This window comes from Arachis hypogaea, chromosome 20 (assembly GCF_003086295.3).
Source record: "Arachis hypogaea cultivar Tifrunner chromosome 20, arahy.Tifrunner.gnm2.J5K5, whole genome shotgun sequence".
NCBI classification, from domain to species: domain Eukaryota; kingdom Viridiplantae; phylum Streptophyta; class Magnoliopsida; order Fabales; family Fabaceae; genus Arachis; species Arachis hypogaea.
In genome coordinates, this window is record NC_092055.1 from 53,680,266 (window position 1) to 53,752,354 (window position 72,089).

Genomic DNA, 72,089 nt, shown 5'->3' on the forward strand with positions numbered 1-72,089 from the left:
TTGTAGTATAGTTTAATTTGAATTAATTTAAAAATAGAATAAAATCGATATAATTTGTTGCTATTTATATGATATGTATATTCAATATGTATTTGATTGTGTGTGTGAATTTTCGAAATTGTCAAAATTTTAACGACTTAAATCAGCTGCAAAGTTGATCATTGTTATCTGTAACTTAATAACAAACTTTTTTTTATTGGCGGAAACTCCCCATAAGCTCTTACAGTTATTATTATTATTATTATTATTATTATTATTATTATTATTATTATTATTATTATTAAATTCCTCGAGGTTATATTATCATTATTAATTTATTATTATTATTATGGTTAAATTCCTCTAGAGGTTATAATTTGTTTGAATTAACATAGGCGCAAAATCTGAGATTATTATCATATGAGAAAACAAAATAAAATGTTAACGCCTAAATATGAGTAACTGATTGGAAACCGGAGAGTCAAACCCGACCTTGAAAGGGAAATGGACCCTCTTAATTATTGAAAAAAATTGAAGGAGTAAAATGTCATCTATAACCCTTCAATGCACTTTCTCTTATGTTTTCTTTTAGTTCCACTTATAATAATTAATAGTGAGAGATCACACTTTATTCTCTCAATTGTTAAAAAAATTGAGAAAATCTATTTCCACCTTAAAAGACATCTTGCTGTCAACACTTGGCTGATTTTACAAATGAAAACTCTCAGCATGTTTTAAATCTCCGTCTTAAGTGCTCATGGGTGTTAATTAATTGTCACTGGCAAGTGAATTTTCGCGATTGTCAAAAACTCAAAATCTTCACCGCTATAATCAGCTGCCAGTGAGGAGCGACTCTTTTTTCATTGGCACAAATTCTCCACAAACCCTTATAAAATAAACCCGTATTATCAATTTATCATCATCATCATTAAAATAATACAAAAAATTTAAACTTTTAATGGATTTATTTTGTATCTACTAAATAAAAAAATTTAAAATCTCCCACTAATAAATTTATCATATATCCTTAAAACACATATTAGCTTAAACCCTTATTTTTTAGTGGACAAGGACAACATAGTAGCATGCCAACATGCATTTTTTTTTTGGTCAAGATTCGAGAAAATTTGGAATATATCAAAAGCCAGCGTTTTTCATACATATACTTTAAAATAATTCATTGAATACAAAGAAAAATTATAAAATACAGAAAATCCTCGGCTAGCTGTAGTAGCAGCAGCCCAAAAAAATGCCTCAACTACCAAAACAGAAACAAAAATGACACAACACCCCCCCCCCCCCCCAAAAAAAAAAAAAACAGAAAGAATATATTTTTTCAACTTGAACTCGACCTCCATCATAAGGAAAGAATAATGCATTAAAATTCCGCAAGAAAATCTTGAACTCTCCCAAACGGAAGCACATTGTTCTTTATACAGATTACAGACCGATCATTGCTGAACTTACCACAATTGTTTGAAAATCAGTAGGTGCTGCCCATTGGTGGCATGCCGAAAGGAGGCATTGGAGGCATCCCCAAACCACCCATTGGAGGGGGAGGGGCAAACCCACCTCCCATTCCAGGCATTGGTGGTGCAGGCAAAGCAAGAGGTAGCAATTGAGCATACATGTTCTGTAACACAAGACATATTTCATACATTCAGTATATAGTACTATAACTTTAAGAAATTATGGCCATGTTATTGGAGTGAGTAATGAAATGGCCAAATGAATTACCTGTTGTGCAATTACTTCCTTTTCTTCTTGTTCTTTAGCTTTCACCTGGTTCTGTGCTTCAATTCTGTCCTTCACAAGTTCATCAACTTTGCCCGTGTACTCACGGATAAACTACAACAGCAACAAGACAAGTATGAAGGTAAGATGATAGAAAAGGATGAACATGAGCGGCATTATATGTTTATATGATAACTTATATGAAACACAAACCTGTAGAAGATATGGGAAGGCAAAGTCGATCATATTGTTTACCCAAGCCAGTTCAAGGGCAATGTCTGCCCGGATCAGATCATAGCAAACAAACAAACAAGAGGCAAAGCATTCCTTCTTTCCCTGTATAAACCAGATGAAAAAAAAAAAATATATATATATATATATATATATTATCACCCTCATTCAATTGGATACGCCTCAATAAAATTAATAACATTTCAAAGATTAAAAATTCAGAACATAAGGTATGAAAATTAAATCATGACGACAAATGAAGTACTAATAATGCTAGTTACAAATCGTTACTCTCTGTGAACTACAACAAATGCTAAAGACACCATAGGCAACAACATGCAATAAACAAGACATGGCGATTTAGCATCTTATAAAAAAAAAAAAAAAAAAAAAAAAAAAAAAAAAAAAAAAAAAACAACTTTTTATTTGTGGTATGAAATAGAATTTGATACCTGATCAATGAAATAAACAAGCAACTCCTCAGCAAGTTCACGCTCGCCAGATTGTGAGGCTGTCTCCATGGCATCTTTGTAGAGGTTATCCTTCTTTGACAGGGCAATAGACTGCTTCCACCTACCTGCCTTCTTGTAAATATAAGCTGCAACACGTCTCATTTCAAGAAGCTCATGCTTTTCAATCTGCATAAATATATAACAATATTACAATTATCTATCAGGTTTCTAGAACAGAAATCAGAAAATAATTAGTGAAGATTAAATGTGGATCACCTTCTGTGCAAGGCCTATTTGATCAAAGTTATCATGAAAATCAATTGACTCGCGCAACCTATCATAATCTTCCTCCTCAACATATATCTCATTCAAGGCTTCATTAACTGTAGAGACATTGTTGCTCTGCACTGCAACCATGTAAGGCTTGACAAGACGAAGGTGACCCGCCTATGGAACATTAAAAGAAAAAAATTTCTTGAGTGCTATATAAAACAGGTTATACAATAAGATTTAATGAAAGTTTTTCCATTACTGATGCTACCTTCCGCATGATGTCAACAACACGAGCATGGTCAACACGAAGTGCAAGGACATTCAGAACATCATTGATAAGATCGGGATGCTCTTGCGAATAGAAGTGAACAGCCTTGTAATACAACTCCACATTTGCAACTTTGACAATAACATCTTTGAACTGCATATGATCCCATGCTTCAGGCGAATGGTTCATGATGGTGGTTGCAGCATTATCAAACTCATCATATTGGATATACAAATAGGTCAGTTCCTTCCAATGTTGTTGCTCATCACAAGCTCTTATGAGTTTTGGAATATTGAGTCGCGTTGCAAATAGTTTGATATGCTCCATAAGCTTCTCATAACGGTATCTAGCATACAAAACTCCCAACTCGGTGAAGATGCCCATATGTGCCCGTTCTAACCCTAAACCACTCTCCATGAGAGAGATTAGCTCATTGAAGCAACCTCTATTTTGGTAATATTCACTAACTTCTTCCAAGTCATCCACCTATGAAATTCACAAGAACAATCAACATATTAAGCATAGGAAATACAATAAACTCATTAACAGAACTTAAACAAATATCATTTTCCCATTACAATCTGAAAGCTCATTATTATGAACTTTCCAAACTGAGCCAGTTAAAATATTGACAGAAAACAACATACTACCTGAACAATAATGTTGAGTCCACATATTTGGGCCAAACGGAACTCCTCTGCATCAATACATGCAAAGCAAACTTCTTTCCATGTTTTGGCGCTGTTAGCTTTCCTTGCTGCATCTACAGCACCTTGGAACTGTTTCAACTTGACAAGTGTGACAGCTAACTTGGCCCAGTTAGATATAAAAGCATATATAATTTTTGCAGCCTCATATAGTTCTTCATCATATAATCGGTCACCAACATTTTGAAGATTGGCCACATTTGGCATAAGAATGAACTCCTCAATGTCACTGAGCCTATCAATCTTTGCATATGCATAAATGAGCTCACTGTCCACCTTGGGTTCTTTTGCCTTCTGCCTTACCATCAGCAAGTATTTCACCAAATCATGGTAAACATCAGCATCTTCAGCAGCATGGATAACATCCAAAAATTGTGTGGCATCGTCTGCTCGTATGAATGACTCAATTGCATCACTAACTAGCCCTTCCCTGAGTTGAGCCTTGGCCACTTGACTCCAAACAGCATCCTCTTCAACACGGAAAGCAAACTCCACAGCTCTATCAATGCTATGAATATTATCTAGCAAGACATTGACAGCTTGAACATTTAAGTTGAACTTCTTGAAAATTGCAAATGCTTCCTCATACAACTGAGCTTCGACAGCCATTTCTCCAACTGCAGGCCCATCAAAATTATCCAGTCTATTAATGTAATCCATAACTCTGGATTGATCAGCCTTTATTGCTGTCAAAATGAGCAGATTCTGTAGATTAAAGTTCCCACTGAATGCCGAATTCTGAAGGACAATCTTCTCAAGAAGTTCAATCAGTTCATGAGGTAGATCGGCAGTCATGAAGGCCTTAACAGCTGCAGAAACTTGCTCAGGGCTCTTGCTTTCAGGTAGAGCAGTAGACACAACCTGATCAATAAGTTGCCTTCTGTATGCATTTTCGGGGATAAGAACCTTTTCCCAAAGATCACCATCCATTCTCTCGACAACATATCTGTAATAACATCGTTAGGTAAGAATTGCAGCCAGCTATTATTCAATAAAAGAAAGACAGATAATATACCACAAACCTTGCTTGTAGTTTGAACAAAGAATTTTTATTTGTGACATTGATAAGTTCTTCATCACATTGTCCTCTCCTGTAAGCTACAACGGCCAATGTGGGATCACGCTTCTCACAATATTTTCCCACAACTCGAGAATCATAGTAGGGGTTGGTAGTGAGAAAATGCTCTGGGTTGTTGTTGCTGTCAATGATAATTTTACCCAATGCATTGTGAACATGTACATCCTGGCTTCCCTCACTTACAAGATGCTCCAAGAACTGAGTGAGCAAACGAAGACGATTCCTGCATTTAAAAACAAGACCGAAGAAAAATCAGAAACATGAACACAACGAAAAATTGACTAGAGAACAGATACCACCTCTTCTCACATTCCTCCACAAGGGGCTCCACTGGCAGTAATGAACGAACTGAAAGAATCAAGCCTTTGATAAAATCTTCTGGGCATTCGTCGTCAAGCAGCTGCCCAACAACTAAAGGAGCATTCCCTGGGTTCACCTATAAAGGAGTGCAAAGTTCTAATTTAGAGAGAGAAAGAGAGGGAGGGAGGTAATCACTCATAAAATGAGCAAGGTTATAAAAGCAGCAATGCAAACTATACCTTCTGCACATAGCCTTCAATGTAGCGAAGCATGTTGTTTGTGTACAGATAGTGAGTTAAATCTGGAACAAATCCAAAACGGTCACAAACATTAATCAAAGGCCGTGCATCTGGAAGCTTAGCTTCCATTAGAAAGTTCTTCGTTTTCTCAGGATCATAGAAAGTTGATTCTCTAGTCACACGCTCGACCTCTTTAATTTGTCCAGTCTTTGCTGCAGCCTCAATGTACTTAAAGTGAATTTCAGGATCCTCACTGCCCCATGTTATTCAGAGAAGCATATGTTAACAGATATGCAATGGGAAATACCCCCAGCACAGATGGGACTGTTGATCCACTAGCCAAAATAATTTCATTCCAAATGAAAGATTTACCTGGAGCTCAAATATGATCCAAGGAAAAAATACAGTCCTTCGTACGACCTGAACTGCTCGAAGAGCTTTATGCAAGCATCAACACCCAGTTGTTCACAATATTCTTTAGCAACCTGATCAGACATGAGCAAACTTCAAGGGTCAATTGACTATTATTAAGAACTAGAAGTTATGGGAAAGAAATAATGAGACTTTTATACCTGCACAATTATCTGTAGGTTGCCTCTAAGATTGACCAGCAACAGGTCTTTCATGCATTCCAATGCCCATTCTCGTGAGAGAGTACCGAAATACTCTACCAAAGACTGCAATAACCTTATAATGAGTAAGTAATTTTAAGACTAAAATAATGTTGATCAAGAAACAACAGAAATGGAGAGCATACCTGTGGCTCAATTGCATGTGTGTTTACAATAACACGCTTTATATCCGGCAACTCTGAGTAATGCTGCAAAAAGAACAATGCAATCAGCAAAAGTACCTCCAGGTTGAACTAGGAACAGAATAGCAAAACACATCTGGTGAGTCATTACTTGCAGTGCTCGAACGTAAAGACCAGCTTTTTCACAAAGTTGAGCAATGCGAGGACGGTCATAATGGCTGAACATTCCGTTTGCCAAAATTGCATCAGCAACATTGGGGAAAGTTACCAAATTTATCTCCAAAACCTGAACAAAAAATTCACAAGATGATAGTATTAGCATCACTGCAAAAGGGAAAAAAAAAAAGAACTACAGGAATAGGATACCTATGACAATAAAATAAAAGATTGAAACCTTTGTCTGAAGGTATCCATGTTCTGGAAGATTGGGCTTCAAAACATCAAGGAGAAAGGCTGTTGCCTCACGGATCAGGTTTCTCTGAGAAGAAAATGTAACCAGAAGCTAATAAATGGATTGTCCAGCAATGCATTCCAAAATAAGGGGGAAACAACACAGTAACTGTTTCTACACTACTTAAAGTAGCATGTACTGTGTAATGATCCTAACACTAAATTATTAAATTATGAATCACAACCATTGTTTAATCTCTTTTAATAATTAACCTGAAGAAACAGATCAGTTATGGTGTTGTAATCAACTGGGCAGCCTCCCTCCATTTGAGACATCATTAGTGCAAAATTGACAGCACCCTGCAAATCAAAATGTACACAGTTGAGTTGCACTACTATGGATTGTTTTCTTCAAACCAAGACTAAACTAAACACAGAATTTCTGTGTCATGGGTGATAAGATAAAACTCAATTAAATTAAAGAACTAAGTGTTTCCTCATACCTGAGGATCTGTCCGTAGAATTGTTTGCAACAGGAACAAGTAGTCAGGTGTGTACCCAACCTATGGAGATAAATAAGTAAAATAAGTATATGCAATGTTCACCTTACAGCCAAGGTAAAATACACAAAGGCCATGGAATCAAAGAATTAAATAAAAATCTAATAGAAGAAATTTCAATATTCTTTGGTCAAAAAAAGAAAAAACACCTACTTGCTTGGAGTATATAAGAATTTTGTCAAACTCTCTTCGCTCGGCAAAAGAAGCAACAACTTTTGGAGTAGCTCTGGCTTTGATATATATTTTTAAAGCAAGATCATTGTCTACAGTCTGCAATCAAACACACTCATCATAATTAAGTCAAGTATAAGCAATCCAACAAGTAGCACAAAACAGCCAAAATTTCAAAATAAAGCATAAGGGGGGAAAAGAAAATAAGAAATAAACAATGAATAACAAATAATTTCAAAGTTTTCAATGTAACCCAACCTTTACAAGATCTCCTAGCTCCTCACTGCATTCAAGCTTGTCCTCTGCCAACCAATTCTCCAAAAGATTTTTTTTGTTCTGGTTCACGACCAGCCGTGACAGTTCTAACGACTCAAAGGGATTCAGCTTTCCTCTTGTTAGCAGTGTCCCAAAATACTGCAAAAGAGGAGGAGTTTGCCCAGCTTGCACAGGAACACTCTGCCACATATAACACATTACTGTTAACCATTTAAGTTGAATGAGTCACCCAAAAACAAAAAACAAAAACAAAAACAAAAAACAAAAAACAAAAAAAAAGAGACAATAAACAAATATAGTACATTTCCTTTATCACCCAAAGCAAGCAAAGATGACTATCTAGGTAAATTCTGTGGTATCTAATTAAAAAACCTGAAATTTGGCAACTGTATCAGGGGTACGAAGAATTCCTTGTGGAGACTCAGCAGCAAGCTCAGCTGCTTCTTTATACTTTGTTTGAGCAAAGAGTTCATGGAAACGTTCCACTACCTGTAATGTTGACCAAAAAAGATAAATAAATGCAATTACAATATGTAAACCGGAGGCTTCATAGACAATCCGATCCAGGATTTCGTTACAAGACAATAATAGGAGAATATTTTTGGCAACACAACATCCAAATCACTCACACAACTCCCTCAGTTACTAAGAACGATCATGTACAAGCATATGATATTGACAGTACAATAACAGACACAACAAAATAAACAATAAGGAAAGGGCAATAACTTATAACTTGGCCTGATCAATGCCTAAAACTAAGATTAGCACATATACAGTAATGCAACACATACAACCACACTTGATGCAAGCTAGCATTTAAAAATTAAATCAAACATCATCAAACTAAACATAGATAATGTCCAATTTCTTCAAAACTTTCCGACAACACCCTAGGAATAAATATTACATTACCAAAGGAAAAAGAGAGATTGACATACCAGCTTCTCAGCACCAGGAAGATTTCCTCTCTTGGCAAGATTAACTGCTAGCTCCAGATTGTTTAACTAAAACAAATACGAAAATGAAATTTGTTAAAACGCACTTGTTTCCCAATTTACTTCATAAAAGTAATCACAAGATTAGAAACATACTTGGCCGCTGACAAAATTTACAATGGTTTGTTCATTGACAGTAGCCAATAACACCTGGCCTCTCCTGTTAATGGCATAAAAGCCTCCCACTGATGTAGCTTCTGATGTCAAAAATATAGGATCTGGACTAATTCTGTTCCGATATACAGCTGTAGCTGTCTCCAAATCATATACAAATAGGAGACCAAGTTTTGTTATCACATAAATCAAACTGTATTTGTGGGATATCTGCCAAAAATTAAACCATGAGTCAAATATCTGCAGAGTTTTAAAATGAACAAACAGCACCAGCAACTTGCATACCTGCATGGCAACTGGAAAGTCATCTGCAAAATCTGGGGGAAAAAAAAGATCTGCTTGTTTCTTCGTAAACGATGGCTTCCCTGCAAACAAATTTAAAGAGTCAAACATAGGATGATCAATGACATCAAAGATCATGAAGTCATACAAATGATTTAGTTATAACACAACATCCCTATCTATGTTTAAAAGCCAATACAATGCCTAGTAACCTCTATTGCAAGAAGATCACTATAATTCATACATCCACAATTTTAAGTATATGAAATAGCTATTTTGTGTTCAAGTCTAAACCGTGACAAAGGTGCATTATTTGAAAAAGAAAATGGTTGAATGAAAGTTCAGTTTACAAATTTTAAATTGAGATTTGTTTGAATAGATATTGCCAGAGATTAATTACTCACGTCTCACGAGGTAAATGTGATTTAAGAGAAGGATATACAGACCTGGCTGCGCACCCAGCTCAATAACATGCAACTTAGATATAATTTGACCAGCATTAAGTGTCTTTGTGGCAAAAGAAATCAAAACAGAAGGATTTTCGTTTCCAGGAACCTGTCCAATAAGTGCAATTCAACTTAGCTGGCACATAGCAACATCACATAATAGTTTAAAATTATTCAAGTTCAAAGTAAATAAAGAAATGAAGAAAAAGAAACAAAATCGTAAAGGGACAAACTTTAAATTGAGCAAATGATGCGGCGTGAGCTTCAAGAGCCTGACTACGCTGTTGATCCACTGAGAATAGTTGCATGTTTCCTTTAACCAATTGTGGTCTCTAAATTGCAGAACAGTAATCAGATCAGACTCATGAATGAAATCCATAGTAAATAGATCATCATTATTTTTAAAGGACCACCTGTCCCAATAGCTTAATTACTTAGGTTAACTGGTTTTATATCTAACAATTACAATAAGCTATATTAAGACAAAGAAATATGAGTTAAATTAAAAGACATAAGCATAGTTTGAATGTAATTAACCAAGCTGCCTACTTATTATGACACAGGCAAGGCACCAGAGACATACCTCAGGGGAACCAGGAGCAATACCAATCAAGACCAACCATTTTTCTGTAGGGTCACATCGATAATTAATGATTTGATTATTTGCCAAATTTGCTGTTCTTTCAAACATCTTCACAGGTTCAGAATCACCTACATAATACATATATCACAGACCAACAAGCCATTTAACAATTTCCATACAAGCTACAAGCACATCAACCAAAATGCATAAGATGGAAAACATAACTGAATTAGCAGAATTATGTCTTACCTTCAATTGACCAATGGTATACAGAGGTCTGTGTCACAAGACCCAACAACTTGGGGCTAATCCACTTCCAAAAAACTACCTGTACATAAAAAAATCACATTCCACAAGGATTAACAAAGTTGTCCCTGTCAACCATCGTGTTAAAGTAAAAGCATTCTCGTACATGACAATTACCTGCTCTGGCATCTGATATGATTTCACCTTTGCTTTCATCTCAATATTAAATATTTGAAGGTGATCCTGAGTTGTTCCTTGGAGTTGAGCTTAAAGAGAAGAATGTAGTATATAAGTGCATACTTCAAAAGCAAACAATAATTGAGGTGCACAACAAACAAAATAACATGATATAACCAATAACTTTTCACCAAACGGTTGGAACCCATCTTAGAATTGGTTTGTTTCCTTTTTATGTGGAATTTTTTTATTAGAAAAATAAAATGAGTATCAAGTATTAAGTGTCTCAAATGATGGTTACTTAAATAATATATAACAGTAGAACATTTAATAGAGCAAACCAGATGGTAAATTGAATTGGGATTGGTAATTTATATTAGCTAATTAGTAAAATAAGAAAGCACTTAGAAAAATGTTTACCAGACTCATTGGCTGCATTACGTAATTAATCTTTTATTCTTTTTAAATGAAAAGAAACATTACATAGTTAAGTTCATATATCTTCTGGAAAATTAACTCCAATTAATTCATAGCTTAAAATAAAAAAGCACGAATTCTCCCTTCCATGTTGCATGCATAATATAATAATCTTTTTACCCACCCACAAAATGGGAGATTGAAATTTAAAGTAAATATTCTTTTCTTCTACTCATGATATTCTATCATTTAAAGACATAATTATAGTATTTTTAAAATAGAGAGAAAAAAAAGCCAATTGATTCATATTCTCGAATCAATCAAAATTCAAAGATCCATGCTTCACAATCCGTTGGTGATCAAGATGTACCAAACATATATATCTACTTGAATTTGCTAAAGACAATCTAGTAAGCAGTACTAATGCATCAGAACCCAGACGCAACTAAGGACTCAAACCAAAAAATGGCAACTAAGTCATATTACCAGGATGAAGTGGGGATTTATAGACACGTTATTACTGACATCAATGCTTCATGGTTCAACCAGAATTTCGTAGGAATCTTACCGATTGTGTTTCACAATGGTGCACTTTTGCCATTTTTGTATTAATAATATACCCCAACTCCAAAATTAGCTAGTTTCTTTCACTTGATAGTAAGTTTCCAAAAATACAACAAAAGGTGGCAAAGGAATTTAAAGCTTCTATCCGCCAAAAAGGTAATAAAATCAAGAAACTGAAGCTCCTAACAGATCACCATCTCAACAATGACACGCCAATCTCATATCAATACCAAAACGCTACTAGATTAGATAAATGATCCACGACATCACTAGCCTGAAACGCAAGGCACGAGTTCAAGACAACAACACAGAGGTACAACAGCTAAAGCCTACCTTTCAATGCAAGGATCCTTGAATTCGGATTCATAAGAGCGGAATCTGCAGTAATAGGCCTTCTCAAAGGCTGCATCGGCATGTTCATATCAATGATCACCACGCTGTTCTGTGGAGCAGTTTCGCGAACGCATATGTACTTATCGGACTCCATCGTCACGTGCGTGAACGTGATCAACTGCGGATTTATACCAATGCTCGGCAACTGCAAGCAATCACAGAAGAAAAAGAAAAAGTAAATCACATCGCTCAAATAGCAAATTCAGCACAACACAAAAAATCAACGCACAGGAAAACAGAAAGAAAAAAAAAATCAGATCTACGTAAAAGTAAGCTCAGCAGCACTGAAAAGTAAAGCAGCGAAGTAAATTCATGAAGCTATGGAGCAAAAACCGCAGCGAAACGCATGATTCGTAGAATCATCGAACAACGATGCTGAACAAAGCAAGTAGCTACTGCTCACAGTGAATAATTGAGCTCAGGAAAGAGTGCGTGAAAAGAAGTGCTTACAGTGAGAGCTTCTCTCATGGAGACGGGAGCGCTGGCGGCGGCCGCCATGGTGGCTTAGATCGGAGGAGTTGGATCTACTGCGGCGGCGAGTGTAGGGAAGAGTAGTGTGGTTGCGGAGCACAGGATCCAAATCGCTGCGAGATCTGGTGGAAGCAACTTGGACCCTGTAGAGAGAGAAAAGAGAAAGAAGAGAGAGATCTACGGGGAAGAAAAAGAAGAGAATGTGGTTCAGACTTCAGAGACTACTAATAAAAAAGCTTATAGGAGGGAAGAAGGGAAAAAGCAAATGGAATTTGTTAAGAATTGAAATTGAAATGACCGAGAAGCAATAATCTCGTCTTATTATGCGCTAGCTAAGCATTGTAAAGCAAATTAGGAGTGGCAAAAAGAAACATACGAGAGATAAAATATCCGTTGCTAGTTACTACTTACTACAATTACACACAAATAAAATAACATGGTTATACGTTTAAGAGCTTGTTTGGGTGAGCTTTTAAGAAAATATCTTTTTTTGAGTTATCTTTTTTTAAAAGATTTTATAAAAAAGTAAAAGTAATTTTATGTTTTGGTATCTCATGTAAAAAGGTCTTTTTATCAATCAATTATGTTTGGGTATAACAATATAAAAATACTTTTTTATTTATTTATTACATGAAAAATATCTTTTTTTTTAAGAAAAAAAGATCTTTTAAAAAAAGATGTAAATTACAGCTTCTCAAAAAAAATCTTTTTTTGATTTTACTAGTACTTTTACTTTTACTACTAGAAATTTGCCAAACACGTTAAAAAATAAAAAAAGATCTTTTTTCATTAAAAAAAGATCTTTTTTAACAAAATAATGGCACCCAAACACACACTAATTCTTAAACGTTCCTTATTAAATTAAACTATAAAGTGCTGCATATCTTATTATTAAAATAATAATATGTTAATTAAGTTAGCTATTTTTTTTATAAAATTTAAATTTTTTTGTAAATATTAAAATCGAATTGAAGTCTAAAACAAAAATAAAATAGTATATAAATATTAAAAATAACATATCTGTACAAAAAAGAATAACTGAGTTTTAAAATTAAAATAAATAATACATAAAAAATAAGTTAAAAATTCATGCACCAAACCAAAAAAATATATATATTAGAATCTTAGAAAAAATAATATTAAATATATATTATGTATATAATATTAAATTTAAATAATTTTATTTTGTGCGAAACAAAATTATAATATTAAATATGAACACAATAATAAAAGATTTTGTATTATATAAATTTAATTAAAAGATATAAATACTCACTAAAAAACAAACAAACATATAATAATTTTATTTTGTATATTATATAAATTTAATTAAAAAAACATATATACTTACATAAAAAGCAAGGGAGGGAGAGGGAGAGGGAGAGGGAGAGGGAGAGGGAGAGGGAGAAAGAGAAAGAGAAGGAGAGGAGAGAGAGGAAGAGGGAGAGAGAGAGTAATTCTTTGTATTGTATTTAGTATAAAGTGTATAAGATTAAGTTATGTTTCAATATATTTTTTATTTAGGATAAATATAAAACCTAAAACAAACAAAAATAATTAAATATATATTTTTTAAGGAATATTATAATATTTCAAAATTATAATATAAAATTTTAAATATAATTAAACAACCTTAATTTTAAAGGAGTATTTTATTATTTCATGATTAATCCTAAAAGACTATTTTTAATATCTTAAAAATTAAATATAAGAGTATTTTAATGTTTTTAAAATTATTTTAAATTTTTAATTTCTAATACAATTAAATAATACGAATTGGTTCTTATAAACTTACTTTAGTATTTTTAGCAACATTCAAAAGTTATTGTGTTCTTATAAAAATTAATTACAAGGATATTTTAGTTTTTATTTAAAGTTTAAATTTATAATTTCTAATATAATTAAAAAATATTTATTCTCAAAGAGTATTTTTATTTTTATTCTAAAAGGGTATTTTAATTTTTTTTAAGATTAATTCTATTTTAATATTAAATTAATACTTTTAATTTTTAATGTAATAAAAGAATTTCAAATAATCCATCCTTTAAAGATTTTAAATTAATCATGATAGTGATTCCGTCACTTTTATTGTTAACGGCGTCAGAGTTTGTTGATGTAGTACATTAAATAACATAACAATACATACCTAGTAGTCCTAATTGACTATTAACATTATTGCATTTGAATCCTCTAAATTTTGAATTTCGCTTTAGAGGGTAAAGTGTTATCTCTCACCCTTGAATAGTTTCTCTCTCATATTTTCTCTTGGTCCTATCTATGAAATAAATTGTGAGCGATCACACTTTACTCTCTAAAGTGAAAATTCAAAATTTAGAGGATCCAAATTCAACATTATTAGTTAATAAAATTAGATCAAATGAATTCCAAATTGAGGAATTTCAATACCTCAAATTCTTTCCTCAATTAGACTTTGATTTGATCTAATTTCATACATTTATGATGTTAATAGTCAATTAAGACTTTTGGGCTGCGTTTGGTTTTGATCATTTTTTTTTCATTCAAAAAATTTTGGAAGAAAAATATAATAAAAAGAGTTATAATTATAAAAAATTAACAAGATAATGAAAGAAAAATAAAAAATAAGTTGTGCCTCTTGTTAGTATTTCTGCATCTTTCTTGGTTGGATGAACACAAAATACAATAACTTAGTGTCTCTGGATACAATGTCTCTGTCCATGTGATAAATCCCAATTTTGTGCTTTATCTTGTGCTGAATTTAGGGAATTTTATCAACTTATCTCACATTTATTCAATGAAATAGTATGCTTTTGTAATTCTCCCTAAATTTGTTCTTAAAAGTGAAAACATGCTTCTTAGGCCTTAAAATTGCTAATTTTAATTTACTTTAATTCCATTCGATAACTTGATATGTTTGTTGAGTGATTTCAGGTTCATAAGGCAAGTATTGGATGGAAGAAGTGAAGAGAAAAGCATGCAAAGTGGAGAATTTATGAAGAAATGAGCATTTGGAGAACTCAGGGCCACGCGCACGCGTCATCCACGCGTACGCGTGAAAAGGACATTTGTGGCACGCGTCACCCATGCGTACGTGTGAGGAGAAAATTTGCCACCGACGCGCACGCGTCGACGACGCGCACGCGTGACGCTGATCACGTGACCTCATTAAAGTGAATTCGCTGGGGGCAATTTCTGAGCTTTCCAGACCCAAATCCAACTCATTTCTGAAACTATTTTTCTCTTGAGGTTAATTTTTCTCTTAGATTTAGGGTTTAATTCTTGCTTTCATCTTGTTTTCTTTACAATTTCTTGTTCTATTGTCTTGATTTCCCTATTTCTTCTTGTTAATTTCTCAGTTTGGTTACTTTTATGTTTATGAGCACTCTTGTTAATTTGGATTTTCTTTAATGCAATTTTATGTTTTCATGTCATTGATGTTTAATTGAGCTTTTATTGTTATTTTCTTGCTTTGGGTAGTTGTAGATTTATTATTCTTGCAATTTTATGATGCTTTTCTTTTATGCCTTCCAAATATTTGACAAAATGATTGGTTGGATGTTAGAGTAGCTTTTTGAGCATTCTTGGCTTGGAAATAGAAATTGGGTAATCTTGAGTCATTAATACCCAACTCAAGTTGGTGATCTAGAGTTGTTAGTTAATATTATTTCCATTGACTCTAATCTCTTGCTAATTCAATTAGTAAGTTGATTAGGACTTTTGGATTAAGATTAACTAGTCTTATTTGACTTTTCCTATGTTGAAGATAACATTGTACCTTCTTTCAATGTTGGAGATGACTAAATATGATTAGCTCTTGTTAATTATTGCATGATAATTAATAACTAGGATAGAAAACCTAGATTCTCAAGCCTTGCCATGAATGCCTCTTTTTAGTATTTTTTATCTTTAATTGTTGCTTTACTTTCTTGCCATTTATTTTCTTACCCTTTTATCAACCAACCCCCTTTGACCTCATAACCAATAATTTGGCATTCGATTGCAATTCCTAGGGAGAACGACCTGGGACTAATACTCTCGGTTATTTTTATTGGGTTGGACTTGTGACAACCAAAATTAAACTTTGATTTGAGGATCGATTGTTGGTTTGGGCTATGCTCACAACGAAATTATTTTGTTAAATTCTGAACCAGTAAAAATTTTCACATCAAGTTTTTGGCGCCGTTGCCGGGGAATTACAATTTGTGCTTGTTATTGGATATTGTATATATGTTAATATTGTGAATAGCTTGATTTTGGTTTGTTTGTTAGTTTTTGCTAGTTTTAGGATTTGGTTTTCTTTGTTTCTTATTAGATTTTGTTTTCATTTGCTCTTACTACATGATGACAAGTCATCTTAACCTAGTTTCACTAGCCTTTTTCTTTTGTTTTCAATTGATTTATGCACTTTCTTGAGCCATAAGCAAGCCAATTAGGTAGATTTCCATGTTTCCTTTGATTTAATTAACCATAGATGAATTAATGCAATTTCATGAGGATTTATGCTATAATTTCCACATATTATGAAAGAATGACAAACTCATGATTTTGAGCATAACTTTGATGTGTTTGGTTGATTGATGATAGGTGAAGAAAGCTTGGAGAAAGGTTGAAGCAAGAAGGAATAGCTAGGAGCAAGAGAGAACAAAAAGTTTGAGCAAAAGTTTGCCTCAAACTTTAGCTCAAACTTTCGGAATAAGTGAAAACACACCAGGGAACAAAAAGCTTGAGCAAAAGTTTGCCTCAAACTTTTTGGCAAACGTTGGCATCACAAATCAATACCCTGGAGGACAAAAGTTTGCGCCAACGTTTGCCTCAAACTTTTTGGCAAACGTTGGCGCCATCAGCAACACACCCTGGAGACAAAAAGTTTGCGCCAACGTTTGCCTCAAACGTTTTGGCAAACGTTGGCGCCATGAGTGTGCATAAGGGGGCCAACGTTTGAGCAAAAGTTTGACCCCAAACTTTAGCTCAAACGTTGGTAGCAGCAAGAATGGGGCAGCTGGTGTAAAAAGTTTGAGTAAAAGTTTGCCTCAAACTTTTACTCAAACTTTTACTCAAGCTTTTATAATTCCCAACCCGGTTCACTTCGGTTCTCTCTCCAACTCCAAGAGCAATCAACCAAGGCCTCTATCAACCCAATTCCATCAAGAGCAAAGGCCCAATTCAAGGCTTGAAGACCATTTGAAGAAAGTGTATAAATAGCTTAAGATTTAAGTTTTTAAGGAGCTTTTCTTTTCGGTTTTGATTAGGTAGTTTTGTAGAGAGCTCACCTTTACATTTTTGGCATTGTTGTCTTAATTCAAGAGAATTTGGGGAGGAGAATTGATCTCTCTTCTTCCTTGTTCTTGCTTGAATACTCTTTACTTTTCTTGCTTCGGATCTTGGGTGGAGAATTGAAGAAATTCTGTTTCAATCTCACCTTGGGATCTTGTTTAATTTTCCGCATCATTAAATTTCAGTTTCTGTTAATTGCTTCTACTTCTACTTTCTCTGCAATTTACATTTCTTCATTTCCTTTGCAATTGTTCTTGTTGGATCTAGGAAGGCATTGAGATCTAGACTTGGTTATCTAGTCTCTTGAGTTCTGAGATCTGGATTCCCATTCTCAATTTCTCTGTTTACTGCTTTTCAAGCTCTTTTATATTTCTGTTTTAGATCCGATTCAACCCAAGGCATCTTCTACTCTTCTGTGTGTTGAATTTTACTCTTCCTTGTTTAATTTCTGCAAATCCAATTCCCAATTCCCTTTACAATTCAAGCCATTTACATTTCTTGCACTTTAAGATTCTGCAATTTACATTTCTTGCGTTCTAAGTTTCTGCCATTTAATTTCTTGCCCTCTAAGATTTAGCACTTTAAATTTCAGTTCTCTTTAATTTCATGCAAATTTCCCATTCCTTTATTTTCCATGCAATTTAAATCCTGCAAATCACAAATCTCTCAACCAAATCTTGATTTGCTTGACTAAATCAACCACTAAACCAAAATTGCTCAATCCTTCAATCCCTGTGGGATCGACCTCACTCCCGTGAGTTATTATTACTTGATGCGACCCGGTGCACTTGCCGGTGAGTTTTGTGTCGGATCGTTTTCCGCACATCAAGTTTTTGGCGCCGTTGCCGGGGATTGATTAGATTGACAATGATTAAGTGAGGTGGTGATCTAGATCTAGCATTTTTATTTTCTGTTTCTCTAATCTTTGACTAACACGCTAACTGTTTGAAATTTTGCTTAAACTAAACTTCGTTCTAGCAATAGACTGAAGAGTTATTGGTGGTGTTTCTTTTGTTTTGTTTGTATGTCAGGTACAGGGAGATCCATTCCTGTTTTATCTGAAACTGACCAGAGAACTCTTAGAAGGTTGAAAAGAGCTGAAAGAGGGAAAAATATTGTTGGAGAGGAAGAATCTGAGGAAGAATATCACGAGATGGAAGGAGATCCATCTAATCCAGGAGGAGGGGTTAACAATAACCCACAGCAGAGGAGAGTATTGGCCTCCTATACCTTTGCAAATGCTAGACATTGTGGAAGCAGCATTCTCACCCCTAATGGCAATGCAAATAACTTTGAATTGAAGCCATAACTCATTACATTGGTCCAAAACAACTGCTCGTTTGGGGGAGAACCATTGGAGGATCCAAATCAGCATCTATCTACCTTCTTAAGGATTTGTGACACTGTCAAGTCCAATGGCGTGAATCCTGAAACTTACAAGCTTCTGCTGTTCCCTTTCTCATTAAGGGACAAGGCCGCACAATGGCTTGAAACTTTTCCTCAAGGAAGCATCACTAGCTGGGATGATTTGGTGACTAAATTTCTAGCCAAATTCTATCCACCTCAAAGAGTCATCAGGCTGAAGACTGAGGTGCAAACATTCACGCAATTGGATGCTGAAAATCTGTATGAAGCATGGGAGAGATACAAGGCTCTGCTGAGGAAATGTCCACCAGAAATGTTCACTGAGTGGGACAAGCTACAGAACTTCTATGAAGGACTCACTCTAAAGGCTCAAGAATCACTTGACCACTCAGCTTGAGGATCATTGCAACTGATGAAAACAGCAGAAGAAGCTCAAAATCTTATTGACATGGTGGCCAACAATCAATATTTCTTTGCTCATCAAAGAAATCGTCAACCATCACAAAGGAGAGGAGTAATGGAGCTAGAAGGGGTGGACTCAATCTTGGCTCAAAACAAGATGATGCAGCAGCAAATTCAACAACAATTTGAGCAAATGACCAAGAGGATTGATAGCCTCCAAGTTGCAGCAGTTAACACAAGCCAACCATCATCCACATGGGGGCAAAATGAAGAAACTCAAGAAGAACAACAACAAGAGCAAGTACAGTATATGCACAACCAAGGACCAAATGAAGTGTATGGTGATACATACAATCCATCCTGGAAGAACCACCCAAACCTCAGATGGGGAGATAATCACACCCAAAACCAACAACCATGGCAGAGGAACTCAAACCAAAACACTTCAAGAAACAACCAAAACCACAACCAGCAGCAAACTAACCAGAACCCCTACAGAAAACCTCAAAATAATTACCCCAACCCCAACCAGTACCAATCCAATAACCAATCTACCAACCAAAATGCCTACCATCCACCACCCACATCTCACAACCCACCACAAGCATCACCTGAATCTCAAAGACTCACTAACTTGGAGACCTTGATAGACAAAATGTTGAAACACCAGGAAATAACAACCAAGAACCATGAAGCCTCCATGAAGAGCCTAGAGAGGCAGATTGGGCAGATCTCCAAACAGATTTTTATTGAGAGACCTTCAAGCTCACTGCCGAGTGACACAATCCCAAATCCTAAGGAAGAATGCAAGGCAATACAATTAAGGAGTGGGAGAACATTGAAGAGCAGCAAGAGACCACTAGAAGAGGAACAGCCAACACACACAAAGGAAGCCAATGATGATGATGCAATGGCAAGCAAGCAAGCTTCAAAGCAAACTCAAGAAAAGGAGGAACAATCAAAAATTCCAAAAAAGGGGAATGAAGCAATTGAAGAGCCAACAAAGAATCAAAAGCAACAAGCAGAGAAGACCTTTGTACCTCCACTGCCATATCCCCAGAGATTCAACAAGGAGGCAAAGGACCAACAATTTCACAAGTTCCTTGAGACTTTCAAGAAGTTGGAGATAAATATTCCCTTGGCTGAGGTACTGGAGCAGATGCCCTTATATGCCAAGTTCATGAAGGAGCTAATCAGCAAGAAGAGAAGTTGGCAAGAAAAGGAAACTATCATGCTCACTGAAGAATGTAGCGTTGTGATCCAGATGGGTATCCCACCAAAGCTCAAAGATCCAGGGAGTTTTGTAGTCTCATGCACCATAGGCAAGATAACATTGGAAAACGCCCTGTGTGATCTAGGTGCCAGCATCAATTTGATGCCTCTATCATTGATGAGAAAGCTTGCCATAGAAGAAATTAAACCCACCAGGATGTCACTAGTCATGGCTGATAGATCAATCAAGACACCCAATGGTATTGTGGATAATTTACTAGTGAAGGTTGGAAAGTTTATCTTTCCCGCAGACTTCATAATCTTAGACACAGAAGGGGAAGGAAGCAGCTCAATCATCTTGGGGAGACCATTTCTAGCCACAGCAAGAACCACTATTGATGTGGAGAAGGGAGAAATGACCTTCAGGGTGCATAATGAACAAATGGTAATCAATGTCTTCAAATCAATGCAACACCCCTCAGAGCAAGAAAACTACATGAATGTGGATATGATAGAAGGGATGGTAGAAGAAATGTTTGAAGACGACTATTTGGAGCATCAGAAAGAACAAAGAGAGGAAGTGATAGAAATACTCATTGAAGACAAGAAAGAGGATAAACCAAAACAGGAGTTGAAACCTCTCCCTCCTCACCTCAAATACGTGTTTCTTGGGGAAGCAGAGGCATTACCAGTGATTATAAATTCCTCTTTGAACATGGATGAGGAAGCAAGGTTGATTGAAGTATTAAAAACTCACAAAACAGCCTTGGGGTGGACAATTGAGGACATCAAAGGCATCAGCCCTGCTATTTGCATGCATAAAATTTTATTGGAGGAAGAATCAAAACCTGTGGTTCAACCTCAAAGAATACTCAAACCAACCATGAAAGAGGTGATTCAAAAAGAAGTGATGAAGCTATGGAATGCAGAGATAATCTTCCCAATCTCAGACAGCTCTTGGATGAGTCCGGTTCAAGTTGTGCCAAAAAAGGGAGGAATGACAGTCATCACCAATGAAAAGAATGAGTTGATCCCCACTAGGACAGTGACTGGGTGGAGAATGTGCATAGACTACAGGAGATTGAATGATGCAACAAGAAAAGATCATTTTCCTTTGCCATTCATCGATCAAATGTTGGAAAGACTAGCAGGCCATGCTTATTATTGCTTCCTGGATGGGTATTCTGGTTACAATCAAATAGTGGTGGACCCCAAGGATCAAGAGAAGACCTCCTTCACATGCCCATTTGGAGTTTTTGCCTATAGAAGGATGCCCTTTGGGCTGTGCAACGCCCCAGCCACTTTTCAAAGGTGTATGCTTTCTATTTTTTCTGATATGGTGGAAAAATTTTTAGAAGTCTTCATGGATGACTTTTCTGTTTTTGGAAATTCATTTAACACTTGCTTGCATAACTTAACTCTTGTTTTGAAAAGATGCCAAGAAACTAATTTGGTGTTGAATTGGGAAAAATGCCATTTCATGGTTCCGGAAGGAATAGTTCTTGGGCATAAAGTGTCATGTAGAGGTATAGAAGTTGATAAAGCTAAAATAGAAGTTATTGAAAAACTCCCTATACCTGTTAATGTGAAAGCAGTAAGAAGTTTTCTTGGGCATGCTGGCTTCTACAGAAGGTTCATCAAGGACTTTTCAAAAATAACAAAACCATTGAGCAATTTACTAATGAATGATGTTCCCTTCATTTTTGATGATAACTGTAGACATGCCTTTGAAACTCTCAAGAGAAAGCTCATTACAGCACCAATCATCACACTCCCTGATTGGAATTTACCTTTTGAACTTATGTGTGATGCAAGCAACCTTGCTATCGGTGCTGTACTGGGACAAAAGAAGGACAAATTACATCATGTCATATATTATGCTAGCAAAGTGTTGAATGAAACACAGAAAAATTATACCACCACTGAAAAAGAACTTTTAGCAATTGTATATGCATTTGATAAGTTTAGACAATACTTGATCGGCTCAAAAGTTATAGTATACACTGACCATTCTGCTCTCAAGTATTTAATGTCTAAACAGGATTCAAAGCCAAGGCTTATTAGGTGGGTGTTGCTGCTACAAGAATTTGATATTGAAGTGAGGGATAGGAAGGGAAGTGAAAATCAAGTAGCAGATCATCTATCAAGAGTGCCACAAGAAGCTAAGCAAGACAAACCACATCAAGTAAATGAGAACTTCCCTGATGAATATCTTTTCCAAATTCAACAAACACCTTGGTTTGCTGACATAGCAAACTACAAGGTAGGAAGGAAGATACCTCAAGAATTTTCCAAGCAACAAATGAAGAAATTACTCAATGAAGCAAGGAAGTTCTTGTGGGATGAACCTTTTCTATTCAAGAGATGCTCTGATGGAATGATTAGGAGGTGTGTCCCTGAAAGTGAAATGAAGGACATACTATGGCATTGCCATGGCTCAGCATATGGTGGACACTCTGGACCAGAGAGAACAGCTGCAAAGGTATTACAGAGTGGGTTTTATTGGCCAACCATCTTCAAGGATGCCAGAGAGTTTGTTCACCAATGCAATGAATGTCAAAGAACTGGAGGATTGACAAAGAGAAATGAGATGCCTCAAAATTTCATCCTGGAAGTGGAGGTGTTTGACTTATGGGGCATTGATTTCATGGGACCTTTTCCTCCTTCCTACTCTTTCAGATATATCCTGGTGGCAGTAGAGTATGTATCAAAGTGGGTGGAAGCAATAGCCACAACCACCTGTGATGCACAGATTGTCCTCCAATTCCTTAAAAAGCACATTTTCACAAGATATGGAGTGCCCAAGGGGCTAGTTAGTGATGGTGGTGGTCACTTTTGCAACAAACAGATGGAGAAACTCCTCCACAAATATGGAGTAATCCATAAAGTAGCCACACCTTACCACCCTCAGACTAATGGCCAGGCTGAACTCGCAAATAGGGAACTGAAGAAGATCTTAGAGAAAACAGTGGGAAGCACGAGAAAGGATTGGGATAGGAAGTTAGAAGATGCCTTATGGGCATATAGGACAGCTTACAAAACCCCTATTGGCAAGTCACCCTTTCAGTTATTATATGGCAAATCCTGTCACCTCCCTGTAGAGCTGGAACACAGAGCTTTTTGGGCCACTAAACTCCTCAACCTTGATTCCCAAGCTGCAGGAGAGAAAAGGTTGTTACAACTAAATGAGTTAGATGAATTCAGGCTAGAAGCCTATGAGAGTGCTAAGATATACAAGGAAAGAGCTAAGAGGTGGCATGATAAGAAGATCACAAAGAAGGAGTTCAAGCCAGGACAACAAGTGCTCCTGTATAACTCAAGGCTTAAGATCTTCCCTGGCAAACTTAAGTCTAAGTGGACTGGCCCGTACTTGGTGACAAAGGTTTTTCCTTATGGGAGTATTGAATTGCTAGATGAAGCAACAAAGAGTCAATTTACAGCAAACGGTCACAGAGCAAAGCTGTACTTGGGAGGACAATGGGATAAGGAAAAAGAGGTTCAGAACCTACAACCTTCTTGAAAAGAATTGAAGAATGTCAAGCTAATGACAATAAAGAAGCGCTTGTTGGGAGGCAACCCAACCTGAGGTAATTTTCGTTTTATAGCTATTTCAATAAAAAGGTTGAATGATTGGTATGTATTGCAAGGAGCTAAGTTTGGTGTTTTACACCAAAACAATTTAAGGGAGAATAAAGGATTCTAAGTTTGGTGTTCCACAAAAATCTCATTTCAAAGCACATTCTCACCTTCTGCACAAAGGGTTACTAGCTCCAAGCAATCTGATAAATCATTTAATCATTGTTTTTTTTAGTTTTATTACCTTTAGCAAAGACTTAAGCTTTCACATATGGATATTTTAATGCATGAGAAACATGACAAGGGATTAAGTTTGGTGTTCACACACCAATGTAAGTTCAAACGCCTACAAGAAAGTCTTACACACTAATCAGTCACCTAAGGGCTTGAGAAACAAGCAACTTCCATTAACACTGCAGGAATTCAATTACTCTCTTGGGAAGGCTACACACCATTAGCTGAGAGAAAAGAAGAAGAAGCCACCAAGAGGTTGTATTGTCACTTAACTCCATCAGCATTGAATTGCTTTAAATTGGAAGTGTGAATATGCCCATCTTAACAGTAACTGTTAGTTTAGTAGTCTTTGCATTATGTTTGTTTCTCTTAAAATAAGTAAGCTAGCCTATGTGTGTGCTTGTGTGTTTACTTTCACTGAACAAAAAGCATGCTTTGTCCCCTGCATCTTTAATTCAATAAAAGAAATGTTTGAATGTGAAGTGAGATAGTTCTCTGTTAGATAGAAGTACAATAAAAGTAAGTGGTGGTATGAATGTGTGATTGCATAATAGCTCACTTTTAATGAATAAGAGAACTAGGATGTCTCCTCTTAAGTAGAAAGTGGCCTACTGTCTATGAATCTCAATCAAATAAAAGTCCTTGGTTAAAAAGAAAAACAAAAAAAAAGAGAGAAAAGAAAAAGCCAAAAATGGCAACAGAACAAAAGAAAAACAAAAAGAAACAAAGCTAGACACCAATAGCTTGAACCTTAGAATATATGCCTGTGGTGTCTTTGTACTAGGATCTGCTTGGATTATTAAGCTCTTTGGAGTGCATCAACACTTGGTGACTTGGGTTAACTAACCCGGGATCATCAGCTGAAAATCCACTATCAAGAGCAACCTAACTACAAGGCATTTAGTAACCCAAAGAGGTGATGGGCATCAATGTTTTAAGAAGGAATGTGAGCCAAGTGTCTATAGTGAATAATGTGTCAAGTATAAAAAAATCAATGAACTTGTTACACATGACACTCAAATAAAGCTTATGAACAAAATAATAGCCAAGGATAAAGGAATAATGAGAGGTCATAGCAGTGTGTTGCTTGATGCTTGAAGAAGACTTTCTAGGCCTAAGAGTCAATAAGAAGTGAGTGTTTACATATCCACATAAAACCCCATGAACTACCAATAATACTCTGCTAGCATGAACATCATCTTCCATTTCATTCTTTCTTCTCAATAATTCATTTCTTGCTTGGGGACAAGCAAGCTTTAAGTTTGGTGTTGTGATGTCAAGTCATCTTAGCCTAGTTTCACTAGCCTTTTTCTTTTGTTTTCAATTGATTTATGCACTTTCTTGAGCCATAAGCAAGCCAATTGGGTAGATTTCCATGTTTCCTTTGATTTAATCAACCATAGATGAATTAATGCAATTTCATGAGGATTTATGCTATAATTGCCACATATTATGAAAGAATGATAAACTCGTGATTTTGAGCATAGCTTTGATGTGTTTGGTTGATTGATGATAGGTGAAGAAAGCTTGGAGAAAGGTTGAAGCAAGAAGGAATAGCTAGGAGCAAGAGAGAACAAAAAGTTTGAGCAAAAGTTTGCCTCAAACTTTAGCTCAAACTTTCAGAATAAGTGAAAACACACCAGGGAACAAAAAGCTTGAGCAAAAGTTTGCCTCAAACTTTAGCTCAAACTTTTGGGAGAAAAGCTTGAGCCAACGTTTGCCTCAAACTTTTTGGCAAACGTTGGCATCACAAATCAATACCCTGGAGGACAAAAGTTTGCGCCAACGTTTGCCTCAAACTTTTTGGCAAACATTGGCGCCATCAGCAACACACCCTGGAGACAAAAAGTTTGCGCCAACGTTTGCCTCAAACTTTTTCGCAAACGTTGGCGCCATGAGTGTGCATAAGGGGGCCAACGTTTGAGCAAAAGTTTGACCCCAAACTTTAGCTCAAACGTTGGTAGCAGCAAGAATGGGGCAGCTGGTGTAAAAAGTTTGCCTCAAACTTTTACTCAAACTTTTACTCAAGCTTTTATAATTCCCAACCCGGTTCACTTCGGTTCTCTCTCCAACTCCAAGAGCAATCAACCAAGGCCTCTATCAACCCAATTCCATTAAGAGCAAAGGCCCAATTCAAGGCTTGAAGACCATTTGAAGAAAGTGTATAAATAGCTTAAGATTTAAGTTTTTAAGGAGCTTTTCTTTTCGGTTTTGATTAGGTAGTTTTGTAGAGAGCTCACCTTTACATTTTTGGCATTGTTGTCTTAATTCAAGAGAATTTGAGGAGAAGAATTGATCTCTCTTCTTCCTTGTTCTTGCTTGAATACTCTTTACTTTTCTTGCTTCGGATCTTGGGTGGAGAATTGAAGAAATTCTGTTTCAATCTCACCTTGGGATCTTGTTTAATTTTCCGCATCATTAAATTTCAGTTTCTGTTAATTGCTTCTACTTCTACTTTCTCTGCAATTTACATTTCTTCATTTCCTTTGCAATTGTTCTTGTTGGATCTAGGAAGGCATTGAGATCTAGACTTGGTTATCTAGTCTCTTGAGTCCTGAGATCTGGATTCCCATTCTCAATTTCTTTGTTTACTGCTTTTCAAGCTCTTTTATATTTCTGTTTTAGATCCGATTCAACCCAAGGCATCTTCTACTCTTCTGTGTGTTGAATTTTACTCTTCCTTGTTTAATTTCTGCAAATCCAATTCCCAATTCCCTTTACAATTCAAGCCATTTACATTTCTTGCACTTTAAGATTCTACAATTTACATTTCTTGCGTTCTAAGTTTCTGCCATTTAATTTCTTGCCCTCTAAGATCTAGCACTTTAAATTTCAGTTCTCTTTAATTTCATGCAAATTTCCCATTCCCTTTATTTTCCATGCAATTTAAATCCTGCAAATCACAAATCTCTCAACCAAATCTTGATTCGCTTGACTAAATCAACCACTAAACTAAAATTGCTCAATCCTTCAATCCCTGTGGGATCGACCTCACTCCCGTGAGTTATTATTACTTGATGCGACCCGGTGCACTTGCCGGTGAGTTTTGTGTCGGATCGTTTTCCGCACATCACTACTATGAATTCTCACCACTTTGGCTATGAGTTTGGTTCTAACTATGTTGTAGGGAATGGAAATTATAATGAGAACATGCATCAAGGATGGAACAGTCAAAGGTGGGAGGAGCCTCAAGCATATGATCAATCTTCATGGCAACAACCTCCACCAATGTACTATGAGCAAGAGTCATTCCAAGATGCATACCAATCCAATGGCTATTGTGGACCGCCTTATGATTATCAACAACCACCACCATATGCTTGTGAACCACCTTCTCAACATAGTTTTGAAGCACTATACTCACAAGCCTCCTACCACCAAACACCTCCATATGACCCTAATCCTTATCTACCATACCAACCACCTTATGAGCCATATGAACCATACATAGAACCACAATCATTCCAACACCATTACTCCCAAGAATCACCTCGATATACACCATCTCCATACCCTTACCAAGATGAACCACCTTCCAATTATGAACCCTTTCTCCCAAACAATGAACCCTCTCTTCCACCACCGCCTTCAGGGGATGAAGCTTTTCATGCCTTCTTGCAAGAATAACAAAGAGATATTAGCTCTTATATCCAAAGGTAAGAAGAGAAGCAAAAGGAGCTAAACAAGCTAGAAGTCATGGTTGCTACCATGGCGGAAGCCATTAACCACATGGCCTCCCATCTAAGCTCATGCATCCCAAGTACTCTGATGAGTCCATATTTGATGGTAAATTTTTGCGTTCAATTGGATAAATTTCATCACATAAACTCACACTTAAGCACCAAAATAGCATACTTTTATGTTTGATCCCTAAATTAAACTTAAATGTGAAAACATGTGTTTTTATGCTTAAGTTAGTGATTTTAATTCCACTTTCATGCCATTCGATACCGTGATATGTTTTATGAGTGATTTCACGTCATTTAGGCAAGAATGGGTTGGTAAAAGTGGAAGAAAGCATATACAAGGAAGAACACATGAAGAAAACAAGGAAAAGCATACACAGTCAAGTGTGCGTGCGCACAATCTCCCATGTGTACGCACAAGAAGGAATTATGATGTGTGCGTGCGCACAACCCTCTGTGCGTACGCACAGGCAAACATTCAGTAAAGTGTGCGTACGCACAAATCCCTACACGTGGTTTCATTAATGAAACATGTGATCCGCGATTTTGGGGGCCTTTGGCCCAGTTTTGGAAGGCTTGATGCTGAATGGGAAGTGTTATATCAAGGGAAATTGAAGCCATATGAAGACATAAGCTTTCATATTAGGTAGTTTTACAACATAATTAAGAGTAGGAATAAGAGTAGGAGTAGTGTAGAAATTCTCTCCTAGGGTTTCATTTCTATTTCCATTGTAGCATTTTATAGTTTCAAGCTTTGATCTTAGATTTTGCTTCTTTTATTGTAAGTATTCTCAATTTCTCTTTAATTACATCTTTTGCTTTTATTTTCTTATGGTTCAAGTTACTTTGTTTATATATGCAATTTTGGTATCTTAAAGTTTTGATTGATGAATTTAGTGTTTTAAGCTTTCTTTATGCTTGGTTGATTGTCTATTGTTCATATTGTGAATATTTTGGTTATAGTTTTCATTTTCCTTTGCAATTTCTTATATTTTGGTTTTATAACCCACCAAGTGTTTGTGAAAATGCCACTTGGTAATTTTGAGTAGATTTTCACACCTTGACTTGGAATTTGAGTTCCTAGGATTCTAGAGTCATAATGTCCGACATTTAGTGGCAATTCTTGGGTAGTTAGTTGACTCTTGTTTCTATTGACGCTAGATTTTTACCAATTAATTTGGTAAGTTAGCTAGGACTTATGGATTAAGGTCAATTATACTTGCTTGACCTACTCCTCGATGTTCGAGGTTAACTAAGTGAGATTGACTCATCATAGTTGTTATAGTTGTGGTGATGACGATGATAGGATTCCTTGGATCCTCTTATTCCCAAGTCAAGGCTTTTCATGCATTAATAGCATTTTCTCTAAGTTTTGATCTAGCTTCCTTTTTATTTGCATTTATATCAATTTTGATCATTTGTTAGTTCTTTTATTTCTTAGTTCTTTTAATCTTTTATTTCTTGATTTCAAAACCCCTTTGTCCTCACAACCAAGAGCGTAACACTTCAATTGCATCCATGAGGGAGAACGACTCGAGGTTGAAAGACTCTCGGTTTATATGTTTTGAATTGGAAAAGATCAAACTTTGATTGAGAGGATAGATTGTCGATTTGGACTATACTCACAACGGAATTATTTTATCTAATTTCCGAACTGGCTCAAATCTTCTCTATCATACTCCCATTGACGAATGTGGAGGATCAACCAAGGAGCATAGTGAGGGAGTGAACTTGGAGCTTCAAGATGAAGAAGAGGAGTTAAAGTAAGAATTAGAACAATTGGAGGAAGCCGTATAGGTTAAAGACGAAGAAGTGGTTGAAGACCTAGGAGATGTTGAAAGTCCATGGAACCAAAAGTTAAAGAGCCCTCAAAGGTTGAAGAGGTTGATCAAGAGATGGATTCAATCATTGATGAGTTTCTATCTACAATTGAATCCTCTCCCGTTGGACATGAAATTGAGGTCATAGAAGAATGTGCACAACCTCCCATACCCTTGGTAAGCAATGAAGAAGAGATTGAATTAGAAGAAAGCTACCAAGAGGAAGAGGTTGAAATTGAAGAAGCTTGCAAAGAGGTGGAAGTTGTCAAGGAAGAGCACAAGGGAGTAGAGCTTGCAAGGACATGGGAGACACCTCTCCCCAAGCCATCACCATCCATCCTTTCACTCAAGTGGGTAAATCTCTTATCTCTAAACTTTATGATTCCACTTGAATATGGCTTACTTGAGACGGATGGGAAACTTAGAGCTCTTTGTGACTTAAAGAGCAAAAGGGAGATGGTTAGTGGTTGGAAATATCATTCTAGGTTCAATATGGTTGCATGCTCAAAGTTGAATTGCAAGGGTTGGAGTCATGCTACATTGAATGGGTCTAGGAAGTTGTTTGGAAGCTTAAATGAGAATTCCAAGGCTAAACCACCCGGATGGAATCATGATTATCAACTTGAAGACGGGTGTTAAAACAAAGTGTGGGATCCCAGATCACACAAAGATAATCAATTTTGGGAGCTCATGGTTTGTGAAGAACTCTATCAAAGCTTGGAGCTATTAATTTTGAATGATGGAGCTTATTGGAAATTCAAGCATTGGTGGAAGTTCCAAGATGAATTCAAGCACAAGCCACCTTGATGAGAGCTCCCCATAAGTCCAACTTAAGGACAATAAATAAAAGTGTTAGGTGGGAGACACCCCACCATGGTAACATCTTTTCATTTTTCTTTTTTGTAAATGTTGGTAAAATTAGTTTGATTTCATGTTTTGTTTAGTTAGTTAAGTTTATTTAGTAGTCTAGTATGTTAAATAAGGTTTTATGGTGTTTTGGTAGCTATTTGGAGGTCTGGAATGCTTGGTTTGGTGCTAGAACTTGGAAAATTTTGAAAAACAGGGCACCCAGCCACGCGTACGCGTCAATCACGCATACGCATGACCCCAAGAATTTCAACCCCTCACGCGTACGCCTCGCCCACGCGTATGCATCACATCCAAATTTTTCAGGCGCAGTCCAAAAACCAGGGAGTTACGCGGGTAGGGTGCTGAAATTGTGCGTCTAGCACAATTTGGACCCACGCGTACGCGTGATCCACATGTACGCGTCATTTATCTCTCTCTTCACTCACGCGTGTGCGTCGACGATGCGTACGCGTCGCACCTCGCTTCTGCAATTCACACGTACGCGTGACATGAAGCGTACGCGTGACCCCTGCCCTGTTTCACCCACCTCCTTTTCTTCTCTTCTTTCCATTTCTTTCCTTCTTCCCTCTTCTCTTCTTTTCTTTCCCTCCTTCAACCATCATCCAACACTACTAATCACCATCTATCACCAACTCCTTTAGTTAGTTAGTTAGTTAGTTAGTTAGTTATTTAGTTAGTTTAATTTCTGTTTAATTTTCTATTTCCATTATAAGTGTTGCATTATTAATCTTGTTTACTGTTTATTGCTGCTAATTACTATAGGGTGTTATTTTGGCATCATTTTTGTTAATAGTTATTGTTGGATTCTTTTTGAGGTTACAATTTGTTACTTGGTTTTGAGTTCTTAATGCTTAATTTTGAGCATACCAAGTACTTGTACACTGCCTTCAAGCTTTCTAAATCTTTTAAATTGCATGTTTTGGCCACCATGTGATTTGATCTCATTATTTATGATGAGGCAATTTGTGAATTATCAATGCATTTTTTTTGTTAGGTGATGATACATGTTTATGATTGCCCTTCATTTACATCACCTATTTCATGCATTAAGATTTTGGAATTGTGGAATTGGATCGAAAACTTACCTAGTGACATATTTTTGAGCTTTTCCACTACAAAAAATGATATAAAATGGCATTAATATTATGGGGGTTCTATAAAAACGTCCTAATACTTGAATATTATGTCATTTCTTACTGTTGCTGTAATTAATTTGTAATTAACAGCGGTTGTTTTGGATTCTGGTGGTTTTAAAATGCCATTATCAACTTGTATAAAATGCGCAACCCTAAATTAACCCCTCTGATGACTTGCATCATCTACCCTTCTTTCTTGTATAAAGAGGACCATAAAAGAGCGTAAATCTCATTTGATCATTGCAATTCATGCATTATTTGATGAATATTATGGTACATTGCTTTGAGATGAGTTGTGCTGAATTTCAGGTGAAAAAGACATAAAAAATGGGAAGAAAGCAACAAAGAAGCTGGTCGTGTGAAACTGGCGTGGCACTTGGAGCAAACGTCACAAAAAATGCAGTGGCGTGGCACGCCAGGAGCTAGGCATGGCACGCCAGTACTAAAATTCAGAAGGGAGTCTCAAGCATTCACATGGCATGGCACGCCAGGGACTGGGCATGGCACGCTAGTACTAAGTTCCAGAGAGCAACAATGGAGGACACTTAAGGGGCGTGGCACACCAGGTTGGGCGTGGCACGCCTAACCCATCACCTACTATGGGCGGGCCACTTGAGCCAAGGGGCGTGGCACGCTAGCTCATCACTCCAGGAGGAACCTTCACTATGGCGTGCCACTTGGTATCGAAGGTGTGGCACGCTGATAACGAGGTTTGCTCGATGGTCTAGAATTTCTTCTTATAGAAAAGAATTACTTCGTTGTAAACATACCTCCAAACCAACGAACAACTCTCACTATCAAAAAATTATCGGTTGTCACAAAGAACAAACCCCAATAAGAATTAACCGAAGTATTTAGACTCCGGATCGTCTCCCTAGGAAACAATGTAGTGCTTAGTTATTGGCTATGAAGGGGTAAAAAGGGGGGGGTTTTGGTTCATGAGATGGCAAGAAAGTAAATCAAGCAAGTGAGTAAAGTAAGCAAAATAGAGAACTCTTGGCTAAGACTTAGGTAATCGAGATCACCATCCTTGTCAACAAACCGAATATTGATAATTATGAGAGGCCAACCTATTAAGTCTACTTTCCAAAAGCTTTGAGTATGTAACATTTACTCCTAAGCTTGAAGTACGTCAAATAGGTTTGATCACATCAACTCTTAAGTCCTAACCTACCTACTAATTAACTTAGTAGTGGGTTAGCATCAATGGGTATCAAATTGATCACCATGAGTTCTCAATGCACCAATTCCATCATACTCAATGACTCAAGTTTACCCAATTCCATATTCAAAGGAGCATAACTTGAGTTGTAGATGTCCAATTGAGGTGATTCCAATTGGGTTAGAAAGCTGACATTTAGAGCTTTCCAACCATATATAATAGTTTATAGTGGGCATAAAATTGACAACGTTGACAAGAGGACAAAGTAGCGCCATGAGTGTGCATAAGGGGGCCAACGTTTGAGCAAAAGTTTCAACCCAAACTTTAGCTCAAACGTTGGTAGCAGCAAGAATGGAGCAGCTGGTGTAAAAAGTTTGAGTAAAAGTTTACCTCAAACTTTTACTCAAACTTTTACTCAAGCTTTTAAGATTCACAACCCGGTTCACATTGGTTCTCTCTCCAACTCCAAGAGCAATCAACCAAGGCCTCTATCAACCCAATTCCATCAAGAGCAAGGGCCCAATTGACACCACTCAAAGGCACAAGAGATTGTTAGAATAGAAATTTTATTTTAATTATAATTTGTTTTGAATTTCATTTTTGTAAAAATGCCTATAAATAGGTATCTGTTTCATTTTATTTGGGGGGGCGAGCTCCACTAGGGAGCATTAGGAATACAGAACTCTCTCTCTTTAGTTTTTCTTTTTGTTTTGAATCTTGGGTTGAGAATTGAAGAAATTCTATTTCAATCTCACCTTGAGAATTCTCTTTGTTTTCTTCTTCTGCAAACTTTCAAGTGAATTGTGATTTGAATCAAAGTTCGTTTCATCGCTTTCATCTTTAATTTTCCTGCATCTTGTCTGCTAGCGGATCAAGGAAGGAATTGAGATCTAGACTTGTTTTCTAGTCTCATTGATTTCCTGAGATCTTCAACCTCTCATTTAGATTTTGCAATTGAGCTGCATTTCATTTTCTGTTCGGTTCCTCAATTCAATTTACATTAAGCCTGCTGCAAATCTCATTTACTTTCCTGCACGTGTGTTCCTCTGCATTTTACATTTGAGCCACTGTGATCTGAATTTACTTTTCATGCAATTTTAATTTCCTTGCAATTGTTCTAAGCTTTGATTTACTGCTTTCATTTAATTTCCCTGCACCCAGTCCCCTTTACTTTCATGCAATTTATATTTCTTGCAATTTAAGTTTCAGCTATTTTACTTTCTTGCTCTTTAAGTTACTTGCCAATTTACATTCTGCAACTTTAAATTCATTGTCCTTTACTTCCTGTTGGTTACAATTTCACCCAATCTCACTTAAATGATAGCTTGACTAAACTAATCACCCACTAAAGTTGCTTGATCCATCAATCCCTGTGGGATCGACCTCACTCCCGTGAGTTATTATTACTTGATGCGACCTAGTGCACTTGCCGGTTAGTTTTGGGTGTTTTGGAGAAATTCGTTTTTCCACAAAAATACTCATCAAGTTTTTGGCGCCGTTGCCGAGGATTGATTAGATCAACAATGATTAAGTGGGTGAGAAGTCTAGATCAAGCATTTTCTTTATTTTTGTTCTCTGTTCTAAGTTGAAACCAAGGTGTTTGAGTTATTGCCTCACTAAGAAATTCTTTCTCTATGACATGAATTTCAAATTTCATTGATGTTTACAAAATACAAATGGAGTTCAACTCATCTTATGGTCAAACAAAATTTTATGGGATATCACCCACCATCACCAATCTCTAATGGTGGTTGGGAATATCACCAAGAAACTTCAAATTCTGGGCATTCCAATTCATGGAGCTATGCTTCAGAACCACAAGATGAGAAAGAAAATCATATGGGATATTTCCCTCCACCACAAAATGATGCAAGTCATGATTCTAATGGTGGCTGGGAAGGGAATTCTAGTGCTCCATATGATATTCATCCAAAGATATCATCACTTGACCATACTTCAACCGAAAGCCCCTTTCAAAACTCACCACCCACACAAACTTCCATGAACCACTCAAGGCTTTCAGAACTTGAGTCCATGTTCAAAAAAATGAGGAGGAGGCAATGAAAGCCTGGAAAAGGGAAGAAATCATCCGTCAGAGGACGAATGAGCACCTGGAGAACATAAGGAAACACTTAGAACCATCAAACAGTAAAAATCAATCTGTGGGAGAGGAAGTGGAAAAACAAGAACAAAAGGTCCTTATGTCAAGTGAAAGTGCAATGAAGAAGGAGGAAAAACAAGAGGAAGAGGCTACTGAGTCAAGTGGATTTTTAATGAAGAATGAGGTGGTTAAAAATGAAACTACACTTGAGATGACAAAGGAACATGAAGAATCACAACTCTCGCAAATTTCCCTGGACCAAAACACCTCAACACTTGAATCCATGATTGAAAGGTATGAAGAGGAGATGAAGAAAGCTTGGGAAGATCAACAAACCTCCTCCATAAAAGAGCTATTAAAACAAATTTTGAGTGTAAAAGAGGAAGTGGAGGAGCAAGAAAGTGAAGAAGTCATTCCAAACTCAACTGAGGCAGAGAAGTACATAAAGGAGGAGTTCATGGAACCACCAATACAAGAAACTACCAAAGACTTAGATTCAAAGAAGTGAAGGCAATTAAGAAAAGCACCAAGAAGAGGATTGTGACTAAACTACCAAGGACAACATTCAAGAGGAGGTCAACCACAAGCAATCCAACCCCTGGACCAATAGCAAGCAAGCTCAATCAAGCCATGTACAAAAGAAAGCTTGCTGAGGAGAGACCAAGACAGGGGGTAATAGCTGAATCTTCTCCTCCTTTGAAGTCATTTCTCTTAACAAATTGGAAGAAGAGGAAGAAAGTAAAGAACAGGTAGACAGTAGGTACATTTCCTTTCCTTGCTTTGTTTAAATTTCAATAAATTGGCATATGGTTACATTCTAAGTTTGGTGTTGCCTTGCAACAAATTATTTTCAATCTTTTTGGATGATTGTATCAAATCAAAAATGAAAGTGACACACCAAGATTCTAAGTTTGGTGTGCCACCTATTTTTCTATGCAAATCATTCAGCAACACCACTTGTCTGCATAATCATAATGTCTTTGCAGTGTTAATTTTCTTTTGGTTTGATATTTTGTTATTCTGTTTACTTTAGTTAATTCTTTGTTTTTAATGCTTTCATTTTAGTTTGCTTATTTGCTGTGTTTATTAATACATCACCAAGAGAGCTTTATTAATGACAGATTCTTGGCTTAGTGATTGTATTTAATAAAGAACAGTTTCATTTGCTTGGTTTTAATTCAAATAAATGGACATAGGATTGCATTCTAAGTTTGGTGTTGCTATGCAACACAATTTGCTTCAAATCTTTACTGGATACTTGCATTGATTCCAAGTGAAAGTGTCACACTAAGTTTGGTGTGCCACTTATTCTTTATGCAAAGTATTATGCTCACCTTCTTAAGCTTGCAATCACAATGTCTCTGTCTCTTGTGCCTTGATTATTATCTTTAATTTTGCTTGCTTGAAACACATGTACTACTAACATTTCTTGTGTAAGACATTCATGATCCATCTTAGCCCTATAGCTACGGTTCTAATAGTTGCTTGAGGATGAGCAAGCATTCTGAGTTTGGTATGGGAAGGAGGAGAATGGGAGGAAAATGACAACAATAGAGAAGATGAACTACAAGGTTGTAAAGTTCCTTTTCCTCTCATTTGTTTCAAGCACTATAAACTGCATGATTGTCTTTACCTTCTCTGTATGCATGTGTGTATGAAAAGGCATAGTTTGATTTTTAAATTGCAACATGGTGCCGTGCCATTGTGATTACCAACTTAAGTTTTGTGAATTCAAAAGCAGTAAAGCATCATGATCATAAACAAACAAGGAACTAAAGAAGAGTTTAGCATGTGCATACAAGTATTGGAAAGCTAGTATGATTAATTGTTGCTCAATTGCATTGGATTTTATTTAATTGAAGTTTTCATCTAGAACATTTTGTGAAATCTTTTAAAATCATGAAAACCTTGAAGAAGCAAATGCAAAATAAAGCAAGAAAAGAAAAAGGGAAAGAATGAGAAAGCTGAAGGCTCTGAGTACCAATGGCTATTCATTTGTTAAGTACTTGTGGTGTTTATGTATCAAGCCAAATGCTTGAAAACAAAACACTTAGAAGTCAAGGTTAGGCTCAAAGTGCAAAAGCACTCCCTCAAAGCTCAAGGCTCTGAGCATAAATGATTAGAAAGTCAAGAAAAGAAAAGAAAAATGAGCTTAATAAAGTCCTCTAATCAAATGCTTGTGGTGCTTATGTATCAAGTGGTAATACTTGAAAACAAAGCATTTAGAAGTCGTAGCTTTGTTATCAACTCATGTGGCAAAGCACCCAAAAGGAGAAGCTAATAAGAAAATCAAAAGCTTGTTTCAAGGAAGAAATATAAGAAAAAGATTTCATAAATTGCGCTAGATGGAAGCATCAATCATTTACATTTCTTTTGTGATTGTAGCATGCTTAGAAAACTAGCTTACCATGAACATTGAGTTGCTATTCTTCTTGCCTTGGATTGTCAATCTTTATTGCATGATTCTTTTCTTGCTTGGGGACAAGCAAGGTTTAAGTTTGGTGTTGTGATGACATGTCACCATGTCATGTTTTTCTATGCTTTTTCATTTGTTTTCAATAGGTTTTATGCACTTTCTTGAGCCATAAGCAAGCCAATTGGGTAGATTTTCATGTTTCCTTTGATTTAATCAACCATAGATGAATTAATGGAATTTCATGAGGTTTTATGCTATAATTGTCATATATTATGAAAGAATAAATATCTCATGATTTTGAGCATAGCTTTGATGTGTTTGGTTGATTAATGATAGGTGAAGATAGCTTGGAGAAAGGTTGAAGCAAGAAGGAATGGCTAGGAGGAAAAGAGAACAAAAAGCTTGAGCAAAAGTTTGCCTCAAACTTTAGCTCAAACTTTTGGAATAAGTGAAAACGAACCAGGGAGCAAAAAGCTTCACCAAAAGTTTGCCTCAAACTTTTGTGCAAACTTTTGGGCAAAAAGCTTGAGCAAAAGTTTGCCTCAAACTTTTTGGCAAACTTTTGGCATCACAAATCAACACCCTGGAGAGCAAAAGTTTGTGCCAACGTTTGCCTCAAACTTTTTGGCAAACGTTGGCGCCACACCAACACACCCAGGGGAGAAAAGCTTGCGCCAACGTTTGCCTCAAGCTTTTTGGCAAACGTTGGCGCCACAAGGCATACAAGGGGTATACTTCCAACAAGAATAACTTGAGCTACAGAGCTCCAAATGAGGTGATTCAAAAAGCAATGGAAAGTAGGAATCGAGAGCTTTCCAAGCATATATGGCACTGCATGGTGGACACTAAAATTGAGGGAGAAAACTGCCCCGCAATGAGCATAAACGAACATGGTGGCAACCTGCAGTGAGGCCAACTGACCTCTACACCTTCGACGGAGTATAACTCGAGCTGTAGAGCTCCAAATGATGTGCTCCCAACGGCATTGGAAAGTAGACATCAAGGGATTTCCATCAATATATAATAGTATGGGGTGGACAATACGTTTGAGCCTCCAAAAATGGCGTTTTCAACCACGTTTGAGGCAAACTTTACCTCAAACATTGGGCACCAAAGCCAGCAACCCTGTCCTCTTCAAAGGAGCATAACTTGAGTTGTAGATGTCCAATTGAGGTGATTCCAATTGGGTTAGAAAGCTGACATTCAAAGCTTTCCAACCATATATAATAGTCTATAGTGGGCATAAAATTGACAACGTTGACAAGAGGACAAATTAGTGCCACATATATGTACTAGGGGGCCAACGTTTGAGCAAAAGTTTGACCCCAAACTTTGGCTCAAACGTTGGTAGCAGCAAGAATGGGGCAGCTGGTGTAAAAAGTTTGAGTAAAAGTACTTTTACTCAAGCTTTTAAGATTCACAACCCGGTTCACATTGGTTCTCTCTCCAACTCCAAGAGCAATCAACCAAGGCCTCTATCAACCCAATTCCATCAAGAGCAAGGGCCCAATTGACACCACTCAAAGGCACAAGAGATAGTTAGAATAGAAATTTCATTTTAATTGTAATTTGTTTTGAATTTCATTTTCATTTTTTGTAAAAATGCCTATAAATAGGCATCTGTTTCATTTTATTAGGGAGGCGAGCTCCACTAGGGAGCATTAGGAATACAGAACTCTCTCTCTTTAGTTTTTCTTTTTGTTTTAAATCTTGGGTTGAGAATTGAAGAAATTCTGTTTCAATCTCACCTTGAGAATTCTCTCTGTTTTCTTCTTCTGCAAACTTTCAAGTGAATTGAGATTTGAATCAAAGTTCGTTTCATCGCTTTCATCTTTAATTTTCCTGCATCTTGTTTGCTAGCGGATCAAGGAAGGAATTGAGATCTAGACTTGTTTTCTAGTCTCATTGATTTCCTGAGATATTCAACCTCTCATTTAGATTTTGCAATTGAGCAGCATTTCATTTTCTGTTCGGTTCCTCAATTCAATTTACATTAAACCTGCTGCATCTTTTACTTCTCTATTTGATTGTTATTTACACTTCCGTGTTTGATTTCATGAATCCCAGTACCCAATTTCCTTTATTCTTCTTGCAATTTAACTTTTCAGTTACTTGATCTACTGCTTCCTTTTAATTTCCAGCACCTACTCCCCTTTAATTTCATGCAATTTACATTTCTTGCAATTTAAGATTCTTGCAATTTACATTTCTTGCCCCTTAAGTTACTTGCCAATTTACATTCTGAAACTTTAAATTCATTGTCCTTTACTTCCTGTTGGTTACAATTTCACCCAATCTCACTTAAGTGATAGCTTGACTAAACTAATCACCCACTAAAGTTGCTTGATCCATCAATCCCTGTGGGATCGACCTCACTCCCATGAGTTTTATTACTTGATGTGACCCGGTGCACTTGCCGGTTAGTTTTGGGTGTTTTGGAGAAATTCGTTTTTCCACAAAAATACTCATCAAGTTTTTGGCGCCGTTGCCGGGATTGATTAGATTGACAATGATTAAGTGAAGTGGAGATCTAGATCTAGCATTTTTATTTTCTGTTTCTCTAATTTTCAACTAACCCACTAACTGTTTGAATTTTTGCTTAATCTAACTAAAACTTCATTCTAGCAAGTAGATTGAAGTGTCACTGGTTTGTGTGTTTCTTATGTTCTGCGTGTATGTCAGGTACAAGAAGAACCACACCCACTTTTCATGAACAAGACGAAAGAACTCTCAGGAGGTTAAGAAGAGCTGAAAGAGGGAAAAATATTGTTGGAGAAGAGGAATTAGAAGAAGAATTCCAAGATATGGAGGAACATTCAACCAATCCACCTGGTGGAGCAGACAATAACAACAATAACCCACCCCAGAGGAGAGTTTTGGCCTCCTACACCTTTGCAAATGCTAGGCATTGTGGAAGCAGCATTCTCACCCCTAATGTCAATGCAAACAACTTTGAATTGAAGCCACAACTCATTACATTGGTCCAAAACAACTGCTCGTTTGGGGGAGGACCATTAGAGGATCCAAATCAACATCTATCAACCTTCTTAAGGATTTGTGACACTGTCAAGTCCAATGGCGTGAATTCTGAGACCTACTAGCTTCTGCTGTTCCCATTCTCATTAAGGGACAAGGCCGCACAATGGCTTGAGACTTTTCCTCAAGGAAGCATCACTAGCTGGGATGATTTGGTGACTAAATTTCTAGCCAAATTCTATCCACCTCAAAAGAGTTATCAGGCTGAAAACTGAGGTGCAAACATTCACACAATTGGATGCTGAAAATCTGTATGAAGCATGGGAGAGATACAAGGCTCTGCTGAGGAAATGTCCACCAGAAATGTTCACTGAGTGGGACAAGCTACAGAACTTCTATGAAGGATTCACTCTAAAGGCTCAAGAATCACTTGACCACTCAGCTGGAGGATCATTGCAACTGATGAAAACAGCAGAAGAAGCTCAAAATCTTATTGACATGGTCGCCAACAATCAATATTTCTTTGCTCACCAAAGAAATCGACAACCATCACAGAGGAGAGGAGTAATGGAGCTAGAAGGAGTGGACTCAATCTTGGCTCAAAACAAGATGATGCAGCAGCAAATTCAACAACAATTTGAGCAAATGGCCAAGAGGATTGATAGCCTCCAAGTTGCAGCAGTTAACACAAGCCAACCATCATTCACATGGGGGCAAAATGAAGAAACTCAAGAAGAACAACAACAAGAGCAAGTACAGTATATGCACAACCAAGGACCAAATGAAGTGTATGGTGATACATACAATCCATCCTGGAAGAACCAGCCAAACCTCAGATGGGGAGATAATCACACCCAAAACCAACAACCATGGCAGAGGAACTCGAACCAAAACAACCCAAGAAGCAACCAAAACCACAACCAGCAGTAAACTAACCAGTTTCCCTACAGAAAACCTCAAAACAACTACCCCAACCCCAACCAGTACCAATCCAATAACCAACCCACCAACCAAAATGCCTACCATCCACCATCCACATCTCATAACCCACCTCAAGTATCACCTGAATCTCAAAGACTCACTAACTTGGAGACCTTGATGGATAAAATGTTGAAACACCAGGAAATGACAACCAAGAACCATGAAGCCTCCATAAAGAGCCTAGAGAGGCAGATGGGGCAAATCTCCAAGCAGATCTCTATTGAGAGACCTTCAAGCTCTCTGCCGAGTGACACAATTCCAAATCCTAAGGAAGAATGCAAGGCAATACAAGTAAGGAGTGGGAGAACATTGATGAGCAATAATGACACTACAAAGAAGCAAGCAGAGAGCAGCAAAAGGCCAATAGAAGATGAGGAGCAAACAAAGGCAGATGAAACCAAGGATCAAGTTGTGATGCCAAACAAGAGCATTGAGAAACTCAAAGAGAAGGACAACCAACCACACGGTTCAAAAGAAGTAACTCAGGGACAGCAGCAAATAGGAAAGAGCATCACACCTCCACTGCCATATCCCCAGAGGTTCAACAAAGAAACTAAGGACCAACATTTTCATAAGTTCCTTGAGACTTTCAAAAAGCTGGAAATCAATATTCCCTTGGCTGAAGCACTTGAGAAAATGCCTCTGTATGCCAAGTTTTTGAAGGAGCTTATCAATAAGAAAAGAAGTTGGGATGAGAAAGAAACCATACTGCTTACTGAGGAATGCAGAGCCTTGATTCAAAAAGGACTTCCTCCTAAGCTTGAGGACCCAGGGAGCTTTTTGCTTCCTTGCACCATCGAGGAATTAACCATCACTAAAGCAATGTGCGATCTAGGAGCAAGTATCAACTTAATACCATCCTCCTTGGTAAAAAAGTTGCATATAGAGGAAGTTAAACCAGTACAGATATCTCTAGAGCTAGTAGATAAGTCAACGGTATACCCTAGGGGTATGATTGAAAACCTTCTGGTCAAGGTGGACAATTTCATATACCCTGCAGATTTTGTGGTTCTGGATTCAGATGGGGATGATGGTGATTCTATTATATTGGGAAGGCCATTCTTGGCCACTGCTAGAGCTATCATAGACATAAAGCAAGGAGAACTAACTCTCAGGATGCATGATAAGAGTGTCACTCTGAAGGTGTTACCAGAAGCACAGTTTGGTAATGAGAAGAAAAACTATATGGAACTTGACAAGGAAGAATCACAGTTAAAGGAAGAAAGCAACAAGGCGATTCACAACAACATCCCAAGGCAAAAGATTGTGCAAACTGATGAAGAAGTCCAAGAGAATATTGGAGTATTAGCCACTGAAAGAATGAAAGATCCCCAAGGTAAGCCTACGGCCAGAAAAGAAAGATCAACAAAAGAAAAGATGAAACGCAGAAACAAAACAAAAAGGGGTTGGAAGAACAGGAAGATTCCAACAGAGGGGCTTTCCAAAGGTGACAAAGTGCAACTGATATATCAACCGCTGGGAACAAGCCAACAGACTGATGACTATTACACTGTCAGCAACATACTCTCATTAGAGCACGCTGAAATTGAACACCAGAGAACAAAAAGGAGGATCACAGTCAGGGGAGACAAGTTGAGGCACTACAAGCACCAACCTCCATAAAAGAAAGCCCCAATGTCAAGCTAGTGACAATAAAAGAGCGCTTGTTGGGAGGCAACCCAACCTGAGGTAGTTTTCTTTTCATAGCTTTTTCAATAAAAATGTTGAATAATTAATATGTATTGCAAGGAGCTAAGTTTGGTGTTGCACACCAAAAACAACTCAAGGGAGAATGGAGGATTCCAAGTTTGGTGTTCCACCAAAACCTCATTCAAAAGCACATTTTAACTTCCTGCACACTACTAGTTCCAAGCAATCAAACAGATTATTCAACCACTTAACTTTTTTTTTTAGTCTTAAAACTTCATAACCTTTAGCAAGGACACAAAATTTTGCCTAGAGTTAACCTGCTGTATCCAGAAAAGTGGCAAGAAATTAAGTTTGGTGTTCCCACACCAAATTGAATCCACAAGCCACAATCAATTCATGCATACTAACTGGTCATCTAAGGGCTTGAAAAGCAAGCAACTTTTGAGAATTATGCAGGGAATTCACCACCATTTGAAGACACTATGCATCATAACTCAAAAGGGCACAACAGAAGGAAGGACAAAGGAACTGCAAACCAATAGGTTGTATTTACACTCAACTCTTACTGTTGAAAAATGTTTTGACTTGTGTTTTGTTAAAGTGTTCATCTAATACAAGTAGAATCACTCTTAGAATAAGTAAGCTAGTCTATGTGTGTGCTTGTGTGTTTACTTTCACTGAACAAAATGCATGCTTTGTCCCCTGCATTTTCAATTCAATAAAAGAAATATTTGAATGTGAAGTGAGATAGTTCTCTGTTAGATAGAAGTACAATAAAAGTAAGTGGTGGTGTGTGTGTGTGATTGTATAATAGCTCACTTTAGTGAATAAGAGAACTAGGATGTCTCCCTCTAAGTAGAAAGTGGCCTACTGTCTATGAATCTCAATCAAATAAAAATCCTTGGTTAGAAAGAAAAACAAAAAGAGAAAGAAAAAAAAAGGGAGAAAAAGAAATAGCCAAAGAGTGGCAGAACAAAAGAAAAACAAAAAGAAACAAAGCTGGACACCAATAGCTTGAACCTCAGAACATATCCCTGTGGTGTCTTTGTATTAGGATCTGCTTGGATTATTAAGCTCTTTGGAGTGCATCAACACTTGATGACTTGGGTTAACTAACCCGGGATCATCAGCTGAAAGTCCACTATCAAGAGCAACCTAACTACAAGGCATTTAGTAGCCCAAAGAGATGCTGGGCATCAATGTTCTAAGAAGGAATGTGAGCCAAGTGTCTATAGTGAATAATGTGTCAAGTATAAAGAAAAGGAAATGAACTTGCTACACATGACACTCAAATAAAGCTTATGAACAAAATAATAGCCAAGGATAAAGAAATAATGAGAGGTCATAGCAGTATGTTACTTGAAGCTTGAAGGAGACTTTCTAGGCTTAAGAGTCAATAAGAGGTGAGTGTTTACATATCCACATAAAACCCCATGAACTACCAATAACACTCTACTAGCATGAACATCCTCTTCCATTTCATTCTTTCTTCTCAATAAATCATTTCTTGCTTGGGGACAAGCAAGCTTTAAGTTTGGTGTTGTGATGACAAGTCATCTTAGCCTAGTTTCACTAGCCTTTTTCTTTTGTTTTCAATTGAATTATGCACTTTCTTGAGCCATAAGCAAGCCAATTGGGTAGATTTTCATGCTTCCTTTGATTTAATCAACCATGTATGAATTAATGCAATTTCATGAGGTTTTATGCTATAATTGTCACATATTATGAAAGAATGAATATCTCATGATTTTGAGCATAGCTTTGATGTGTTTGGTTGATTAATGATAGGTGAAGAAAGCTTGGAGAAAGGTTGAAGCAAGGAGGAATAGCTAGGAGGAAGAGAGGACAAAAAGTTTGAGCAAAAGTTTGCCTCAAACTTTCGCTCAAACTTTTGGAATAAGTGAAAATGAACCAGGGGGCAAAAAGCTGGAGCAAAAGTTTGCCTCAAACTTTTTGGCAAACTTTTGGCATCACAAATCAATACCCTGGAGAGCAAAAGTTTGCGCCAACGTTAGCTCCTAACTTTTTGGTGTGCAACACCAAACTTAGCTCCTTGCAATACATATTAATTATTCAACATTTTTATTGAAAAAGCTATGAAAAGAAAACTACCTCAGGTTGGGTTGCCTCCCAACAAGCGCTCTTTTATTGTCACTAGCTTGACATTGGGGCTTTCTTTTATGGAGGTTAGTGCTTGTAGTGCCTCAACTTGTCTCCCCTGACTGTGATCCTCCTTTTTGTTCTCTGGTGTTCAATTTCAGCATGCTCTAATGAGAGTATGTTGCTGACAGTGTAATAGTCATCAGTCTGTTGGCTTGTTCCCAGCGGTTGATATATCAGTTGCACTTTGTCACCTTTGGAAAGCCCCTCTGTTGGAATCTTCCTGTTCTTCCAACCCCTTTTTGTTTTGTTTCTGCGTTTCATCTTTTCTTTTGTTGATCTTTCTTTTCTGGCCGTAGGCTTTCCTTGGGGATCTTTCATTCTTTCAGTGGCTAATACTCCAATATTCTCTTGGACTTCTTCATCAGTTTGCACAATCTTTTGCCTTGGGATGTTGTTGTGAATCGCCTTGTTGCTTTCTTCCTTTAACTGTGATTCTTCCTTGTCAAGTTCCATATAGTTTTTCCTCTCATTACCAAACTGTGCTTCTGGTAACACCTTCAGAGTGACACTCTTATCATGCATCCTGAGAGTTAGTTCTCCTTGCTCTATGTCTATGATAGCTCTAGCAGTGGCCAAGAATGGCCTTCCCAGTATAATAGAATCACCATCATCCCCATCTGAATCCAGAACCACAAATTCTGCAGGGTATATGAAATTGTCCACCTTGACCAGAAGGTTTTCAATCATACCCCTGGGGTATACCGTTGACTTATCTACTAGCTCTAGAGATATCTGTACTGGTTTAACTTCCTCTATATGCAACTTTTTTACCAAGGAGGATGGTATTAAGTTGATACTTGCTCCTAGATTGCACATTGCTTTAGTGATGGTTAATTCCCCGATGGTGCAAGGTAGCAAAAAGCTCCCTGGGTCCTCAAGCTTAGGAGGAAGCCCTTTTTGAATCAAGGCTCTGCATTCCTCAGTAAGCAGTATGGTTTCTTTCTCATCCCAACTTCTTTTCTTATTGATAAGCTCCTTCAAAAACTTGGCATACAGAGGCATTTGCTCAAGTGCTTCAGCCAAGGGAATATTGATTTCCAGCTTTTTGAAAGTCTCAAGGAACTTATGAAAATGTTGGTCCTTAGTTTCTTTGTTGAACCTCTGGGGATATGGCAGTGGAGGTGTGATGCTCTTTCCTATTTGCTGCTGTCCCTGAGTTACTTCTTTTGAACCGTGTGGTTGGTTGTCCTTCTCTTTGAGTTTCTCAATGCTCTTGTTTGGCATCACAACTTGATCCTTGGTTTCATCTGCCTTTGTTTGCTCCTCATCTTCTATTGGCCTTTTGCTGCTCTCTGCTTGCTTCTTTGTAGTGTCATTATTGCTCATCAATGTTCTCCCACTCCTTACTTGTATTGCCTTGCATTCTTCCTTAGGATTTGGAATTGTGTCACTCGGCAGAGAGCTTGAAGGTCTCTCAATAGAGATCTGCTTGGAGATTTGCCCCATCTGCCTCTCTAGGCTCTTTATGGAGGCTTCATGGTTCTTGGTTGTCATTTCCTGGTGTTTCAACATTTTATCCATCAAGGTCTCCAAGTTAGTGAGTCTTTGAGATTCAGGTGATACTTGAGGTGGGTTATGAGATGTGTATGGTGGATGGTAGGCATTTTGGTTGGTGGGTTGGTTATTGGATTGGTACTGGTTGGGGTTGGGGTAGTTGTTTTGAGGTTTTCTGTAGGGGTTCTGGTTAGTTTACTGCTGGTTGTGGTTTTGGTTGCTTCTTGGGTTGTTTTGGTTCGAGTTCCTCTGCCATGGTTGTTGGTTTTGGGTGTGATTATCTCCCCATCTGAGGTTTGGGTGGTTCTTCCAGGATGGATTGTATATATCACCATACACTTCATTTGGTCCTTGGTTGTGCATATACTGTACTTGCTCTTGTTGTTGTTCTTCTTGAGTTTCTTCATTTTGCCCCCATGTGGATGATGGTTGGCTTGTGTTAACGGCTGCAACTTGGAGGCTATCAATCCTCTTGGCCATTTGCTCAAATTGTTGTTGAATTTGCTGCTGCATCATCTTGTTTTGAGCCAAGATTGAGTCCACTCCTTCTAGCTCCATTACTCCTCTCCTCTGTGATGGTTGGCGATTTCTTTGGTGAGCAAAGAAATATTGATTGTTGGCCACCATGTCAATAAGATTTTGAGATTCTTCTGCTGTTTTCATCAGTTGCAATGATCCTCTAGCTGAGTGGTCAAGTGATTCTTGAGCCTTTAGAGTGAGTCCTTCATAGAAGTTCTGTAGCTTGTCCCACTCAGTGAACATTTCTGGTGGAAATTTCCTTAGTAGAGCCTTGTATCTCTCCTATGTTTCATACAGATTTTTAGCATCCAATTGTGTGAATGTTTGCACCTCAGTTTTCAGCCTGATGACTCTTTGAGGTGGATAGAATTTGGCTAGAAATTTAGTCACCAAATCATCCCAGCTAGTGATGCTTCCTTGAGGAAAAGTTTTAAGCCACAGTGTCACAAATCCTTAAGAAGGTAGATAGATGTTGATTTGGATCCTCCAATGGTCCTCCCCAAACGAGCAGTTGTTTTGGACCAATGTAATGAGTTGTGGCTTCAATTCAAAGTTATTTGCATTGACATTAGGGGTGAGAATGCTGCTTCCACAATGTCTAGCATTTGCAAAGGTATAGGAGGCCAAAACTCTCCTCTGGGGTGGGTTGTTGTTGTTATTGTCTGCTCCACCAGGTGGATTGGTTGAATGTTCCTCCATATCTTGGAATTCTTCTTCTAATTCCTCTTCTCCAACAATATTTTTCCCTCTTTCAGCTCTTCTTAACCTCCTGAGAGTTCTTTCGTCTTGTTCATGAAAGGTGGGTGTGGTTCTTCTTGTACCTGACATACAAGCAGAACATAAGAAACACTCAAACAAGTGACACTTCAATCTACTGCTAGAATGAAGTTTTAGTTAGCTTAAGCAAAAATTCAAACAGTTAGTGGGTTAGTCAAAATTAGAGAAAAATAAAGAAAAAGTGCTTGATCTAGATCACCACCTCACTTAATCATTGTCAATCTAATCAATCCCCGATAACGGCGCCAAAAACTTGATGTGTGGAAAACGATCCAACACAAAACTAACCGGCAAGTGCACCGAGTCGCATCAAGTAATAATAACTCACGGGAGTGAGGTCGATCCCACAGGGATTGATGGATCAAGCAACTTTAGTGGGTGATTAGTTTAGTCAAGCTATCATTTAAGTGAGATTGGGTGAAATTGTAACCAACAGGAAGTAAAGGACAATGAATTTAAAGTTGCAGAATGTAAATTGGCAAGTAACTTAAGGGGCAAGAAATGTAAATTGCAAGAATCTTAAATTGCAAGAAATGTAAATTGCATGAAATTAAAGGGGAGTAGGTGCTGGAAATTAAAAGGAAGCAGTAGATCAAGTAACTGAAAAGTTAAATTGCAAGAAGAATAAAGGAAATTGGGTACTGGGATTCATGAAATCAAACACGGAAGTGTAAATAACAATCAAACAGAGAAGTAAAAGATGCAGCAGGTTTAATGTAAATTGAATTGAGGAACCGAACAGAAAATGAAATGCAGCTCAATTGCAAAATCTAAATGAGAGGTTGAAGATCTCAGGAAATCAATGAGACTAGAAAACAAGTCTAGATCTCAATTCCTTCCTTGATCCGCTAGCAAACAAGATGCAGGAAAATTAAAGATGAAAGCGATGAAACGAACTTTGATTCAAATCTCAATTCACTTGAAAGTTTGCAGAAGAAGAAAACAGAGAGAATTCTCAAGGTGAGATTGAAACAGAATTTCTTCAATTCTCAACCCAAGATTTAAAACAAAAAGAAAAACTAAAGAGAGAGAGTTCTGTATTCCTAATGCTCCCTAGTGGAGCTCGCCTCTCTATAAAATGAAACAGATACCTATTTATAGGCATTTTTACAAAAATGAAAATGAAATTCAAAACAAATTATAATTAAAATGAAATTTCTATTCTAACTATCTCTTGTGCCTTTGAGTGGTGTCAATTGGGCCCTTGCTCTTGATGGAATTGGGTTGAAGATGGTCTCTGTTGATTGCTCTTGGAGTTGGAGAGAGAACCAATGTGAACCGGGTTGTGAATCTTAAAAGCTTGAGTAAAAGTTTGAGTAAAAGTTTGAGGCAAACTTTTACTCAAAATTTTTACACCAGCTGCCCCATTCTTGCTGCTACCAACGTTTGAGCTAAAGTTTGGGGTCAAACTTTTGCTCAAACGTTGGCCCCCTAGTGCATATATGTGGCGCTAATTTGTCCTCTTGTCAACGTTGCCAATTTTATGCCCACTATAGACTATTATATATGGTTGGAAAGCTCTGAATGTCAGCTTTCTAACCCAATTGGAATCACCTCAATTGGACATCTACAACTCAAGTTATGCACCTTTGAAGAGGACAGGGTCGCTGGCTTTGGTGCCCAACGTTTGAGGTAAAGTTTGCCTCAAACGTGGTCGAAAACGCCAGTTTTGGAGGTTCAAACGTATTGTCCACCCCATACTATTATATATTATTGGAAAGCCCTGGATGTCTACTTTCCAATGCGTTGGAAGCGCATCATTTGGAGTTCCACAGCTCGAGTTATACTCCGTCGAAGGTGCAGAGGTCAGTTGGCCTCACTGCAAGTTGCCACCATGTTCGTTTATGCACATTTCGGGGCAGTTTTCTCCCTCAATTTTAGTGTCCACCATGCAGTGCCATATATGCTTGGAAAACTCTCGATTCCTACTTTCCATTGCTTTTTGATTCACCTCATTTGGAGCTCTGTAGCTCAAGTTATTTTTGTTGGAAGTATACCCCTTGTATGCCTTGTGGCGCCAACGTTTGCCAAAAAGCTTGAGGCAAACGTTGGCGCAAGCTTTTTCTCCCCTGGGTGTGTTGGTGTGGCGCCAACGTTTGCCAAAAATCTTGAGGCAAACGTTGGCGCAAGCTTTTGCTCCCTCCAGGGTGTAGTCAAGCTCCTCCAAAAGTTTGAGCTAAAGTTTGAGGCAAACTTTAGCTCAAGCTTTTTTTGTCCTCTCTTGCTCTTTGTTTTGAGCCACGCTTTTCTTCCTTTGGGCCACGCTTCTCTTCCTTGATTTGGTCATGGGTCACGCTTTTAGAAGCGTGGCCTAAGCCTCCAAAGTGTGCTCCAACTTCAAAGTGTGCCCAAAATTCCTCTTTTCTTCTTTTTAGCTTATTTTGTGCTCTTTTTGCTTCTTTTTCTTCTTATTTCCTACAAAGTTTATCAAATCAAAAGATCAAAGAAATATACCATTTAAGCACCAAAGAATGCAATATTTAAGTACTAATCATAAATTTCTTGTATGAAAAAGCATAGAAAAACATGACATGATGACATGTCATCACAACACCAAACTTAAACCTTGCTTGTCCCCAAGCAAGAAAAGAATCATGCAATAGAGATTGACCATCCAAGGTAAGAAGAATAGCAACTCAATGTTCATGGTAAGCTAGTTTTCTAAGCATGCTACAATCACAAAAGAAATGTAAATGATTGATGCTTCCATCTAGCTCAATTTATGAAGTCTTTCTCTTATATTTCTTCCTTGAAACAAGCTTTTGATTTTTTTATTAGCTTCTCCTTATGGGTGCTTTGCCCCATGAGTTGATAACAAAGCTACGACTTCTAAATGCTTTGTTTTCAAGTATTACCACTTGATACATAAGCACCACAAGCATTTGATTAGAGGACTTCATTAAGCTCATTTGTTTCTTTTCTTTTCTTGATTCTCTAATCATTGATGCTCAGAGCCTTGAGCTTTGAGGGAGTGCTTTTGCACTTTGAGCCTAACCTTGACTTCTAAGTGTTTTGTTTTCAAGTATTTGGCTTGATACATAAACACCACAAGCACTTAACAAATAAATTTCCATTGGTACTCAGAGCCTTCAGCTTTCTCATTCTTTCCCTTTTTCTTTTCTTTCTTTATTTTGCATTTGCTTTCAAGGTTTTCATGATTTTAAAAGATTTCACAAAACGTGCTAGATGAAAACTTCAATTAAATAAAATCTAATGCAATTAAGCAACAATCAAACATACTAGCTTCCCAATACTTTTATGCACATGCTAAAATCTTCTTTAATGCCTTGTTTGTTTATGATCATGATACTTTGTTGCTTTTGAATTCACAAAACTCAAGTTGGTAATCATAATGACACAGCACCATGTTGCAAATCAAGATTTAAGTCATGCTTTATTCATACACACATGTAAACAGAAAGGATGAAGACAATCATGCAATTTAAGTGCTGGAAACAAATGAGGAGGAAAGGAACTCTACAACCTTGTAGTTTATCTTCATTATTGTCGTCCTTTTTCCTCTATTCTTCCTCCTTCCCTTGCCAAACTCAGAATGCTTGCTCATCCTCAAGCAACAATTAGAACCATGGCTATGGGGCTAAGATGGATCATGAGTGTCTTACACAATGAAAAGTTAGTAGTACATGTGTTTCAAGCAAGCAAAAGATAACAATCAAGGCATAAGAGATAAAGACATTGTGATTGCAAACTTAAGAAGGTGAGCACAATACATTGCATAAAAGATAAGTGGCACACCAAACTTAGTGTGACACTTTCACTTGGAATCAATGCAAGTATCAAGTAAAGATTTGAAGCAAATTGTGTTGCATAGCAACACCAAACTTAGAATGCAATCCTATGTCCATTTATTTGAATTAATACTAAATAAAAAAAAGAAAGACTGTTTATATGTTAAATACAATCACCAAGTCAAGAATCTGTCATTAATAAAGCTCTCTTGGTGATGTATTATTAAACACAGTAAATAAGCAAACTAAAATGAAAGCATTAAAAACAAATAATTAACTAAAGTAAACAGAATAACAAAATATCAAACCAAAAGAAAATTAACACTGCAAAGACATTATGGTTATGTAGACAAGTGGTGTTGCTGAATGATTTGCATAGAAAAATAGGTGGCACACCAAACTTAGAATCTTGGTGCGTCACTTTCATTTTTGATTTGATGCAATCATCCAAAAAGATTGAAAACAATTTGTTGCAAGGCAACACCAAACTTAGAATGTAACCATATGCCAATTTATTGAATTTAAACAAAACAAAGAACGAAAACAAAGCAGAGAAGAGAAATTATACCTATGGTTGACATGTTGTTCACTTTCTTCCTCTTCTTCCAGTTTGTTAAGAGAAATGACTTCAAGAGAGGAGAAGATTCAGCTATTGCCCCATGTCTTGGTTTCCTCTCAGCAAGCTTTCTTTTGTACATGGCTTGATTGAGCTTGCTTGCTATTGGTCCAGGGGTTGGATTGCTTGTGGTTGACCTCCTCTTGAATGTTTTCCTTGGTAGCTTGGTCACAATCCTCTTCTTGGTGCTTTTGTTAATTGCCTTCACTTCTTTGAATCCAAGTCTTGGTGGTTGTGTGATTGTTGGAGTCTTCTTTTCATCAAGAGTCTCTTGTATTGGTGGTTCCATGAACTCCTCCTTTATGTACTTCTCTGCCTCACTTGAGTTCGGAATAACTTCCTCACTTTCTTGCTCCTCCACTTCCTCTTTTACACTCAACATTTGTTTTAATAGCTCTTTCATGGAGGAGGTTTGTTGATCTTCCCAACATTTCTTCATCTCCTCTTCATATTTCTCGATCACAGATTCAAGTGTTGAGGCGTTTTGGTCCAGGGAGGTTTGTGAGAGTTGTGAGTTGCCATGTGCTCTTGTCATCTCAAGTGCAGTTTCAGGTTCAACCACCTCATTCTTCATTGAAAGTTCACTTGGTGCAGTGGCCTCCTTATCTTGCTCTTCCACTTTCTCCTTCATATCCATCAATTGGCCTTCATTTTTCTTGCTCAGTGGTTCTAAGCTCCTCCTTATTTTCTCTAAATCTTCATTCATATTTTTGGAGAGAGCTTCTTGCCTTTTCCAGGATATTTGTGCTTCTCTCTCATATTTTTCAAACATGATCTCAAGCTTTGAGAGGCCTTGGTTCATTGAAATTTGTGTGGGTGATGAGCTTTGGCAAGAATTTTGTGTGGAGCCAAAGTCCAGTGATGAAAAATTTTCAGATGAAAAACTGGAAGGTGAGGTTGGACAATTTTGCATAAGTGAATTGGAGGTACGTTCAAGTGAAGATGGCTCTTGATAAGTGAAATATGGGTTCTCAAATGTTTTCTGGTTTTGCTCCCCCCAGCCACCATTAGAATCATGACTTGCATCATTTTGTGATGGAGGGAAATATCCCATATAATTTTCTTTCTCATCTTGTGGTTCTGAAGCATAGCTCCATGAATTGGAATGCCCAGAATTTGAAGTTTCTTGGTGATATTCCCAACCACCATTAGAGATTGGTGATGGTGGGTGATATCCCATAAAATTTTGTTTGACCATAAGATGAGTTGAACTCCATTTGTATTTTGTAAACATCAATAAAATTTGAAATTCATGTCATAGAGAAAGAATTTCTTAGTGAGGCAATAACTCAAACACCTTGGTTTCAACTTAGAACAGAGAACAAAAATAAAGAAAATGCTTGATCTAGACTTCTCACCCACTTAATCATTGTTGATCTAATCAATCCCCGGCAACGGCGCCAAAAACTTGATGTGTATTTTTGTGGAAAAAGGAATTTCCCAAAACACCCAAAACTAACCGGCAAGTATACTGGGTCGCATCAACTAGTAAAACTCACGTGAGTGAGGTCGATCCCACAGGGATTGATGGATCAAGCAACTTTAGTGGGTGATTAGTTTAGTCAAGCTAACATTGAATGATTTGAGTGACAATTGAAGCCAACAAAATGTAAACTTGCAGGAATTATAAAGTGCAGAAAGTAAAATTGCAAGTAACTTAAAGAGCAAGAAAGTAAAATAGCTGAAACTTAAATTGCAAGAAATGTAAATTGCATGAAATTAAAGGGGAGTAGGTGCTGGAAATTAAAAGGAAGCAGTAGATCAAGTAACTGAAAAGTTAAATTGCAAGAAGAATAAAGGAAATTGGGTACTGGGATTCATGAAATCAAACACGGAAGTGTAAATAACAATCAAACAGAGAAGTAAAAGATGCAGCAGGTTTAATGTAAATTGAATTGAGGAACCGAACAGAAAATGAAATGCAGCTCAATTGCAAAATCTAAATGAGAGGTTGAAGATCTCAGGAAATCAATGAGACTAGAAAACAAGTCTAGATCTCAATTCCTTCCTTGATCCGCTAGCAAACAAGATGCAGGAAAATTAAAGATGAAAGCGATGAAACGAACTTTGATTCAAATCTCAATTCACTTGAAAGTTTGCAGAAGAAGAAAACAGAGAGAATTCTCAAGGTGAGATTGAAACAGAATTTCTTCAATTCTCAACCCAAGATTTAAAACAAAAAGAAAAACTAAAGAGAGAGAGTTCTGTATTCCTAATGCTCCCTAGTGGAGCTCGCCTCTCTATAAAATGAAACAGATACCTATTTATAGGCATTTTTACAAAAATGAAAATGAAATTCAAAACAAATTATAATTAAAATGAAATTTCTATTCTAACTATCTCTTGTGCCTTTGAGTGGTGTCAATTGGGCCCTTGCTCTTGATGGAATTGGGTTGAAGATGGTCTCTGTTGATTGCTCTTGGAGTTGGAGAGAGAACCAATGTGAACCGGGTTGTGAATCTTAAAAGCTTGAGTAAAAGTTTGAGTAAAAGTTTGAGGCAAATTTTTACTCAAACTTTTTACACCAGCTGCCCCATTCTTGCTGCTACCAACGTTTGAGCCAAAGTTTGGGGTCAAACTTTTGCTCAAACGTTGGCCCCCCTAGTGCATATATGTGGCGCTACTTTGTCCTCTTGTCAACGTTGCCAATTTTATGCCCACTATAGACTATTATATATGGTTGGAAAGCTCTGAATGTCATCTTTCTAACCCAATTAGAATCACCTCAATTGGACATCTACAACTCAAGTTATGCTCCTTTGAAGAGGACAGGGTCGCTGGCTTTGGTGCCCAACGTTTGAGGTAAAGTTTGCCTCAAACGTGGTCAAAAACGCCAGTTTTGGAGGCTCAAACGTATTGTCCACCGCATACTATTATACATTGTTGAAAAGCCCTGGATGTCTACTTTCCAATGCCGTTGGAAGCACATTATTTGCAGCTCTACAGCTTGAGTTATACTCCGTCGAAAGTGCAGAGGTCAGTTGGCCTCACTGCAGGTTGCCACCATATTCGTTTATGCATATTGCGGGACAGTTTTCTCCCTCAATTCTAGTGTCCACCGTGCAGTGCCATATATGCTTGGAAAGCTCTCGATTCTTACTTTCCATTGTTTTTTAAATCACCTCATTTGGAGCTCTGTAGCTCAAGTTATTCTTGTTGGAAGTATACCCCTTGTATGCCGTGTGGCGCCAATGTTTGCCAAAAAGCTTGAGGCAAACGTTGGCGCAAGCTTTTTCTCCCCTGGGTGTGTTGGTGTGGCGCCAACATTTGCCAAAAAGTTTGAGGCAAATGTTGGCGCAAACTTTTGCTCTCCAGGGTGTTGATTTGTGATGCCAAAAGTTTGCACAAAAGTTTGAGGAAAACTTTTGCTCCAGCTTTTTGCCCAAAAGTTTGCCCAAAAGTTTGAGGCAAACTTTTGCTCCAGCTTTTTGCTCCCTGGTTCGTTTTCAATTAATCCAAAAGTTTGAGCTAAAGTTTGAGGCAAACTTTTGCTCAAACTTTTTGTCCTCTCTTCCTCCTAGCCATTCCTTCTTGCTTCAACCTTTCTCCAAGCCTTCTTCACCTATCATTAATCAACCAAACACATCAAAGCTATGCTCAAAATCATGAGATATTCATTCTTTCATAATATGTGACAATTATAGCATAAAACCTCATGAAATTGCATTAATTCATACATGGTTGATTAAATCAAAGGAAACATGAAAATCTACCCAATTGGCTTGCTTATGGCTCAAGAAAGTGCATAAAACCTATTGAAAACAAATGAAAAAGCATAGAAAAAACATGACATGGTGACATGTCATCACAACACCAAACTTAAACCTTGCTTGTCCCCAAGCAAGAAAAGAATCATGCAATAAAGATTGACAATCCAAGGCAAGAAGAATAGCAACTCAATGTTCGTGTAAGCTAGTTTTCTAAGCATGCTACAATCACAAAAGAAATGTAAATGATTGATGCTTCCATCTAGCTCAATTTATGAAATATTTTTCTTATATTTCTTCCTTGAAACAAGCTATTGATTTTCTTATTAGCTTCTCCTTTTGGGTGCTTTGCCCCATGAGTTGATAACAAAGCTACGACTTCTAAATGCTTTGTTTTCAAGTATTACCACTTGATACATAAGCACCACAAGCATTTGATTAGAGGACTTCATTAAGCTCATTTTTCTTTTCTTTTCTTGACTCTCTAATCATTGATGCTCAGAGCCTTGAGCTTTGAGGGAGTGCTTTTGCACTTTGAGCCTAACCTTGACTTCTAAGTATTTTGTTTTCAAGCATTTGGCTTGATACATAAACACCACAAGTACTTAACAAATGAATTGCCATTGGTACTCAGAGCCTTCAGCTTTCTCATTCTTTCCCTTTTTCTTTTCTTGCTTTATTTTGCATTTGCTTCTTCAAGGTTTTCATGATTTTAAAAGATTTCACAAAATGTTCTAGATGAAAAATTCAATTAAATAAAATCCAATGCAATTGAGCAACAATTAATCATACTAGCTTTCCAATACTTGTATGCACATGCTAAACTCTTCTTTAGTTCCTTGTTTGTTTATGATCATGATGCTTTACTGCTTTTGAATTCACAAAACTCAAGTTGGTAATTACAATGGCACAGCACCATGTTGCAATTTAGAAATCAAACTATGCCTTTTCATACACACATGCATATAGAGAAGGTAAAAACAATCATGCAGTTTATAGTGCTTGAAACAAATGAGAGGAAAATGAACTTTACAACCTTGTAGCTCATCTTCTCTATTGTTTTCATTTTCCTCTCATTCTCCTCCTTCCCATACCAAACTCAGAATGCTTGCTCATCCTCAAGCAACTATTAGAACCGTGGCTATGGGGCTAAGATGGATCATGAATGTCTTACACAAGAAATGTTAGTAGTACATGTGTTTCAAGCAAGCAAAATTAAAGATAATAATCAAGGCACAAGAGACAGAGACATTGTGATTGCAAGCTTAAGAAGGTGAGCATAATACTTTGCATAAAGAATAAGTGGCACACCAAACTTAGTGTGACACTTTCACTTGGAATCAATGCAAGTATCCAGTAAAGATTTGAAGCAAATTGTGTTGCATAGCAACACCAAACTTAGAATGCAATCCTATGTCCATTTATTTGAATTAAAACCAAGCAAATGAAACTGTTCTTTATTAAATACAATCACTAAGCCAAGAATCTGTCATTAATAAAGCTCTCTTGGTGATGTATTAATAAACACAGCAAATAAGCAAACTAAAATGAAAGCATTAAAAACAAAGAATTAACTAAAGTAAACAGAATAACAAAATATCAAACCAAAAGAAAATTAACACTGCAAAGACATTATGGTTATGCAGACAAGTGGTGTTGCTGAATGATTTGCATAGAAAAATAGGTGGTACACCAAATTTAGAATCTTGGTGTGTCACTTTCATTTTTGATTTGATGCAGTCATCCAAAAAGATTGAAAACAATTTGTTGCAAGGCAACACCAAACTTAGAATGTAACCATATGCCAATTTATTGAATTTAAACAAAACAAAGAACGAAAACAAAGCAGAGAAGAGAAATTATACCTACGGTTGACATGTTGTTCACTTTCTTCCTCTTCTTCCAGTTTGTTAAGAGGAATGACTTCAAGAGAGGAAAAGATTCAGCTATTGCCCCCTGTCTTGGTTTCCTCTTAGCAAGCTTTCTGTTGTACATGGCTTGATTGAGCTTGCTTGCTATTGGTCCAGGGGTTGGATTGCTTGTGGTTGACCTCCTCTTGAATGTTGTCCTTGGTAGTTTGGTCACAATCCTCTTCTTGGAGCTTTTGTTAATTGCCTTCACTTCTTTGAATCCAAGTCTTGGTGGTTGTGTGATTGTTGGAGTCTTCTTTTCATCAAGAGTTTCTTGTATTGGTGGTTCCATGAACTCCTCCTTTATGTACTTCTCTGCCTCACTTGAATTTGGAATGACTTCTTCACTTTTTTGCTCCTCCACTTCCTCCTTTACACTCAACATTTGTTTTAATAGCTCTTTTATGGAGGAGGTTTGTTGATCTTCCCAAGCTTTCTTCATCTCCTCTTCATACCTTTCAATCATGGATTCAAGTGTTAAGGCGTTTCGGTCCAGGGAGGTTTGTGGAGGTTGTGAGTGTTCAGGTTCTTTTATCACCTCAAGTGTAGTTTCATTTTCAACCACCTCATTCTTCATTAAAAATCCACTTGACTCAGTAGCTTCTTCCTCTTGTTTTTCCTCCTTCTTCATTGCACTTTCACTTAACATAAGGACCTTTTGTTCTTGTTTTTCCACTTCCTCTCCCACAGATTGATTTTTACTGTTTGATGGTTCTAAGTGTTTCCTTATGTTCTCCAGGTGCTCATTCGTCCTCTGACGGATGATTTCTTCCCTTTTCAAGGCTTTCATTGTCTCCTCCTCAATTTTTTTGAACATGGACTCAAGCTCTGAAAGCCTTGAGTGGTTCATGGAAGTTTGTGTGGGTGGTGAGTTTTGAAAGGGGCTTTCGGTTGAAGTATGGTCAAGTGATGATATCTTCGGATGAATATCATATGGAGCACTAGAATTCCCTTCCCAGCCACCATTAGAATCATGACTTGCATCATTTTGTGGTGGAGGGAAATATCCCATATGATTTTCTTTCTCATCTTGTGGTTCTGAAGCATAGCTCCATGAATTGGAGTGCCCAGAATTTGAAGTTTTTTGGTGATATTCCCAACCACCATTAGAGATTGGTGATGGTGGGTGATATCCCATAAAATTTTGTTTGACCATAAGATGAGTTGAACTCCATTTGTATTTTGTAAACATCAATGAAATTTGAAATTCATGTCATAGAGAAAGAATTTCTTAGTGAGGCAATAACTCAAACACCTTGGTTTCAACTTAGAACAGAGAACAAAAATAAAGAAAATGCTTGATCTAGACTTCTCACCCACTTAATCATTGTTGATCTAATCAATCCCCGGCAACGGCGCCAAAAACTTGATGGATATTTTTGTGGAAAAACGAATTTCTCCAAAACACCCAAAACTAACCGGCAAGTGCACCGGGTCGCATCAAGTAGTAAAACTCACGTGAGTGAGGTCGATCCCACAGGGATTGATGGATCAAGCAACTTTAGTGGGTGATTAGTTTAGTCAAGCTAAAATTGAATGATTTGAGTGACAATTGAAGCCAACAGAATATAAACTTGCAGGAATTATAAAGTGCAGAAAGTAAAATTGCAAGTAACTTAAAGAGCAAGAAAGTAAAATAGCTGAAACTTAAATTGCAAGAAATGTAAATTGCATGAAATTAAAGGGGAGTAGGTGCTGGAAATTAAAAGGAAGCAGTAGATCAAGTAACTGAAAAGTTAAATTGCAAGAAGAATAAAGAAAATTGGGTACTGGAATTCATGAAATCAAACACGGAAGTGTAAATAACAATCAAACAGAGAAGTAAAAGATGCAGCAGGTTTAATGTAAATTGAATTGAGGAACCGAACAGAAAATGAAATGCAGCTCAATTGCAAAATCTAAATGAGAGGTTGAAGATCTCAGGAAATCAATGAGACTAGAAAACAAGTCTAGATCTCAATTCCTTCCTTGATCCGCTAGCAGACAAGATGCAGGAAAATTAAAGATGAAAGCGATGAAACGAACTTTGATTCAAATCACAATTCACTTGAAAGTTTGCAGAAGAAGAAAACAAAGAGAATTCTCAAGGTGAGATTGAAACAGAATTTCTTCAATTCTCAACCCAAGATTCAAAACAAAAAGAAAAACTAAAGAGAGAGAGAGTTCTGTATTCCTAATGCTCCCTAGTGGAGCTCGCCCCCCTAATAAAATGAAACAGATGCCTATTTATAGGCATTTTTACAAAAAATGAAAATGAAATTCAAAACAAATTACAATTAAAATGAAATTTCTATTCTAACTATCTCTTGTGCCTTTGAGTGGTGTCAATTGGGCCCTTGCTCTTGATGGAATTGGGTTGGTAGAGGCCTTGGTTGATTGCTCTTGGAGTTGGAGAGAGAACCAATGTGAACCGGGTTGTGAATCTTAAAAGCTTGAGTAAAAGTTTGAGTAAAAGTTTGAGGCAAATTTTTACTCAAACTTTTTACACCAGCTGCCCCATTCTTGCTGCTACCAACGTTTGAGCCAAAGTTTGGGGTCAAACTTTTGCTCAAACGTTGGCCCCCTAGTACATATATGTGGCGCTACTTTGTCCTCTTGTCAACATTGCCAATTTTATGCCCACTATAGACTATTATATATGGTTGGAAAGCTGTGAATGTCAGCTTTCTAACCCAATTGGAATCACCTCAATTGGACATCTACAACTCAAGTTATGCTCCTTTGAAGAGGACAGGGTCGCTGGCTTTGGTGCCCAACGTTTGAGGTAAAGTTTGCCTCAAACGTGGTCGAAAACGCCAGTTTTGGAGGCTCAAACGTATTGTCCACCCCATACTATTATATATTTTTGGAAAGCCCTGGATGTCTACTTTCCAATGCCGTTGGGAGCACATCATTTGGAGCTCTACAACTCGAGTTATACTCCGTCGAAGGTGCAGAGGTCAGTTGGCCTCACTGCAGGTTGCCACCATGTTCGTTTATGCTCATTGCGGGGCAGTTTTCTCCCTCAATTTTAGTGTCCACCATGCAGTGCCATATATGTTTGGAAAGCTCTGGATTCCTACTTTCCATTGCTTTTTGAATCACCTCATTTGGAGCTCTGTAGCTCAAGTTATTCTTGTTGGAAGTATACCCCTTGTATGCCTTGTGGCGCCAACGTTTGCCAAAAAGCTTGAGGCAAACGTTGGCGCAAGCTTTTTCTCCCCTGGGTGTGTTGGTGTGGCACCAACGTTTGCCAAAAAGTTTGAGGCAAACGTTGGCGCAAACTTTTGCTCTCCAAGGTGTTGATTTGTGATGCCAAAAGTTTGCCAAAAAGTTTGAGGCAAACTTTTGCTCAAGCTTTTTGCCCAAAAGTTTGCACAAAAGTTTGAGGCAAACTTTTGGTCAAGCTTTTTGCTCCCTGGTTCGTTTTCACTTATTCCAAAAGTTTGAGCTAAAGTTTGAGGCAAACTTTTGCTCAAGCTTTTTGTTCTCTTTTCCTCCTAGCCATTCCTTCTTGCTTCAACCTTTCTCCAAGCTTTCTTCACCTATCATTAATCAACCAAATACATCAAAGCTATGCTCAAAATCATGAGATATTTATTCTTTCATAATATGTGACAATTATAGCATAAAATTTCATGAAATTCCATTAATTCATCTATGGTTGATTAAATCAAAGGAAACATGAAAATCTACCCAATTGGCTTGCTTATGGCTCAAGAAAGTGCATAAAACCTATTGAAAACAAATGAAAAAGCATAGAAAAACATGACATGGTGACATGTCATCACAACATCAAACTTAAACCTTGCTTGTCCCCAAGCAAGAAAAGAATCATGCAATAAAGATTGACAATCCAAGGCAAGAAGAATAGCAACTCAATGTTCATGGTAAGCTAGTTTTCTAAGCATGCTACAATCACAAAAGAAATGTAAATGATTGATGTTTCCATCTAGCTCAATTTATGAAATCTTTTTCTTATATTTCTTCCTTGAAACAAGCTTTTGATTTTCTTATTAGCTTCTCCTTTTGGGTGCTTTGCCCCATGAGTTGATAACAAAGCTACGACTTCTAAATGCTTTGTTTTCAAGTATTACCACTTTATACATAAGCACCACAAGCATTTGATTAGAGGACTTCATTAAGCTCATTTTTCTTTTCTTTTCTTGACTCTCTAATCATTGATGCTCAGAGCCTTGAGCTTTGAGGGAGTGCTTTTGCACTTTGAGCCTAACCTTGACTTCTAAGTGTTTTGTTTTCAAGCATTTGGCTTGATACATAAACACCACAAGTACTTAACAACTGAATTGCCATTGGTACTCAGAGCCTTCAGCTTTCTCATTCTTTCCCTTTTTCTTTTCTTGCTTTATTTTGCATTTGCTTCTTCAAGGTTTTCATGATTTTAAAAGATTTCACAAAATGTTCTAGATGAAAACTTCAATTAAATAAAATCCAATGCAATTGAGCAACAATTAATCATACTAGCTTTCCAATACTTGTATGCACATGCTAAACTCTTCTTTAGTTCCTTGTTTGTTTATGATCATGATGCTTTACTGCTTTTGAATTCACAAAACTCAAGTTGGTAATCATAATGGCACAGCACCATGTTGCAATTTAGAAATCAAACTATGCCTTTTCATACACACATGCATACAGAGAAGGTAAAGACAATCATGCAGTTTATAGTGCTTGAAACAAATGAGGAGAAAAGGAACTCTACAACTTTGCAGTTCATCTTCATTATTGTTGTCCTTTTTCCTCTATTCTTCCTCCTTCCCTTGCCAAACTCAGAATACTTGCTCATCCTCAAGCAACAATTAGAACAATGGCTATGGGGCTAAGATGTATCATGAATGTCTTACACAATGAAATGTTAGTAGCACATGTGTTTTAAGCAAGCAAAATTAAAGATAATAATCAAGGCACAAGAGACAGAGATATTGTGATTGCAAACTTAAGAAGGTGAGCACAATACATTGCATAAAAGATAAGTGGCACACCAAACTTATTGTGACACTTTCACTTGGAATTAATGCAAGTATCTTGTAAGAATTGGAACTAAATTTTGTTGCATAGCAACACCAAACTTAGAATGCAACCATATGTCAATTTATTTGAACTAAAACTAAACAAAAGAAACTGTTATATGTTAAATACAATCACCAAATGAAGAGTCTGTTATGAATAAGGATGTCTTGGTGATGTATTAACAAAAACAGTTAATGAAGGAAAGCATTAAAAACAAGTAAATAAATGAAACAAAGAGAAAACAAAAATTATCCAACTAAGAAGAAAAATAACACTGTAAAAGGCAATATGATTATGCAGACAAGTGATGTTGCTGGATTGATTTGCATAGAAAAATAGGTGGCACACCAAACTTAGAATCTTGGTGTGTCACTTTCATGTAAAATTGATGCAATCATCCATGAAGATGGAAAACAGTTTGTTGCAGGGCAGCACCAAACTTAGAATGTAACCATATGCCAATTTATTGAAATTTAAATAAAGCAAGGAAAAGAAATGTACCTACTGTTTACCTGTTCTTTACTTTCTTCCTCTTCTTCCAATTTGTTAAGAGAAATGACTTCAAAGGAGGAGAAGATTCAGCTATTACCCCCTGTCTTGGTCTCTCCTCAGCAAGCTTTCTTTTGTACATGGCTTGATTGAGCTTGCTTGCTATTGGTCCAGGGGTTGGATTGCTTGTGGTTGACCTCCTCTTGAATGTTGTCCTTGGTAGTTTGGTCACAATCCTCTTCTTGGTGCTTTTGTTAATTGCCTTCACTTCTTTGAATCCAAGTCTTGGTGGTTGTGTGATTGTTGGAGTCTTCTTTTCATCAAGAGTCTCTTGTATTGGTGGTTCCATGAACTCCTCCTTTATGTACTTCTCTGCCTCACTTGAGTTTGGAATGACTTCTTCACTTTCTTGCTCCTCCACTTCCTCTTTTACACTCAACATTTGTTTTAATAACTCTTTTATGGAGGAGGTTTGTTGATCTTCCCAAGCTTTCTTCACCTCCTCTTCATACCTTTCAATCATGGATTCAAGTGTTGAGGCGTTTTGGTCCAGGGAAATTTGTGAGAGTTGTGATTCTTCATGTTCCTTTGTCATCTCAAGTGTAGTTTCATTTTTAACCACCTCATTCTTCATTAAAAATCCACTTGACTCAGTAGCCTCTTCCTCTTGTTTTTCCTCCTTCTTCATTGCACTTTCACTTGACATAAGGACCTTTTGTTCTTGTTTTTCCACTTCCTCTCCTACAGATTGATTTTTACTGTTTGATGGTTCTAAGTGTTTCCTTATGTTCTCCAGGTGCTCATTCGTCCTCTGACGGATGATTTCTTCCCTTTTCCAGGCTTTCATTGCCTCCTCCTCATTTTTTTTGAACATGGACTCAAGCTCTGAAAGCCTTGAGTGGTTCATGGAAGTTTGTGTGGGTGGTGAGTTTTGAAAGGGGCTTTCGGTTGAAGTATGGTCAAGTGATGATATCTTTGGATGAATATCATATGGAGCACTAGAATTCCCTTACCAGCCACCATTAGAATCATGACTTGCATCATTTTTTGGTGGAGGGAAATATCCCATATGATTTTCTTTCTCATCTTGTGGTTCTGAAGCATAGCTCCATGAATTGGAGTGCCAAGAATTTGAAGTTTCTTGGTGATATTCCCAACCACCATTAGAGATTGGTGATGGTGGGTGATATCCCATAAAATTTTGTTTGACCATAAGATGAGTTGAACTCCATTTTGTATTTTGTAAACATCAATGAAATTTGAAATTCATGTCATAGAGAAAGAATTTCTTACTGAGGCAATAACTCAAACACCTTGGTTTCAACTTAGAACAGAGAACAAAAATAAAGAAAATGCTTGATCTAGACTTCTCACCCACTTAATCATTGTTGATTTAATCAATCCCTGGCAACGGCGCCAAAAACTTGATGTGCGGAAAACGATCCGACACAAAACTCACCGGCAAGTGCACCGGGTCGCATCAAGTAATAATAACTCACGGGAGTGAGGTCGATCCCACAGGGATTGAAGGATTGAGCAATTTTAGTTTAGTGGTTGATTTAGTCAAGCGAATCAAGATTTGGTTGAGTGAATTGTGATTTGCAGAATTTAAATTGCATGAGAAGTAAAGGGAATGGGTAAATTGCATGAAATTAAAGAGAACTGAAATTTAAAGTGCTGAATCTTAAAGAACAAGAAATTAAATGGCAGAAACTTAGAACGCAAGAAATGTAAATTGCAGAATCTTAAAGTGCAAGAAATGTAAATGGCTTGGATTGTAAAGGGAATTGGGAATTGGATTTGCAGAAATTAAACAAGGAAAAGTAAAATTCAACAAGCAGAGGAGTAGAAGATAACTTGGATTGAACCGGATCTAAAAACAGAATTGTAAATGAGCATTAAAAGCATTAAACAGAGAAAGTAAAATGAGAATTCAGGTCTCAGGACTCAAGAGACTAGATAACCAAGTCTAGATCTCAATGCCTTCCTAGATCCAACAAGAGTAATTGCAAAGGAAATGTAAATTGCAGAGAAAGTAGATGAGAGAGCAAGTAACAGAAACTGAAATTCAATTAAGCAGAAAATTAAACAAGATCCCAAGGTGAGATTGAAACAGAAGTTCTTCAATTCTCCACCCAAGATCCGAAGCAAGAAAATTAAAGAGTGCTGGGCAAGAACAAGGAAGAAGAGAGATCAATTCTCCTCCCCAATTCTCTTGAATTAAAACAACAATGCTAGAATGTAAAAGTGAGCTCTCTACAAAACTCCCCAATCAAACCCGAAAAGAAAGCTCTATGAAAACTAAAAGGGAAGCTCTCCGAAAAACTTAAATCCTATGCTATTTATACACTTTCTTCAAATGGTCTTCAAGCCTTCAATTGGGCCTTTGCTCTTGATGGAATTGGGTTGATAGAGGCCTTGGTTGATTGCTCTTGGAGTTTGGAGAAGAACCGAATTGAACCGGGTTTGGAATCATGAAAGCTTGAGTAAAAGTTTGAGTAAAAGTTTGAGGCAAACTTTTACTCCAACTTTTCACATCAGCCACCCTCTTTTGCTGATACCAACGTTGGGGCAAAAGTTAGGGGTCAAACTTTTGCTCCAACGTTGGCCTCCCCTTGCACACTCATGGCGCCTACGTTAGCCAAAAAGTTAGAGGCTAACGTTGGCGCAAACTTTTGCTCTCAAGGGTGTGTTGTTCATGCGCCAACGTTTGCCAAAAAGTTTGAGGCTAACGTTGGCGCAAACTTTTGCTCTCCAGTGTGTTGATTTGTGATGCCAAAAGTTTGCCAAAAAGTTTGAGGCAAACTTTTGATCCAGCTTTTTGCCCAAAAGTTTGCACAAAAGTTTGAGGCAAACTTTTGGTCCAGCTTTTTGCACAAAAGTTTGAGGCAAACTTTTGGTCCAGCTTTTTGCTCCCTGGTTCATTTTCATTTATTCCAAAAGTTTGAGCTAAAGTTTGAGGCAAACTTTTGCTCAAACTTTTTGTCCTCTCTTCCTCCTAGCCATTCCTTCTTGCTTCAACCTTTCTCCAAGCTTTCTTCACCTATCATTAATCAACCAAACACATCAAAGCTACGCTCAAAATCATGAGATATTCATTCTTTCATAATATGTGATAATTATAGCATAAAACCTCATGAAATAGCATGAATTCATACATGGTTGATTAAATCAAAGGAAGCATGAAAATCTTCCCAATTGGCTTGCTTATGGCTCAAGAAAATGCATAATTCAATTGAAAACGAAAGAAAAAGGCTAGTGAAACTAGGCTAAGATGACTTGTCATCACAACACCAAACTTAAAGCTTGCTTGTCCTCAAGCAAGAAAGGAATTATGCTCAAAGGTTCTTACAATCAGAATGGATTTGAAAAATTACATGTACTATCCTGTGAGTGAAGTGATCAAGTGACAGTGGGGTGAACTCTAAATCATGTGCTCATGCAAGGGCTTCAGTGCTTACTAGTCCTCACGTATTGGGAGTCTTAGGTCTTAGGATTTTCATCCAAATGGTATCATGGAGATCTCTTTATATGTAATCACCTTGAAGCAGCTTATAGTTTCTTTGCTTTGGCCTTGACTCTAAGTGTCATGTCTCAAAGCGGCTCTTTAGATAAGCTTTCAATCAATACTCCTAAACCAGTTGGTTTTAAGGTATTAGGTGTTAAAGCACCCCTAAGGATTTACTTGCTCAAGCCTCTTTCTTTGACACAATTCAACCACAAGCATTTACTAGGCTAACAACTCTTTGAGTTTTGTTTCTTCTTTCTTTTTCTGCCTAGTAATTGATGCTCAGAGCCTTGGGCCATGTTCTTTTTGTTTTTGTATTTTCTTTCTTTTCTTTTGTTTTGTTTGCTGCTTCTTGGATCAATAAATTTTTGAGAATCTCCACAATACTTCTTTGAACTTCATGTCCTGGCTATGAGCTCCCATGCAAGTTTTCATAAGCATGCAACCTCAATACATTATCATACAACTAGAACCGCCACTTCTCCTAATCTTTTGCTTGCCTCAAAATTGTTTAATTCCTCAATCCTTCTTTTCAAAGAACTTTCATGTGATGCATTTTTGAAGTATTGAGTGCAAACAAGTGTGAAAAGTGTAGTGTTGTAAATGATCAAGAATCTTAATTATTGAATTACAGAAAAACTATACTATGCAGACAGACAGGGGTACAATATCACTTTCAATCACAGCAATATCTGATGTAAAATAATCACTTAACAATACAACCTTTTGGAGTTTACTTGCTTTCCTCCTTCTCATCATCATCATTGCTGGTCTTCATATTCCTCTTTTATCTCCTTGATTGATGATGCTTAATTTTTCCAAAAGCTTGTATGATGCTCTGCAGTGATATTGAAAGTTGCTTGTTCCCCAAGCACTTAGAAACAATGGTTAGCATGCATGATTTATTTGTGGGCCTTTGAACTTACTTTGGTGTGGAACACCAAACTTAGTACTTTGCCAATGGTTCTCATGCATCGAATTAACCATGTGTGAAACTCTTTTTCTTTTTTTCTTTTCAAAAGCAATAAAACTGAAAACTAGGAAATAGCAGAATAGTTAACTAGTTCATCCAACATGCTTGAAGCCAGCATTATGCAGAAAGTGAGAATGTGTTTTATGATGGGATTTTGGTAGAACACCAAACTTAGAATCCTTCATTCTCCCTTAGATTGTTTTGGTGTGCAACACCAAACTTAGCTTCTTGCAATATAGATAAAACTAATTAACCTTTTTATTGAAATAGCTATGAAAAGAAAGTTACCTCAGGTTGGGTTGCCTCCCAACAAGCGCTCTTTTATTGTCACTAGCTTGACATCTTGCTCTTTGATTATGGAGGCTGGAAATCATAATGCCTCAGTTTTTCTCCTCTTGCTGTAGGATTCCTTTCCTCCATGACCTGCACAATCACAAACAATCCAAATGAAAATTGGATATTCTCATGCCAGAATGTAGTCAGAGGATTAGTTGACACCATGTGTCAAACAGTTGGTAAACTTGAGAGATTAATGAACGAAAATCACTTCTCTCATTTATTTATCAAGCTATGAGAATCATATTCAGCAAGATAAACCAAGAAAACTTCACTCTATTGCTAAAGTGAGGTTTCAATTAGCTCAGGAAAAAATTCAAACAGTTAGTGTGTCAGTCAAAAATTAAAGAAAAAGTGCTTGATCTAAATTGCCACCTCACTTAATCATTGTCAATCTAATCAATCCCCGGCAACGGCGCCAAAAACTTGATGAGTATTTTTGTGGAAAAACGAATTTCTCCAAAACACCCAAAACTAACCGGCAAGTGCACCGGGTCGCATCAAGTAATAATAACTCACGGGAGTGAGGTCGATCCCACAGGGATTGAAGGATTGAGCAATTTTAGTTTAGTGGTTGATTTAGTCAAGCGAATCAAGTTTTGGTTGAGTGAATTGTGATTTGTAGAATTTAATTTGCAGAGAAAGTAAAGGGAGTGGGTGAATTGCATGAAAGTAAAGAGAACTGAAATTTAAAGTGCTGAATCTTAAAGAACAAGAAATTAAATGGTAGAAACTTAGAACGCAAGAAGTGTAAATTGCAGAATCTTAAATTGCAAGAAATGTAAATGGCTTGAATTGTAAAGGGAATTGGGAATTGGATTTGCAGAAATTAAACAAGGAAAAATAAAATTCAACAAGCAGAGGAGTAGAAGATAACTTGGATTGAACCGGATCTAAAAACAGAATTGTAAATGGGCATAAAAAGCATTAAACAGAGGATGTAAAATTGGAATTTAGATCTCAGGACCCAAGAGACTAGATAACCAAGTCTAGATCTCAATGCCTTCCTAGATCCAACAAGAGTAATTGCAAAGGAAATGTAAGTTGCAAAGAAAGTAGATGAAGAAGCAATTAACCGAAACTAAAATTCAATTAAGCAGTGAATTAAACAAGATCCCAAGGTGAGATTGAAACAGAAGTTCTTCAATTCTCCACCCAAGATCCGAAGCAAGAAAATTAAAGAGTGCTGGGCAAGAACAAGGAAGAAGAGAGATCAATTCTCCTCCCCAATTCTCTTGAATTAAAACAACAATCCTAGAATGTAAAAGTGAGCTCTCTACAAAACTCCCCAATCAAACCCGAAAAGAAAGCTCTATGAAAACTAAAAGGGAAGCTCCCTGAAAAACTTAAATCCTATGCTATTTATACACTTTCGTCAAATGGTCTTCAATCCTTCAATTGGGCCTTTGCTCTTGATGGAATTGGGTTGATAGAGGCCTTGGTTGATTGCTCTTGGAGTTTGGAGAAGAACCGAATTGAACCGGGTTTGGAATCATGAAAGCTTGAGTAAAAGTTTGAGTAAAAGTTTGAGGCAAACTTTTACTCCAACTTTTCACATCAGCCACCCTCTTTTGCTGATACCAACGTTGGGGCAAAAGTTTGGGGTCAAACTTTTGCTCCAACGTTGGCCTCCCCTTGCACACTCATGGCGCCAACTTTAGCCAAAAAGTTAGAAGCTATCGTTAGCGCAAACTTTTGCTCTCCAGGGTGTGTTGTTCATGCGCCAACGTTTGCCAAAAAGTTTGAGGCTAACGTTGGCGCAAACTTTTGCTCTCCAGGGTGTTGATTTGTGATGCCAAAAGTTTGCCAAAAAGTTTGAGGCAAACTTTTGCTCCAGCTTTTTGCCCAAAAGTTTGCACAAAAGTTTGAGGCAAACTTTTGGTCCAGCTTTTTGCTCCCTGGTTCATTTTCACTTATTCCAAAAGTTTGAGCTAAAGTTTGAGGCAAACTTTTGCTCAAACTTTTTGTCCTCTCTTCCTCCTAGCCATTCCTTCTTGCTTCAACCTTTCTCCAAGCTTTCTTCACCTATCATTAATCAACCAAACACATCAAAGCTATGCTCAAAATCATGAGATATTCATTCTTTCATAATATGTGACAATTATAGCATAAAACCTCATGAAATAGCATGAATTCATACATGGTTGATTAAATCAAAGGAATCATGAAAATCTACCCAATTGGCTTGCTTATGGCTCAAGAAAGTGCATAATTCAATTGAAAACAAAAGGAAAAGGCTAGTGAAACTAGGCTAAGATGACTTGTCATCACAACACCAAACTTAAAGCTTGCTTGTCCCCAAGCAAGAAATGAATTTTGCTCAAAGGTTCTTTCAATTAAGACGAATTGAAGAAAAAATTGAAAGGTCCTGTGAGTGAAGTGATTAAGTGTCAGTGGGGTGAACTCTAAATCATATGCTCATGCAAGGGCTTCAGTGCTCACTAGTCCTCACATATTGGGAGTCTTAGGTCTTAGGATTTTCATCCAAATGGTATCATGGAGATCTCTTTATATGTAGTCACCTTGAAGCAGCTTATAGTTTCTGTGCTTTGGCCTCGACTCTAAGTGTCATGTCTCAAAGCGGCTCTTTAGATAAGCTTTCAATCAATACTCCTAAACCAGTTGGTTTTAAGGTATTAGGTATTAAAGCACCCCTAAAGATTTACTTGCTCAAGCCTCTTTCCTTGACACAACTCAACCACAAGCATTTACTAGGCTAACAACTCTTTGAGTTTTGTTTCTTCTTTCTTTTTCTGCATAGTAATTGATGCTCAGAGCCTTAGGCCATGTTCTTTTTGTTTTTGTATTTTCTTTTTCTTTCTTTTGTTTTGTTTGCTGCTTCTTGGATCAATAAATTTTTGAGAATCTCCACAATACTTCTTTGAACTTCATGTCCTGCCTATGAGCTCCCATGCAAGTTTTCACAAGCATGCAACCTCAATACATAATCATACAACTAGAACCGCCACTTCTCCTAATCTTTTGCTTGCCTCAAAATTGTTTAATTCCTCAATCCTTCTTTTCAAAGAACTTTCATGTGATGCATTTTTTTGAATATTGAGTGCAAACAAGTTTTGAAGAGAAAAATGTTGTGAATGATCAAGCATCTTGCTTATTGAATTATAGAGAACTATACTATGCAGACAGGCAGTGGTATTATATCACTTTCAATCATAGCAGTGCTTGATGTAAAATAATCACTTAACAATACAACCTTTTGGAGTTCGCTTGCTTTCCTTCTTCTCATCATCATTAGTGCTGGCCTTCCCGTTCATCTTTCATCTCTTTGGTTGATGATGCTTAATCTTCCCAAAAGTTTGTATGGTACTTTGCAGTGATATTGAAAGTTGCTTGTTCCCCAAGCACTTGAAAGAAGAAATGGTTAGCTTGCATGATTTATTTGTGGGCTTTTGAACTTACTTTGGTGTGGGAACACCAAACTTAGTACCTTGCCAGTGGTTCTCATGCATCGAATTAACCATGTGTGAAACTCTGTTTTTTTTTTTTTTCAAAAGCAATAAAACTAAAAACTAGGAAACAGCAGAATAGTTAACTAGTTCATCCAACATGCTTGAAGCCAGCATTATGCAGAAAGTGAGAATGTGTTTTATAATGGGATTTTGGTGAAACACCAAACTTAGAATCCTTCATTCTCCTTTATATTGTTTTGGTGTGTAACACCAAACTTAGCTTCTAGCAATATAGATAAAACTAATTAGCCTTTTTATTAAAATAGATATGAAAATATGGTTACCTCCGGTTGGGTTGCCTCCCAACAAGCGCTCTTTTATTGTCACTAGCTTGACATCTTGCTCTTTGATTATGGAGGCTGGAAATCATAATGCCTCAGTTTTTCTCCTCTTGCTGTAGGATTCCTTTCCTCCATGACCTGCAC

The 72,089-nt window shown here is 37.1% G+C and overlaps 1 protein-coding gene across 1 annotated transcript; it reads right to left on the bottom strand.

Annotated features, from left to right (window-relative positions):
• Window positions 1–1,114: 1,114 nt before the first annotated feature.
• LOC112782901 (clathrin heavy chain 1) lies at window positions 1,115–12,526 on the bottom strand. Its single transcript, XM_025825562.3, has 30 exons — window positions 12,083–12,526; window positions 11,573–11,777; window positions 10,259–10,347; window positions 10,085–10,163; window positions 9,836–9,963; window positions 9,486–9,584; window positions 9,253–9,361; window positions 8,810–8,889; window positions 8,507–8,734; window positions 8,354–8,419; window positions 7,785–7,901; window positions 7,395–7,592; window positions 7,119–7,235; window positions 6,909–6,968; window positions 6,679–6,765; window positions 6,410–6,493; window positions 6,167–6,301; window positions 6,019–6,081; window positions 5,834–5,938; window positions 5,634–5,746; window positions 5,262–5,514; window positions 5,022–5,158; window positions 4,667–4,945; window positions 3,588–4,590; window positions 2,938–3,423; window positions 2,673–2,843; window positions 2,397–2,582; window positions 1,927–2,049; window positions 1,717–1,827; window positions 1,115–1,612 (listed from the first exon to the last, which is right to left on the bottom strand). Exons 1-30 carry the CDS (start codon window positions 12,128–12,130, stop codon window positions 1,463–1,465), a joined length of 5,109 nt encoding a protein of 1,702 aa, XP_025681347.1. The 5' UTR covers window positions 12,131–12,526; the 3' UTR covers window positions 1,115–1,462.
• Window positions 12,527–72,089: the final 59,563 nt, after the last annotated feature.

What these genes read in the sequence shown, in the direction of transcription:
- LOC112782901 (XM_025825562.3), bottom strand. Translation starts at nt 12,130, where the DNA reads ATGGCGGCCGCCGCCAGCGCTCCCGTCTCCATGAGAGAAGCTCTCACT. An exon ending in AAGGATCCTTGCATTGAAAG is followed by an intron (nt 10,348 to 11,572) that starts GTAGGCTTTAGC and finishes CTTCTCTTTAAG; the next exon opens with CTCAACTCCAAGGAACAACT. An exon ending in CCTTCCCATATCTTCTACAG is followed by an intron (nt 1,828 to 1,926) that starts GTTTGTGTTTCA and finishes TTGCTGTTGTAG; the next exon opens with TTTATCCGTGAGTACACGGG.